Genomic DNA, 70793 nt, shown 5'->3' with positions numbered 1-70793 from the left:
AAGTCGATGGAAATTACGAACTTCAATGATTGTCCTTGGGTTAGGCGAGTTGATGATGCTTTTTATCTTCTTTGGATAAACTTCAACCCCCTGTGTCATAACCCTCATGAAGGCGCTGGGTGCATTCGTTAGACCAAAAAGCAGGACTTTCCATTTAAATAGTCCAGCCTTGGTTTTGAAGACAATCTTCCATTCTTCTCTAGGCCTAATACGGATCTGATGATAACCACTTCTGAGGCCCAATTTAGAAAAGATCTTAGCCCCGGACATCATTTCTAACATGGCATCAAGCCACGGTATAGGAAACCTATACTTGACTGTAATTTTATTGATTGCTCAATTGTCCACACACTTGCACCATGAGCCATCCTTCTTTGGAGTGAGTAATGTCAGTACAACATATGGACTTAAGCTCTCTTGAATGAATCCTTTATGTAGCGACTCATCCACTTGTTGTTTGAATTCATTCTGGCTCGCTAGGCTGGGGTGATAGGCCGGTAGGTTTGGTAACACCGAACCCGATACCAAATTAGTGGCATGCAGAATATCGCGCATAAGAGGTAGCTCATTAGGCAACTCATCAGGAACCACCTCAGGAAAATTAGAAAGTAACTATTTGATAAGTGGAGGGAATGTCACCTTAGGTTGAGGGGTTACTTCTCTCATAACAAGAGCCAATACCAGCCCTGTGTTATGGTTTGTGTGAATGAACTCCTGGTGTTCAAGCTTTACCTTTTGAGAGTCGCCAACATGCTTATTGAATGCAGGTTGTTCTCCAGTGAAATAACTGTGTATGTGCTCTTCGAGGGTTGGTAGCACAATTGGAATCCTTTGGGGCCCTCTCCCTGTATTCATCCGGGTAGGAAAGTTGGCTATAAAGTGAGTTGGTTGGGATTCTTCACCAAGTGGAGGGTGTGGACTGTGGAGCATGAGTAGAGGCAACAACTCTAGCCTCCACTGCTGAGAACCTCTCTTCCACTTGCTTGTGACTTGTAGTGATTTGGTTGCTCAATTGTTGCAACATCCCCATCATGGCTGCCATAAGGTCAGTATCCAATCCAGAAGTTTCACTCCCTGTCATGGCTTTGATACCAAATAATGTAGTATTGTATTTGATTGATCAAAACAATAGCCAAATAGGAACTTTCACAAGGAACGAAGTTCAGATTTGATAAACTTAAGATGAAACAGAATTTGGATGTGAAAGAGGGCTGAAACTAGAGTGGTATTATAAGGATAATAGAATAACAAAATACGGGCTGAATAGATCTTCAAAACAAGGGCAAAATTATGATGAATAAATTGAAAGGACAATATGAGGGAATTGAGAATAACAATATAACACCCAGGCTTCACACCGCAAGGTGGATCGATTGGATCAAACACCAACCTACCTTGATCAAATATAAGGATTTTCCATAGAGAAGGAATGCTAACAAAGCAATTTGATTTCGATTGATGAGTTGTGTCTTCACCTGTTATATAAGTCTGTTTATATAGCATTATAAAGAGACATATACATTAATGGTAATATCCAACCACTAGCTAACACCGCCTACCTATTAATAACTCAACTATTATCTAACTCTGACAAATGAAAACTCCTTTGATAATGAGTTCTTTTATTTTCAAAGCACAACCCTTTTTATTGACTTTTCAAGAACTAGACTTGGGCTTAGGTTTAGACCATGAATGTGTGGGCTAACTTTAACCCACTAAAACAGCCCTAGCCCATAAAAGTCATGGGCTGATTTTGGGTGATAGCTTTAGACCTTTGATGGGCCTGACCCAGTAGGCTTCTTTTTTAGATGTCTTCAAATCTGCATCATGGAGTCACAAGGTGCAGCAACTGTGGGAGCACTTGGGCAGAGATGTTAGAGATATTGAGTCAGTTATTGTTTCCCCAAGAACATCAAGTCAAGTGACCCCAACCATGCCCCTACTCCAGGAAGCTCATGAAAATTGATAGAAGAGATCACGAAGATTGGTACAGAAAAGCAAGACATCGGGATAACCACATCAGCTACAGCAGTCAGGTTACTAATCATTTGAGGGGGCCAAAATTAAGGCAACAGCTGAAGCAGATCCTCACACAACTCACTGAGATGAACAACATAATTACAAGCCTTGGAAAAACCAGTAAGTGCACTGAAAGAAGGGCATTTATTGACTTTAAAGAGGGTCCGCTAGTCCTTGAAAAAGAAATCTGACATAGACAAAGTCCAGACAGAGGAGGACCTAACTCATAATGTTAAGATCCTAGTAACCAAAGAAGAAGTTGAGACACCCACTTCACCAGAGGTAACAGACAGCAGGACTGTACCAGCCCACGCCCAAGTGTAATGGGACCTCCTTTGAGCCTTCCACTTCTTGGAGAAGATGTTGTCAGCATTCTCAGGGCGATAGCAATAAGTGAAATTAAGGAACTGATAGAGGACAACTCCTAAAGCTTCACCAGACACTTTCTCATGTCCTCCTGGTTTGTTGAAGGAGACACTCCCAAGACATGAAGACCGCATCACCTGAGTCATCATCCTACTACTTCCTCCTCACTAGAAGATGAGAGGTTGAGTCTACTTGAAAGCCCTCTAGAAAGTTGACCCAAAAGCACGCGACAATTGCATTCATCAAGTGATGAATATTTTAAAGAATGGGAGAGTTGATATATCCAGGGATGGACCCCCTTAAATTGGGCCCAAAACTAGACCCAAAGGTGCACCTAAGGCTGGCCGAATACACCAGGGGTATTCTGGTCACTATCCAAACCCCTCTTTTGGGGCGGTCTGAAAGGATTCCCCTTGATCCAAGGGTTTTGGATAAACTTTTAGTTTGTTATTTGGTCTAGTCCATTACAAGTTAAAAGTCCTTTTAATTTTGAGTATGTTGACTTTGTCAAAGTTGAGTCAAGTTTGGATTTAGTTGGGATTGGTTTATTTGTGAGTCAAGTCATGTTGAAAGAGTCCAGTTTGTTTGTAATTTGGTTGCTTAGATCTTAAATTATCTACTCAGTATGTCTTTAATTAGATGACTTGAAGTGTTAAAGTGAGATCTCAGATCCAAGGGCTGAGATCACATGGTAATTAGGTTCCTTTTGATAAGTGTTTCAGAGTCCAGGTTAAGTTGTAATGGGACCCTAACAGTCAGTAAATCCCAGTATGAGTCAGAGTCCTTTGTTTTAGGCTATGAATAGCCTTTCTATTGTAAGTTATTTTTAGTTTTGGATGAATGAATTCATTGATTGAGTGAATTTCGACTTGGGGAGTCGTGGGTATCCCTTTGGGACCTTGCGGCTGGATAGAAAGCTTATCTTCTACAATTTGATAATTCTCTTCACCTTCTTCATCAATCCAGTAGCATACCAGCATCAACAAAGCCGACAGATTTCAAATCACTAAAGTAAGTACAGCAGCCTCCCCCACCCCCTTTTCCCTTTCCTGTGCAGCCGTAGAAGTCCTCCCCCTTCCTTTTCTTCTTCCCACGTTTTCAGTTCTAACTCCATTAGGATTCCTTCAATCCTAGCCCCAAAACCATACCCTCGTTGTCGTTGGAACAACCTGTACATTTTGGTTTTCTTCAGGATAATAACCCAGCTGACTTTAAACCAGAACTTTGTGACCCTATAAATTGACTCATAAGTACGGCTTGTGTTTGTTTAGTGAGTTCATGGGCTGAACCAAGATAAAAAAATTGGACTTCAGTTTCGTAGAGTAAACCAATCTTAAACTTCACAGTTTGGTTGGTAACTTCATAGGGATCTATTACTTTTCAAACCTTGTGGACAGATGCTGCTTTCATTCCAGCCACTGGACAGAGAGAACTTGATCTAGATTGTTTAAGTGAAAATTCAGATTTTAATTGCATCAAACCAACCTAGATACAATTGTTCAGTGTTGTACTCGGTTGCGTTAATATTTTTGGGAGATTCCATCAGAAGATGCATTTGTTATAAACATGTCGATCAGCTACCTCGATCATTCAAGTGGTTAGAACATGAGATTGTCTCTTATGAGTTACTCAAAATAAGTATTCCGAGATAGGTAAGAGCTCAGTACGTGAGAGCTGTTGGATTGTGTACATGTGTCAGATATTGCCAATCACCAAACAGGTCTTGTGATTTATAAGCATATCCTTGCTGGCTTCAGGATCATGAATCATGAAAAGAGAGAGATTATAGGAATGGTAGATTCAGATTACATCAGAGACCCTATGCTTGCACTGTGATTTGTAAATATATCGTTATCTTGTTTTCTTTTCAATCTATTCTAGGGTTTATACTTTTATTGGGGAACAATTGTGTATGTACGTATGGTGTTGTCAACAATTGTTGGTTTAAGTTTAAATACGTGCGTTCAACTTTTTTTTGAGTTGGATTTATTAAGATAAAAACGTGCCCATTTCCTGCCATTCCAAACAAGGTTTTGTGCCTATTTTGCCCCAGGCACGTGCCCATTCTGCTATAACCAAACAAGATTTCAACTGCCAGAAATGAGAAATGGGCGCATGCACAAGAAGAAGTGATTCTCACCCATTTTGTCCATCTGGGCACAGAATAGATTCCAAACAACCCCTAACTTCCTGATTATCTGCTCATGCTGTTCATGTATCCATGCCCATGCCAGAAGTCGTCTTCTAATGTCCAAGTACATGCTTAGCTATTAGTGCAGGAAAGACAGTAGCAGCAGGTGCTGGAGGTACGGCATCTAAATGCAGTTTGAGGGCAAAGCAGTCTCAAATCCAGCAGCGGGAGCATCCAAACCAGAAGAGCTTCCACACTAGAAGCCACAATAAGGGCATTCACATCAGCAACATCCACTCCTGTAGCTGGGAGAGGAGTGTTCATCCATCTTCTCAAATCTTGTCTTCCTCTGTTTTCTTGCTCGTCGCCTGAAAGTGCTTTTCCTTTGATTTCCTGCCTGATCTCTGTTTTGCTCATACATTATATGGAATCTACTATAGACAAACCCCCAGACAATGATGCTGGCATTTAAGTACCAGGGATCTGACAGTAGGGTGTTGCAGTTTAGTGGTGGGGAGATGGTTGAAAAAGCATCGAGTAGAAGGAAGAAATAGTGACAGGTCCTTTTTTATTTTATTTTAGAAAAATACTTCATATCATTGAAGTCGGAATAATTGGTGGTAGGTCAAAATCATTTTTTTAAGGTTGATTTTTTGGAGCCTGAATGATTTGTTCTCCCAAAGCAAATACTCGAGATAATTCTATGAATGAAAGTTGAGCCATTGTCTTTTGATTATTCTGCATGTGCCAATCAATTTGAAGCATATTGTTTATTTAATTTTGTCACACTTTGGGAAGTGTGCATCATGATACTTGTATGATGTGATATGAGTAGCTTGAGTTAAATTAGTATCTTGCTCAATTTTGAAAAATGTTGGACCTTCATTGTTTGGTATTTTGAACATCAATTTATTTGTATTCTTAATGCAGGAGAAATTTGGCTTCGGATTGAGGAAGCACTGGTATTATTATAGCGATTTTTATAAAGGTATTTTTCTGGGCATTTGTGTTAGTGGTCCACTGGCTGCTATGATGTTGAAGGGATCTCAGTAATGTTGAAGTGAAGATCCCGTCCAAAGTCCAATGGTGTCCGTACATACATTATTCGCGCTAAATTATGGGTCCTTTTTCTTTTGTTTATTCGGGACAAAACTTGCACTAAATATGAAGTCCAATCGTGTCTTTTTTCTTTTGCTGCCTTAGTGGTGGAAGTGTCAAACAATCGTGTCCTTTTTCTTTTGCTGCCTTAGTGGTGGAAGCGTCAAACAATCGTGTCCTTTTTCTTTTGTTTATTCGGGACAAAACTTACACTAAATATGAAGTCCAATCTGATCCTTTTTCGTTTGCTGCCTTAGTGGTGGAAGTGTCAAACTCTTGGCTATTTTTGATTGCCCTAGAAAGTAAGGGTGTAAATGGATAACCAAAATTTGCTCGTGAATTTGCTTTATGAATTTCGATTATTAGTTGGATGTGGATATGGTATATTTCTTTCTTACCAATTATTATCTTTACGAATTAAATTATTCGATTAAGTTATTAAGTTACTTGTGGGATAAAAAAAAAAATTTAATGCTTTTTATTTTAGACATGAAACTATTTTTTAAAATTTTCTAGTAAATTAACAACCAAACTTGTTGAATTCTTAAATTTCAAATCTAGCCTCACAAACAAAATGGTAAAGATGTTATTCGAAAGTCCTCTTTTTTTTTTGGGTTTTTTGGGGGTGAACCGTAGAGAGTTAAAATTTTGTATTCAAATCCATTTAGAAGAATCTACTTAAGAAAATAATTATTCGATTATCATTTAAATTTGATTGAATTTGTTCGAAAACTAGTTAGGATATTATTTGAATTTGTCCGAATATTATAGGATGTCGATATGGTATTACCACTTTCCTATTCGTTTACACCCCTATTTGGAAGTATGACGACCTAAAACGCTAGTAATGCCTCTATCCCCCCCCCCCCCCCCAAAAAAAAAAAAAAAAAAAAAAACACACTTGTTTTGTTACAGTTTAGGGTTCTCTCCTAAAAATAGCCTTTCAACTCTCGCTTTTGACATCCGATAGTATAGTATAAGATACATCACATCATATTCAGAATTTCAGTCAATTCCTCCACAAAAAATTGTTGCCTATCCTACTAAACATATGCAAGTAACATGAAACGGGATTTGGAGCACAGGAATATACCTGAAACATCAAAGGAGGATTCAGTACATGGTCCAATCCACCATTAGTTAAGCGTGCCATGACTCTTCCACTTAAGAAACTTTGATAGACACAACAAATCTCATACAAAACATCAGATACAAAGTAGAAGCATTTTCTCTGCGAGTAGTACCAGAAAGGAGACCAACCTACTCTGTTTACATGGCACAGCTGGGCGGCTAAGAGGAACCAAAAATGACTATTCATATACCCAATATCCAGGCATTAATTGTGAAACAAATCACAAGTGAAATAAAAGAACAAGTTTAGATTTACTAGGGACGATGGCATAGAAAACACAAACAATATGTTCTACATTGGTCCAAGTGAATATGCAGATGAAAATGAAAATAGACATTGATTGATATGAGCTAACAATATGCTCTAGATCCAAAAAATCAATGTAGGTTTCAAACACAAAAGAAATAATTTACCATTGCATCTCAAAGTTTACTCCCCTGAGAAGAATAATGGCAAGGATTTTGGATCTAGAGCATGTACTGAAGAATCGAGGTGTATTCCATCTCAAAGCCATGTATCTCTTGGAACCATGGAATTGACTTAATCTTCTTGACAGCTGCTTTTTCGGCCTTGGTTAGAGGGAGGACACTATTACCCTCGGAATATGAAGCAAGCAGCTTCCAGGTGATCGGGAAGTTGAGATCTGATTGAGGCGCTCGGTAGAAAAAATACCGTTTGCGCCACCCTTTGTGATTAGAAGGACAGTACCCCCGGCAAGGATAACTGTCCGACCATCCAAGCTCGACTTTGTTGCGCTTGGAAATAAAAACCCAACCCGAAGGGTTGGATAATGACAAAACGTGAAAATGTACAAAAAGAGGGAGAGAAGGCTCGATCCCAAGCTCAAAACATAAACCTAAAAAGCCAACGATAAGGCGCCAGCTATTGGGGAGAAGCATTCTAGGACAAATTTCCCAGTGATTCAAAATGGCAGAAAACAAAGAATTGAAAAATGGAATGCGGACTCCACTCTCCAGGGTATCCAAGTACAACGAAAACTCTTCGGGTGGATTCGAATTGGCCCTCTCGTCAGGATTGGGAATCCGAAGAAAGTACAAAGGAGGAAAGTCTAAATGCTTGACTGCCGAAGTGAGTTCAGCTTCAGTTTAAGTGGAAACAAAAGAGCTGGGATCCTCCTTATGTCTGCTAGGTTGCTTGGATTGCTGAGAGGCCTTCGCCTTGGGGGTTTTGGACGGTCCAGAATCAGGAGGCAAGGAGGGAACTTCAATATCTTTCTCTATATTTTTCTTTTGGCTCACCTCTTCAAAATCACGTCAAATGGTGGTTAAAGTTCGCTGGTCACTATCTGACTGTTCAACGGGGACAAAGATAGAAGCCTCACCACCAGAGTCGCCTTGATCGGCGCTATGTTTAGAAGAACCCTCATTAGAGGTCCTACCACTCCCCATCACTAGGAAGGTCGGGCTCTAGATTTTAATCGAGAAGAAAGTGAACATGAAAGCGAAAGGAATAATCAAGATAAATAAAGGATACAAAAGAGATAGAGAACTTACTTGTTCACCGAAGCAGAGAGCTGGAGAGCAAGAAGGCTGTTAGAGCGTGAGGAAGATGACGAAGTTTCAAATTCCAGACAAAGAGAATGAAACATGCGAAGACAACGAACAGCTTTTAAGCACACAAATTATCAATGACCTGTACGATCAAGATCAGTTCTAGATCGTTGGTCATGATCGGGAGACGTTTTGAAAAACTTTGAACAAATCGAATTAGTACAGGCATTTTGAGAAACCGTCGTTTCGATTCGTGAGCAATGATGATTTCGGCTACGGCAGACATGTGGTGTCACCCCCATAAAAGAGGAAGACGTTCGTGAAACTCGAGGAAAAAGTGATGCAGCAGCATTAAATGTGATTCGACATTTAATAAGTAAGAAATAAGATATTGTTCGAGCTTCTCCTTCGACAGTCGGGTTCACTCCAAACCAAGCCCTCGGAGTTACCCGAACGCTTGGTCTGGGGGGGCTCGTGATAAATGAGAAATTACTGTTGAACCGGGTCCACCTTGGGTTCGACCCTCGACCCCGGTGGGGAAGAAACGGACCGACTCACACTTGAGCGGGCTGGGTTCAAAGATAGTGTGCTGAGGAAGAAACCTTACTCAGTCAACAAGCAAGCCCGAGCCCGAAATTATCGGAGTGGACGACTCGTTAAGGAGACGGTTAACAGCACTTACGGGAACAAACGATCGTGCTTACTCGGATAACTGCCGTACCCTTGGCACTATGATCGTGCGGTCAAGGGAAGTTACCCACTACCCCACTAACAGGTCTAACTGTTAAGATCGGACGATCACCTGAAGAAGGCTCGAATGAATACAACGAAGGAGATTAGAAGGTAAACACTATATAAGACATGACCTACGTATAAAAAAGGTAACTGAATCGTATTATCAATATTCGTATTCATACTTCTGCTCTGTATTTGAATAGAGCATTTTGTGATAAATTCATCAACTGACTTAGCCTTCGGAGGTGGACTCCCGACCGCAACGGTCGGGCCACATCTGACGATTGTTTTGCAGGTCATCATTAGGCAATCTGAGGGTTGAACAAATTTTGGACGCATCATAAACTATGGTAAATTAGTATTTTTTTTTTCAATGAAAGGTTGGTTGAATGGAATCGGGATCATCTCCCCGTTGGGGGAGTACAAAGTGCTCACCGATGGGTTCCCGACCGCACAAAATAGTGGGGCCTACGGATGAAATTTCAAATTTTTTTAATTTTTTTTTCTAAAAAGTGTTTTTCACTGTGGGCCCATTGTTTTGTGTGGTTGGGAACCCGGAGCTGATCCAGACTCGGTTGAATGGTAACATCCACACCACGTTGTGATTCGACCCTTACGGACGTTTTTAATTAATTAATTATTATTATTTGTTTAGAAAACAACGGCGTTTTTCCCCTTGTCTTGTCTATGTTGTATTGTTGTTTATAGTCATCAATCATCATACACCACCCCTTTCATCGGATTTTTATTTGCGGCCGTTGCTGCTGGCAGCCACCGGCGGTCCGGATTTCTCCACGTATACAATATACTATCAAACGGTTTCAATTAAAAGTGTTGAGGTTTAGTTGTAAATATAATTTTATTTTTTTACATTAAAGGGCTTTTTGATTTTGTAAATTTACAACAGGACCCCTGATTCTATCAAATGCTAAACACTCATTTGGAAAGCCCTAGAGCGAGTTCGTAATGGATTTTTATTTGCGGCAGCAGATGCCTGCTGCTGCCGACGGCTCTCATTGAGCCACGTCACCAAATTTACATTTAATGGTCAAGATTAAAAACTGAAAAGTATTATATATAATATAAATTTCTTTTTGCATTTTAAGGGTTTTAGAGTTTTTAAATTTACAAACTCAGTCCCTGCTAATAACCGAATCCAAACCCAGTTGAAAGATTGATTCTCGCGGTAGAAAAATCCGCCGGCACTGATATCCGGCAACATTCTAAGCCGACGTTATTAATTGATTCCAGGCCATTTTATCCTTACATGATTGCGAAAGGCCACTATAAATTCATGAACTCACACATCACTGCTTCACAGATCTCCACAGATCAAACCCAAAAGAGGAGAACACGAATCGATCACGAATGGCCTCTACCATGGAACCCACTCTTCTCTCCTTCCTTTTCACTCTCCTTCTTCTCTGCTTTCTCCCAACACCATCTCTTTCCAAATCTGTTCGCTGCAACAAACACGATTACACAGCTCTGATGAAGATCAAAGCAGCACTTCACAACCCATACCACTTAGCTTCATGGGTTCCCAACACCGATTGCTGCGTCGAGTACGTCATCGGATGCGATTCCAAAACCAATCGCATCGTTGAACTCCCCATCTTCCAAGCCAACATCACTGGCCAAATCCCTTCCGAAGTGGGTGACCATCCTTACCTGAAAACCCTAATGTTCCATCACGTCACAAATCTTACCGGAAACATCCCTTCAACCGTCACAAATCTCACCACGCTCCGCCCCAGCTGGAACAATCTCTCCGGTCCGATCCCTTCTTTTCTCAGAAAAATCACCAGTCTCCAACTACTTGAGCTCAGCTTCAACCAATTCACAGGGTCGATCTGTGCTTCTCTCTCTTCCCTCTCTTCCCTCCCCCGGTCACGGCTATTACAGGGACTGAGTTTGTAAATCTAAAAACTCTAAAACCCTTAAAATGCAAAAGGAAATTTATATTTTTTTGTAACAAAGGCACTTTTTACATATAGGGAAATTGGGGTTGGGATAATTACATATGCCGCCGGTAAGGATTGAACCCACAATCTCTCCACTGAGAGGTGAGTTCTCAACCACTGCACTATTCTTCCATTAGTTAATACTTTTCAGTTTTTAATAGTTTTCAAAAGGAAATTTATATTTATATATAATACTTTTCAGTTTTTAATCTTGACCATTAAATGTAAACTTGATGACGTGGCTCAATCAGAGCCGTCGGCCTGCTGCCGCAAATAAAAATCCGTTCGCAATCAACTGTTATGAACTTTGTGCTAAAGTTCTGCTTCGAGTGGAATAATAAACTGACCGAAAACTTAATTTTCCCGCCTAAAAGACACAGTAAACGAGGCAACTCAAATGCGTTCGCTGCTCATATAATCAAGTGAAGTCACTTCCTATTTTTTCCGCTCTTCGCGACGCTTAGCTCTCGCTTGTGGTCTTCCGCAGTGCCTCTGTTGTTAGTTGTTTCTAGTGTGAGAGAAGAAAGAACGACGTTCTGATTTTGTTTCCACTATTTCTGTCGTTCGAGTTCGATGGAATGAAAATGAAAACTTAAAACCCTAAGTTGCTGTTCGTAGACTTGCTTTACCTCAAGTTGGCGACTGACCTCCTGTCATCTCTGCTGTTATCGAGTTGAGCTTTGGAGTTCCGTTCAGGTTTGGTGAGTCATGGAGGTCGAGAATGAAACGAAGAACAATGAAACTGCCGATTCTCCAACTTCTGTTCTGGAAGACGAGGTTTCACCTTGTTTCCTATTTTGGCATTTCACTCCGACTGATCTCTTTATTAGTTTGATTTTCTCAGTTTGGATCTTGTTTAAGTTTGTGGTCTTTGATTTTCACTGCGACTATTTGTCGTATGATTGCGTAGTCATTTTTTTGGTAAGCTTTGGTTACATTACATCAGAAAAAGTATCTAAAGTGTTAGCCAACAGCTGAACCCACAAGCTTGGAGAGGGTTTTTGGAAAGAAGACCGAAGGAGAAGGCTGTCGTGTATGGTAGATGTTGTTCTCCACGGACATAATGTGGAATGTTGGTTCACCAAGCTTATGACTAGAAGATTGTCACTTTCAATTATGGTTGAAGGGGATTGCATATACTTCCCGTTTTTATATTTACTCCACTATTTTGCTATCTCCCTCCGTTTTTTTCCTTCCTCCTGTTTTTCTTTGTTCTTCCTGGAATGACTTGAAATTGCTCTGCTAGCATCATCCTGTATTTTGGAGTTTTTGTCTTATAATCTTAGTCGTGATTAGGGATTAGGAATATAGAAGGCAGACTGTATCTTGTTGTAAATGTTGGTGTTGATGATGATGTTTATGTAAATATTTAGTCCCTAACTTTTGTTCCCCAATGCCGTTCTAGAGTTTAGGATCATTACTGGTGTTCCTTCTGTCTGTCTCCCCTTCCCATCTAATCTCTGTCATCTGCTTTAAGTTCTAGATCTTCAGTCTTGTATCATCTTTCATGAGGAAAATATCTGCTGCTACTTATAGTTGTTGATGCAACATGCGTTGTATTCCAACCCACAACCAACCAGTGTGTGCCAGCAATGTGCTAGGTTATATTTCATTTTCCTCCCCCCTCTAAAACATCAAATTTATTGATAAGAAAAAGGAAGCGTAAAGAACAATTACTTAACTATGACCAAGAAAAAGAATACAAAGGCAAACTAAACATCCCATGAAGCTAGACTAAGAAATGTAAGGAATATCCAAACACAATACTAGTCTAGCCACTTTCTTGTTTAGAAAAATCATAGATATAATAACTAGCCAACCTTGATTTCCACTGAAGTGAGGGTTTCAACGTGGATGGAGAGGAAGTAATGAGCCTAACAATTGTATGAATCTAGTAGTAAATTAAAAAAGGGCGAACCCGGCGCTGAAGACTTCCGCACAAGCAGAGTCCGGTAGGGGGAAGACATTTTCCCTATGCAATCTTACGCCAACAATTTTTGTTGAGAGGCTGTTTCATTACATTGACCTCTGGCTAAAAGGTACCGAAACAGCCCCTAAGCAAAAATTGTCTACTGGAAACCTAACGAAGATAGGCAAGCTCCATTTTTTTTTCTTTTCTAGCTGTGGTATTGTCTGCCTCTTGCTGAGTTGCTTCTTATCCTCTTTTACATACAGATGGCATGGCATGTCTACTAACCATGTTTTATCTGTAACTTTCTTTTCTCTCCCATTTTAACATGAATTAAATGAGCAGGAGATTTGTCAAAATGAAGTTAAAGTTGGAGTTGAGGATGATGAAATACTGACTGATGCAAAAAATGGAGACTCTTCCCTGATATCAGAAACAATGGCGAAGGAGGAAGATAATTTAAAAGAAGCTCGAGCAAAGGAAGAGGATGCTGAAAAGGAAAAAGGAAGCAAGAAAGAATCCAGGATGGACAATACCCAGTTCGCTAAATTGGATGAGCTCCTGACACAGACTCAGCTCTATTCAGAATTTCTTTTGGAAAAAATGGATGATATTACATTTGTAATTTCTCATGCACATGCTTTCAATGTCATTTTACTTTTCTTTATTTGCTTCTGTCTTTCTGCTTATTCTATTATGTGTCTTCAAATCCCTAGAATGGAGTGGAGAGTCAAAATGAAGAGAATTCATATGGGAAGAAAAGAGGCCGTAGTGCAAAGAGAAAGGCTGCCACTCACTACAACAATGTAAGATTAAGGCTATTAAATATGAATTAATATGATTTTTGTTGTTTTTATCCTACATTGTTTTGGGTAATATTGTCCCATGGCTAATTATCTAATTAGCAGGCTATTTGCTTGTTGAGGCATGCATAATACATTGGCTCATGGTTGTTTCAATGCACTGAGTAAATTTTTTGTTCAATCATAGTGCTGTCAAGTGAAAATTGAGAAACTGGGGAGAAAGAGGATGGTTGGGGGACTAGAGTATGTGTTTTCCTTGCCACCTTATTCACAGTTTATTGAACTAATTGCCGTTTAAGATGTTACTGGTTTATTATATTGAGATCAGCTTGTATTCAAGGTTTGATGAGATTGTGAAGGGTAAGAAAGACCATATTCACTAATTTTATGTTAATTTTTGGTCAAAGAAAATCATTTCCTTTAAGCGAATGCATAAGATATTTAAAAGTGTGGGAGGTTCAAGAATATGAGATATTTCACCAAACTCGAAATTTCAGTTGAAACCTATACATATTTACCAGCAACTTTCGGTGCATGCTTCAAGTTTTGTATCACCAAATTAGGTAACAAAACATTTAATTACTATCATAGGTTCTCCAAACATAGTGGACCCTAAAAAGCCACCCAAATGGTAATTTGATTTCAAACCTTAGGATGGTAGTTATGCTGTCAAAGTTCTCTAGATGGCCATATCCTCAGGCTGTTTAAAATAGTACAAGTAAAGCAACTTAAATATGCAACAGGAATCTATACACATAAATTTTTTAACTATTTTATAGACCATGTATCATAACAGTTTTTACTGAGCCATGTATATACAGAATGGGGGTGAGACATGGGGAATTTGGTTTTTTATTTTACTGGAAATTGTTTTATAGTATTGGTTGGATATTCTTAGTGAACTTTAGGTACTTATTGAGTGGAAATAGATGTGGTTTTCTCCCCTATATTGTGGGGATAAATTAAATTTAATGTGGATAAGTTCTTGGGGATGGACTCCTTATCTTTCCCTTTTTTCTCTTTTTCAGTATCCAAATTAATTTTTTCTGATTCCCCCTCTTTTTGAGATTTTTTTTAATAAAAATTTGTTTTATGGTGTTGGTTGGATATTCTAGGTTCGATAATTATTGAGTGGAAATAGAGATAGTTCAAGGGTGGAAAATATAATAGAAATTTTAGGGAGTGAATCTTTTTTAATTGAAAATTGTGTAATAGTATTGGTTGGATATTCTAAGTAAACTCAGGGTAGTTGTTGAGTACAAATAGAGGTAGTTCCCCCCCCCCCCTATGTTGTGGGGAGAAATTAAGTTTAGTGTGGATAAGTTAGGGATGGGTAATGTTATGGTCTTCTCCCTCTCTTTTGTCGGCTTTTGAAGCTGTTCTTTCCCCCCTCCCAACAATTTCATTATTAAACCAAGGGGAACGTGAGTTTTCTTTTCCACCAAGGTGGGAAATTTTAATTGAAAATGTAAAAAGTGATTTTTTTTTGGGGGTAAAAGAATGAAAAGTATTAAAAGATAAAAGTTAAACAGTCTATCGTATTAAGAGCGTGATTGACTAGAACTCCTGGTGAATTGTTCATTTGACGATGCTAAATTGGTTTTTCTCTCTTTTCTAGGATTGACTGCCCATGTCTTTTATTTCCTCCAACTTCCTCTTATATAGAAATTTAGTCATAGATAATGGCATAAAGTAAGAGTAGAAGGAGATAATTATGTGTAATTATGATTTAATATAATAATATCTTAAAAAAGAGAAAAAATCTAAATGAAAAAACCAACCAAAAGAGTCTTCCTGCTTGGAGTTTTGTCTTGTAGTGGAGAGTTTATTCTAGCTTGATATTTTCTTGAAACAAAGAGAGAGAGAGAACTAATTATTATTTATTGTTAAAGAAAACGTAGATGTTGCGAAGGATTATGAATTAGCTTCTTTTTTTTTCTCCCTTTTTAAGGGTGCTTTTTGAAAATAAAATATTTGGCAAATTTTTGGGGTGGAATGAAATATAGTGAGATTTTTTGGTTGTGAATAATATTTATAGAAGAGAAATAAGGGAGGTGACCGAAGAAACATAAGGTTTGAGTTAAGAGGGTGTTAGTTGAAGAGGTGCAACTCTTGAGAGATCTTGTTAAGGATAGGTGGGAACGTTTCAATGGTGGCGTGATTCAACGAATATTACATGGGGGGGGGGGTTGCTTTGACATGGTATGTTCAACGAGGAAAATATATGTTGTTTTGGAGTAAGGGGGGTTTGGTCTAGTGAGAGAACATACCATAATTGAATTGAGGTTATGCTAATAGATAGCAGTATTGATATGATTGGAATCCAAATATTGAACATAATTACTGCCATATCTCCTTTTCATAATTTAAAGTTGCATGCCATATTTTCTTTTTTCGTTTTAACTTATTTTAAAATCTTGTAATTCTAAACTTGATCTTTTTTTTTGGGGGGGATAAAAGGTGAACTTTATTAAGAGATAATAAAAGAATAAGGAATGCAAGGAACTAAAAACACTCAACCTTGCAACATTAATTGCCCTAATACACCCAAAGCCACTAGTTCCTTGAGATGGAATCATTGGCTCTGCGATACAAATAAGGTTAGGGTTATGTTGTCTAACAAAAAGATTGAGGGCATTGCCTGTAGCCTTCTTCTTCATACCCCTTACATTCCCAAAAAAACTCCATAGAAAACTAATATAGATTTGTTCCTTCCATGCAAGCCTTAGAAGACTTGCTACCGTGCTTTGACTCCTTCAATAGTGCTTGATCCACCCTCTCCAAAATTTCAAAGGTGTTTCTGAAAAGAAGACCATCCATTCAATCGGGTTCAGAAGACTGACGACGTCCACGCCCATGAACAGAAACCGATCTTCCTGACTTGGGTGCATAGCAAACTCCTGCCCTTCTGGACATGGCCGCAGTGCCCAATTGAGAGTGGTGGTTTGCTCCTAATTCTTGGGAATTTGCAATTACCTACTTCGAGAAATGAATCTCCATGTTTTCCTCTGATTGATGTAGAATGGCCAATTTACCCTTCTTACTTGAGGTAGTCCTAGAGTGGTACCTATCCATAAGAGGATGTCAATTAGATGAGAATGACAACTCATTCAAATTTTAAGAGTGAGAGTTATAAGAGTGAGGGTTTACATCCTTATCACTATTTGCTTGGGTCACATTTGAAGTTTGAATTTGCTGTAGAGATAGTTCAATCACCTCTCTTGGTTGAGTTGCTCCCATATTTTCCTCCCTTGGATGTAGAACATTCACTTCACCCCTTTTACTCGAGGTGGGCCCCAAGTGGGACCTGTCCTCGAGAGTCAAGTCTATCCTCATCAGAGTGTTGAGATTCGGATGAGCATGGCACTCCATCTGAATTTTAAAAGTACTCAAAGGAGTGTGGGGTTGCTAGTACTTGTTTGCAGAATTTGAAGGAGAATGGTTGCTGGACTTCTTGTTGGAATTGCAGGAGAGATAGTAGAATATAAGAGACCTTGACAACCACAAGGTCCCTCTCAGAAGGACCCTGCCACACCTTCCTGGCTGCAATTCTTCAGTAATTTTATTAATCCAGAATTCAAGATTACAATGAAAGGACTAGACTACTTATAGCCTACATTAACAGACTTATGACCTACTTGGGAATTCTTTATAATTAGGATCTCCCTCAGATTTTATCTTGGCCACGCAATTAAAAAGACTTAAAACAAGTAATGGAGTCTTCTTCAAAATAGATTCCTTAAGACATAATGCTCAAACCACAAAATAACAACCACTTATAGTAAAGGAACTCTTCTTGAAATAAAAGACTTAATTATTTATATCCTACTTTGATGAAAAACTCCTAAGGACTTAAGAACTCAATTAACTCAAACTAAGACTTTTAAACAGAGCTGGACTTTGAAAATTAAGACTAAAATTCTGAAATTAAATGCCAGCAGAGAATTAGGGTTGAAATTGACCAAATTACCCCTCTTTGAGGTTTGGCCAGCCCTAAGTCACCACTTTGGAGTGGCGTGGGGCCACTCCAGGGTTTCAGCCAGGGGTGGACCCGTGTCCACATCACGATCCCAAGCTAACTTCGATGAAGTCTCTGCCGTATGAACATTAAAATCTGGCTTCTATGCCAAAACCATAACAATTACCTTAGAGTGTCTCTGATGCCAAACTGTTGTCATGTCATTCTCATTCCCAGAGAATGCAGAAAAACAGGGGCTGTAAGCTCCCACATGTGATGTACTTCTTTCACACCACATGCATCGACGTGTGACGAAAATCAAATCTGTCCCTTAACAAAAATTCATGAAGTTTGCGCTGTTCCTTGTAGGCTGACTGAGGGATGACAATATGCCTGATTTTCTGCTTGAATTGGATCCGGAAGACTGCCTCCTGAAAAGTTCTACCCTCCTGGGCCTCCCCCAACAACCCCTGCATAGGTCATCTTCCTAAGTGGTGCCAGAGTAGCCCATTCACCACCACCTTGCCCTGCAGAAGCAACTGCCGGAAAAGCCTCCCTAATCTGAGCTGCAGTTCTCTCCCCTGTATCCAAACCTTCTCTTTCCTCTTCCATCATTCCCAACCCATCTCGTACATCCTCTGAAATTCATATAGTATAATTAAAAATCATAGGAATTCACTTTGATTAATGACTCTGCAGAAAAGCAGAATACTTTGATACTGATGTGTAGCATTCTTTGATGTTAGATGCCTGGATGCCTTTAAAGTTGATCTCCATGATTCCAACATGAAACTTGTCCCTGCTTTAATTTCATTCACTGAAATATATATGATTTGAATGCCTTTAATCTAGTAAATTCATCTTAGATCAATGCATACAAATATGATCTTGAAGCTGTTCTTTAAGGCAACTCAATTGTAATTTGGAATTCACTACCCTGTACCTTCATAGATCTGGCAGGAGTCACTACACCATTATACAAATATTTCACTCTGTTACTTGCATACTTGGGAATTCATCTCTGTACAGGTTTCTCACTCAAATCTTGTATTCCTGAAGTGTAAGGACATTTCAGGGATATATGGGGTCTCCTAAGGTTTCTGAATCCTTTTTTTTTTGGGGGCGGCTTATAGGGATTTTTTATGGGAATTTTCCTCTGTGTACGTGTGTTTTTTCTTCCAGGACTTTAGCAGAGGCTGGTTAAGGATTTCTAGAGATCATTCAACTAATGAACTTCCAAGATGTGTGTTTTTGACTAAGAGGATGGGATTTATAGTTTTTTAAACTGTTTTCCATCAGTTTTGTAATTTTGAAGGAATTTTATACAGTTTTTTTGGTTAAAAAATAATAGCCATATATCCTCATGCATGCATGGCTGTTATGGGCTTTGTGTTTGGTGGGTGCACGTGCATCATTGCATTATCCCCAGTTAACCTGTACTTCCCACTTGATGTGATGTCATCTGACTACAACATTGTCAAAATTGTTTTAAAACTTTCTATCTTTGATTTCTTTGGGCTTTTACAGTTGAAAAATTCATAAATGTTCAGTCATAAGTTCACTTGTTGGGATGAACTACTTTTGTTAAGCTTGCTCAGAGTATAATCTATCAGTATGCAGTTTTTGTCACGGATTTGCAAAATGCTGTTTTTGTTGGTCAAAAATTCAGTTGCAGAACCCTTCCAACTGCGGACCCACACCACCAAATTGACTTCATGCTAATTTCCACACTCATCAAATCTGAGACATTTCATAATGAAACACACCCAATTAATGAATTTTTGACATTCTTTGTGGCAGTTTTTTAATTTTATTCAAGTAACCTTTCTCAGGGGTATTTTGGTGATTTCAAATTATAGGTGAGTTTTCCCCCTTTTACTGAAGTCTGTCGTTCTGCTGATTTGCTGAATATCATGTATTATTTGCATTATGTATTTCTGTTGGCTGTCCTAACCTTGACCAAAATTGAGCAATTGAAATTTCAGTGATGAAATTTATTACATGAGTCAAGGTTGACATGAACAATCTACCTATCATACACAATTAAAGTTAAAATAGGCTGTGACAAGACAGATATTTAGGGCCCATTAGGAGATGCACCTGATAGAGCTGCCTGAATGAACTTTTGTCATGCGTTCTTCCATTTTCATCCACAAAACTGTCAATTTTTTATGGTGGTTTTGCTGTTACAAGTTCTTTTATCAACTGTGAAAGTATTTAAGCTGAATCCTTGGATTTCTGTGTTCATTTTATTTCTAATTTCTTATCTATATTGATTGTGCTGATGTGGTATCACTATTTAGAGGCAAGCGAAGAAAGCAGTTGCAGCCATGATAACAAGATCCCGGGAAGGGACAGCTCCTGAAGATGCAAATTTGACTGAGGAAGAGAAAGCTGAAAAAGAGCAGGCTGAACTTGTGCCATTGTTGACTGGAGGAAAATTGAAGTCTTATCAAGTCAAAGGGGTTAAGTGGTTGATTTCATTATGGCAAAATGGGTTGAATGGAATTTTGGCTGATCAAATGGGGCTCGGTAAAACTATTCAAACTATTGCATTTCTAGCTCATTTGAAAGGGAAGGGATTGGATGGACCATACTTAATAATAGCTCCTCTTTCAACGCTCTCGAATTGGGTAAATGAGATTCAAAGGTATATTATGTCTTGGTTTTCATTATTGATTATGTAATTTCAAATATATTAACTTTTAGTGGCATTTTTAGGTTTGTTCCTTCAATGAGTTCTGTTATTTACCATGGTAACAAGAAAGAAAGACTGGAGATCAGAAGGAAGTACATGACCAAAACAGTTGGCCCCAAATTCCCCATCATAGTTACCTCATATGAGGTAGCATTAAATGATGCAAGGAAAGTTTTGGCACACTACAATTGGAAATATCTTGTAGTAGATGAGGTCAGTGATAAATCATATTGGATATATTGGTTCTTTATTTTAGTTATTTATCTCTGCTTCTGTAATTTATTCAACTTCTGCAATCATTACTTAAAAGTATCTGCTCTTTTATGCAAATTGTTGTTCTTGAAGGGGCATCGACTGAAGAATGCAAAATGCAAATTACTGAGAGAGTTGAACCTATTGCCTGTTGAAAATAAGCTTCTGTTAACTGGAACACCTCTCCAGAATAACTTGGCTGAGCTTTGGTCATTGTTGCATTACATTTTACCTGATATTTTTTCATCCCTAGAAGAATTTGAATCATGGTAAGATTGGCAATGCTTATTGCATATTGTACTGTTGTTTGTAATTTTAATTGCCGTTTATTTTTTGAACTTGCATTTGTTAATTAATTTGTGGAACTTACTGTTGTATTTATTTAATTTTTTTATTTGTGGAACTTACTGTTGTAGTCTCTTTTTGATCCTTGAAATTGTTTGCATTTAGTTGGGATGAGGTTATGGTCATTGTTTGTTGTCGTCTTTGACTTGAAGTGATTTTTTCATCAATCAAAATAATCAACTAGTTAAAACGAGATTTCAATGTAATTACTTATAATTAACTATTATTTATGCCATGTGGATTGATAAATTATGCACCTAATTTTGTTCCAACATTACCTATAAGTTTTGATAGTCATTCAGGGGAAAAATTCGTTTAGGCTGTTTATCATTTCATGTTTTGTCTTTATCATCTCCAGATGCTGGAACAAGTGCTTGATGATATCTCTAGTGTTCCTAAACTAATTACACTGTTTTTATTTTAAGCTAATTGTACTGTTTTACTTTCTGAAAACTTATTTTGACTCTGGGTCAAACTAATTCAGGGGTCAACCTAATTCAGATTTAATATATCTTTGCTCTATAGGATGTTCAAGTAATTTTTTTTTATATGTTACTTTTTATGTTCATTTTTCTCATTTATGACTTTGGATTTGATCTTCAGGTTTGACCTGTCAGGAATGTGCAACAATGAAGCAATTCAAGAAGAGTTGCAGGAGAAGCAGAGGGTTCAAGTATGCAACCTTTTGGAGTCTGTTGAATTTCTGTCTTCTGCTTTGACGTATCCATGTGTAATGGTTGGAGTTGATTGTTTGCAGGTGATAACAAAACTTCATGCAATATTGAGACCTTTTCTCCTTCGAAGATTGAAATCCGAAGTTGAGCTGATGCTTCCAAGGAAAAAAGAGATTATTTTATATGCTAACATGACTGAGTACCAAAAGAACTTTCAGGATCATCTGATTAATTCTTCATTGGAGAATTACTTAATAGAGAAATCAAATTACAGTAAGAAAATAACGTTAATTTATAGAAATACATAGAAGAATTTTTGAGTTACCCATAGTTAGATAACTTAGATTGCAAGGCGGCCACCATGAACTTAAAATGTCACATATATATTGCTTGAAATAGCTAAGGCAGCAAAACTGGAAACAACTATTTTCAAACTCTAGGCTGCACCATCTTTTTGTGCCCTTCCTTGGATTCTTGATCCAGTTTTCAAGTTGGGTGTATATACCTAATTAAAAGGGCATCTAAGGCTTAAACAGGCACAAAAGGATCCAGTGAACCTGGATTCCTAGTTTGTGCTTCTCAATGACTTCTGTAGAGTTCACTTTCACATGACAAGCATGGACAAATTCATTTCATCGGGGCTTCAAATCCATCTAGCATCAGTTCGACCATGCATTTCACTATGATACAAATGTGAATTTAGGGTTACACGGTATGTCAAGGCCCTTGTTGTCTGTGGTTTGAAGAAACCCCTACATTCTACCAAATGGGTTCTTGAAAATCTTTTATGTACTGCTTTTCTTTTCTTTTCTCCTTCAATTTTTTGGGAGGAGTTTCCAAGCCTTCCATTATTACTTTACTGCTGATGCAAACTTGCTGATACTGCAGGACCTGGTATGAAAGGAAAGCTGAATAATTTAGTGATGCAACTCAGGAAGAATTGCAACCATCCTGATTTGTTGGAGTCAGCTTTTGATGGGTCATGTGTGCATTTTGCAATCCCTTTACTAATATCATACCCTTTATGTGCTCTAGTTTTAGCATGCCATTTACCCTTTCCTGTTTTCCTTTGTAGATACATATCCACCGCTTGAACAACTGGTGGAGCAATGTGGCAAATTCCGCTTGCTGGACAAACTAGTCTCACAACTATTAGATCGCAAGCACAAGGTGTCCTTAAGATTCTTTTGATTGACGGTCCAATTCTCAACCCCAATTTGTAGTCCATATATTAACTCATGTTTACTAATTCTCTATTTCATCAGGTTTTGATATTTTCACAGTTTACTAAGATGCTGGATATAATAGATTATTATTTTAATGAGAAGGGGCTTGAAGTTTGTAGGATTGATGGCAGTGTGCGGCTAGACGAAAGAAAGAGACAGGTAGGATTTGTCTATAGTAGGAAATTGCCTAAGATTTGTAAGGAGAGTTAGTTTATTATTTTATATATCATTTGTTTTTCTTCTCCTCTCTTTTCTTTTCTTTTGGGGTTCTATTTCAACTTGAATATTATCTGGACGTGGGTGAGACCCAAGCACTTTATAATAGTAGCAAAAAGAATTGCATTTTGGTTGTTTTGAATCATGGTGCATAACGCTTCAAGCCTGAAGAGTTCTTCTCTCTACTGCAACTCGCATCCATTTAGAGCCTTTCAACCTCCCACCATTGCCATTGGTGCTCCGAGTGGACATGATTGATTTATCTCAGTTGACTTCCTCTTGTGCCATTTTCTTTGTGTTTTGATGCATTGAATACAGTTTTTTGGTTAAATCTGGCATCATCATGCCTGGTCAGTTCAGAGTTTGGACCAAAGGGTGGTGAGATCCCCCAATCAATCAGTTAAGCTTTCTTGGAAGCCTCTTTCCAAAAAGTGAGCCAGGGTGTGAATCTCAATTATTTTCTGGATGGACAAAAACCATCACGAAAGGCCTGGGGAGGAGTTCCAAATAATGGATGGGATGTGTCTGATTCGGTCTAGCATTTTCGAATAGAGAGTTTTTGTGGTTGAATCTATCATGTAGTTTCAATTGCTTCCATGTGAAAGGCTCTAATGTTTCACATAGGGATGGTATAGTGCCCGTTGATGCTACATCACTGTAAAAAAGAGGGGAAAGGAGCAACTGTGTGCTTCTCTTTATTGTTCTGACATTACATTGCAAGAGAAATAGGTGATTTACCTAGAAATCTACAATATGACAATTGCCTTCTATGTCTGTAATCAGATTCAGGAATTCAATGACATAAACAGCAGCTATAGAATATTTCTTCTGAGCACTAGAGCTGGTGGGCTTGGTATTAATCTCACTGCAGCTGATACCTGCATTATTTATGACAGTGATTGGGTAAGCCCTTTCTAGGCCTCTTTTTGTTCGAACTTTACATGTCTGGAGCTACCATACTGACATGTTGTACTGCATTTGCAAACCAGAACCCTCAAATTGATTTGCAGGCAATGGATAGATGCCACAGGATTGGGCAGACCAAGCCTGTTCATGTATACAGGCTAGCAACAGCCCTGTCAGTAGAAGTAGGTTCTCTTTTATTTTTGATTTTCATATTTACTTAAGGAGTCTTGAAAGGCAATTCAAGACTATTCTTGTTATCAGGGTCGCATGTTAAAGAGAGCTTTTAGCAAGCTGAAGCTTGAGCATGTGGTGATTGCAAAAGGGCAGTTTCAGCAAGAAAGAACCAAGCCTAATACTTCGGAGAACCTTGAGGTCTGTACAATTTGCATATGCTTCATTTCAGTGTTATTCTTGGTTTGTTTGGAAATTAGGTTGGAGAATGTGTTCTGTAAATTCTGTTACCTGGGGTAATCATTTCATTTATTTTGTTTTGCTAGTCAAATCACTTATCATTTCACTCTTCCTTAAACTCTTTGAATAGGGATTGCTTTTGTGTGATATGATGACTGATGAATGCCAAAAGCCTTCGAAATACACTTACCTGTAATTCAAGAAAATTTATTGGCTGACTTAACAGTATTTGACCACTTTGTTGGTTTTTTTTCTTTCTTTTGTTTTTTCCACTTCCTCTGGGTTTAGATATTTTATCATTTATTAATATGTGTGTTCTCTGACAGACGTCCCCATCTACCTCTGGGATCCATTTAAACCTCATTGATGAAATAGGAAATTAGTAGCTTTTGTGCTTGGAAACGATACCAGATGGCTATTTGCCAAGTAACACTTCATAAGTTATAGAACTCCCCATGTTCTCTTTTTTGGTATTTGATGGTCCATACTTGATTAATTACTTTTAGCTTTTCACTAGTATGTGTGCTAATGGGTAGTAGACTGACTAGCTACTTGGGAGTCACCAATCTTATGGAGTGCTTAGAAACTACTTCTTCCTGTATTTGTATCAGCTATTTACTCTACCAAGCTACTCAGGAGTTTTCTTTAGTTCATCACAAGTAGTTTGGAACTGGGATGATGTGTAGTAGTGTTGGGACTCTAACCTTTTGAACTCTTTGCACTGTCTTTTGAGAATGTTATGTGAAGTTAACTAAAATATCTACTAGTATTTCTTGTCGGAAATAAATAGAAGCCATTTGACCCAGTTGTATAGAGGGGTGGGTGGAGTGAGATTTTTGAATGAATGACCCCACATGTCAATGGTACGAAAATAATATTCTGCCATCCCAAAAATAATTTTAGTTGATGTGGGAGAGGGAAAGTGAAGACGGAGAAAGGAGAGCGAGTGTGATGGAATGTCAATAGGGGGAATATGGGTTGCTGTGGACCCTAATCTAACAGCACAGCAATGGTGGAGTTTAAAGATTGGGTGGTTACACGGTGGTTGCTGAGAGGGCTTGTGGTAGCGGGTTGTGGAGGTTGCAGAGATTCTGGAGTCAAGGATGAGAGGGCTGAGTTGCAGACTAGGGTTTTAAGTGGAGTTTGTTCAGTCGGGAAGGATGATGATAGAGTTGCAGTGGAGGTGTAGCCACAAGGGGAGGGAGGTTGCGGGACGATGGCAGGAGCAGTGGCCATGCTTCAATCCAAGGGAAGGGAGGAAGAAGATAAGATTGCAACTTACCTTGAAATTCAGCAAAGTTCCACCAAATCTGTGGAAACCTGTGAGTGAAGTGGCAGAAATCTTCAGCCTCCTCAGGTGACTGTATGTATACATGCACACATGACCAAAGCTGGAGCAGAAGGAGCACTATGTTTAGGGGGGGGGATTATGACTACTTTTTGACCCCCATTAATTACTGTTTGAGGTACGATGTCTGAGGCAGCTGCATTTGCTTTCTGGCTCTTACATCTGTAAAAAGGTCATACCCAAAGCACAAGTCTCCCTTGTTTAGCAGCATCTGGGGAGGGACTGATGTACACAGCCTTTGATGCATATCACTAGATGGTGTGAAGCTTTACCCTTGTTTCTGGCTCATACATTTTCTATGCTGTGAAGATTGATGGTGTGAGGCCTCCTACCCTTTCAATGTTTGTAACTAGGTTTTCTGTTATTAACATGGAAAGGAGATCCACAAAGGCCCTGATCCTTGATGATGCATCATGCATCTTCTTTTGTATGCTTGGTGTTTGTTACAACAATATATGTATTTTTATCATCTAGAGTAGAGTGGCAATGTTACATGGATTTTGCTTGGGAGCAGTGCTTATGTGGCACTGCTCCAAGCAGTGAACGGTTGGATCCCATTTTTGAAGCTTGGATTAAATCTTCACCGTTGATTATCAGCATGTGCAATAAAAGTCATTTTAAGTGGCTTTAACTCGGTTTAAGTGGCTTTAACCCGAACCATGGATCAGCTAGTTTCGAACCAAAACGAACCATATGATTACGGTGGACTTCAACATTGGATTGATCCATTGTCTTCCCCAAGAGAAACAAAATAACAAGAACAAAAGCAAAGGGAAATTGGGGGGGCGATGAACATAGAAGGAAAAAGAAAAAAAACCCACTTCATTAGAACATAGAAGAACTAAAGCTTTGTTAAAAAGAAAAACTAACGGAAGAAGAACTAAAGCTTCAGTGTTAAAAAGAAAAACTAACGGACCTGTAGGATCTTGAAGGAGCCATTAGAGTTGAATCTCAGAGGAAGATCTGGTTTTCTTTTGATCTTTTTTTCTGTGTTACCCACCATCAAATTACCAAGAATTTGGGTTTGAAGTAGAGAATCGTGGAAAGGAATGCAACGAAGAATGGGAGGATAGCCATTTTTCTGTGGCAAGCCTGCAAATCCCTTTGGTTCAACGAGAACAGTTTCACCAAAAACAAGAATATTTAGTGTTTGATTCTTCTCGGTGGTGTATTTATGCCCTTCAACCTGGATTAACCCATTACTTATTTTATACAATTTTTCTCAAGATTTTCAAAATTGCTACAACATAAACTGAGATTTCAACCTACCCCTCACACATGTGCAAGACGCTGGATCTTGCCTGGCAAATTCGAATTAGAGGAACTATTATCCAACACAGAAAAAGAAGGGTAGAAAGAAGAAATGTAGGTAGACTTCCAAGACCCATTAAAAGAGAAGCCTCCTTTGAGATGTTCGAGAACAAGGTTTCTCCAAAGAGGTTCATGGTTGCAGAAAACATAAAACGATTTGCTCACTGTAGCTAAAACACCCAAATGGGAGCCACCTAGAAGCCCTAGAATATCCAGTACTAGTTCGTCAGTGAGAATTTGGAGATTACCAAGGCCCGTATTCCTGTAATTGCAGGTGGATGTACTTAATAGGAGATTGCCTAATGGCTGGACTCCATGACTGTTTGAAGGAGCAGAACTTTTTAAGCTGAACCCATCTCCTCTATAGCCACCTTCTTCTTCCAATTATTCTTCCTCAAGTTGAGGGTCCTGGTTTCTGATTAGAGTCTTCTTTCTCATCTTCTTTTTCCTTTTCGTTCTTCTCATAATCTGGGAAAATAGGCTTCTCCTGCAGCTTAGCATTGTATCTAAGCAGCCAGTGAAGTTGCAGACTTGTCACTCGCAGCAACAGCAAGAGAGTATTGGATTAGTTGCCGGCTGCTGATACTCTTTTTGCAAGCGAAGGATTCGTTTGTTTTTTTTTTCCTTCTTTTTTCCTTCTATGTTCATCGTCTCCCCAGTTTCCCTTCGCTTCTGTTCTTGTTATTTTGTTTCCCTTGGGGAAGCCGATGGATCAATCTAGTGTTGAAGTCCACCGTAATCATATGGTTTGTTTTGGTTCGAAACTAGCTGATCCCATGGTTCGGGCTAAAGCCACTTAAACTGAGTTAAAGCCACTTAAAATGGCTTTTATTGCACATGCTGATAATCAATGGTGAAGATTGAATCTAAACTTAAAAAATGAGATCCAACTGTTCACTGCTTGGAGTAGTGCCACATAAGCACTGCTCCCAAGCAAAATCCATGTTACATACTGCTATCTAACTTAAAAGCTAGAGATATTAGGTGGACAGGCTTGACAAGTATATGAAAGAGTAGAGTTGGGGGGGGGGCATTGCCGTTGAGCGATAGGTCAACTCCAGCTCTCTCTTCTCTTTCCTTTTGTCTGTCTCTTCCTTGTCTGTCTGTCTCTCTCTCTTGTTCTGTCTCATTCTCTCTTTCCCTCACTTCCCTCTATGTCGACCTCCAAAACACTCAAAACAGAATCCGATTACTACAAGACCACAACCCTAGGATTGGAATCTTGTAAAGGCACTTGACTTGGGATTCAAGCTACACTTAAAAAAAAAACTCTAAAGTTAAGAACCCTTTTGGATAAACAATCTTATCGTATTTGCAACTAACTCAACACAACTTAAACTCAAGTAACTTTCAAACTACTAACTCAAACAAAAAACCGATCCATGTCCCTTGGATTGAGGGGAATCTATCCAGACCCATGACCCATATTAAGCCCTAACAAGGGGCTAGAAAATGACCAAAATACTCTTGGTAGGCATTCGGTCAGCTTGGATTGGCCATTTGGATATGGATTTCGGGAGCCAATTATTGGGGGGGGGGATCCTTGCGTTCACATCACCTCTATTGGCTTCCACTTACTCTTCTTCTGTCTTCCTTTCTTCTTGCTTCTTTGCTTAGACGGGTACTGTTGCGAGCTCTCTTTCCCTACCCCTACCACCTCTGTTGTGCTTTGCCTTGGGCACCTTGGTACCATTGCTGCCGCTAGTCAATGTGAAGCTTCTGAAGTTGACTCTCTTGAAGATCTGCTCAAGATGAAGATTCTGCAGAGCTGCAACCTGTTTGTGCTTTGGTTCTGAGAATCATTTGCCATCCCTGAAACAACTGAGTCAACTCTCCTTGGCCATGCTACTGCAACCTTCGAAACCTGCAATGTTGCTCCACACAGTACAGAAGCATCTAGGTCAAGAAATCCCTCTAATTCGATGCTCTACCACCTGCAATGCTTGCTTAGTCAAAGAAAAAGGTAATTGAGATTTCTAGGTTTGACTTAGTCAAGCTAGGTCTCTTGGCCTTGTTTTTTGGTCCATTATTCTTAAATCTATGTATCTTCTTTCTCTTTGTGCGTCTTTTTAGGTTTATTGTAAGGCTTGGTGTCGCATGTTGAGCCTTCTTGGTTCTCTTTTGTATTTCCCTCCCCCTCCTAAAGTATATGAAGGCATCCAAGGTCCTAAAGTTGGTCAATGCAGAATCATTCCCCTCAGAACATATTAGTTAATCTTGAGTTATCTAACAGAACATGCTGGAAGCTCATTAATAGAGATGGTTTTGTTGATGCAATGCATATTACTTTTAGTGTAGGGTTTCCTATACTTGATCCATTGAGAGTTTGCTTCGGGCCCATTTTCTAGCCCTCCAACCTGCTGCTGCGATTGGGTGGTACAAAGTGTTGTGCACCCTCTATTCTTCTTACATGTAGTTTGCTGCCATTATTCATGAAGGCTTTCACTGGAAGCCGGCTTGGATTACTGGTGGGTAGAATGCATATTGATAAATCATTACAATTTACAAGAGTGATCCAAAATGCGACCAGGAACAAGTGCCACTTGCAATATATATATATATTTGGAAGAGGGGGTTCTTTTCGCGGTTTTTTGGGGGGGGGGGATGGGTTGGAAGAGACTGCAAACTGCTGGGGTTGCACATATTTAGTTATACATCAAATTCATGTAGCATCTTGTAGTGGGATTTTTTTTCCTGATATTTTTATCGGACTACAGAAAACTAGCTGTCTCAGATGTATGACCAGCATGCTGGTTTAACCTATCCTTGAAAGTACCTCGACTGATCCTTCGGGTTTTGGTGATATGTTTGCTTTCAGGAAGACGATTTGCTGGCTCTCCTTAGAGATGAAGAAAATGCCGAGGAGAAGATGATTCAGACAGACATCAGTGGTGAGAATTTTCATAAGGTTTTGGACCGTAGTGATTTGATTGTTGACCTCTCTAGTGATGATAAAACAGCAATAGATGCACTTCCCCTTAGTGGTCCTGGTTGGGAGGTGGTAATACCGACTAAAAGTGGAGGCATGCTCTCTTCACTCAATAGCTGACATTTTATTGTCTTTTCTAAACTGGTGGTTTTGAGGACATTGCTCTGGTCAATGTCTTGTCAATATAGTTATCAGGGAGGGATCCTGGAGAATTATTTAGGCAGAGGCAAGTTTGGTTGGCCTTGAGGAACTTTTGCTAGCCTGCAGTTTTGTATTATTAAGTAGGAAAAGCGTTAAGTCTTTCCCCCTCTCCCAGTTTTTGTATATCCTATGTGGGGTTTCACTGTTTCGTTATATTCAGTAGATGGTTAATTCGACTGAACATCGCTGTTTTCACAAGTTGGATACTCTGATGAATGTGATGGGTGATAGTAGATTATAAAAAAGAAAATGACAGTAATTTTAGAAACAAAGGCATCTACCAAAAAAGATAAGAAAAAAAAAAGAAAAAAAAAGGCACTTTTCATAGATAGAGGCAGATAAGAACTTCCTTAGGGCCTGTTTGGTTACATAAGTCTGGAGATTTCAAATCTCTAGAAATTTCAAATCTATAGAGTTGTAATTTATAAAATTTAACTGTTTGGTTAACCGAATATGTGGAATGAAATCTTTGGATTCATCTGTGATTTTTATGAATGTACAAATGTTTAGCGTTTTTATTGTAGGAATGAAATTTCTGGATTTCACCCCATACCCAAAAATCTACAGATTTTCCTAACCAAACAGGTATAAATGTCGCATTCATGAATCTAGAGATTTGAAATCTCTAGATTCATGTAACCAAACAAGCCCTTAATCATTGAGAGAAAGTTCTAAAAACAAATCTCACAAATAACCAGATTATAGGCTTTCTTTCCAGAAACACAGCAACCCTTGGCATCGGCTTTGTCTCTAAATTCTGTAGGCCCAACCCTGCGCAATCGATATGGGCTCACTTCCATTTGGCTTCAGAAAAGATTATGGTTGGGTGCATCAAATCCAAGCCATATTAAAAACAAACGTTTCACTTTCACTCATTTACTTTCCATTCTTACCCCACTCCTCTCCCTCTTGACCAATCATTCTTATAGAGCCATCTAATCCTCAGGGGAGCTTATATCCGATTTCAAGAAGTTGTGAACTCCTGACCTTTTACTGATAAAATGTGTCATCTTTTACTTAAAAAGTGTTGGTCTTTGTCATTTCCAACCAACCCATTAGGATTTATTTCTATAAACACAAATTAATCTTTTCTGATCTTGTAACTCTCTCAAAAATACATTTTTACATGCACGTCTGGTGCATATGTTTTCTTCTGCTGTATGGAGATTAGGAGCCATGTATTGTATACTGTTGTGTCCATCCAATAATTGAAAGTACAACTGTGTCTGCATAGATGGCAAACCACCCCCTATGTTTTGTCCTCTAGTTTGCCATTTGATTTTTTTCTTTTCTTTTTTCTGTTTTAGGTCAAAAATTTACAAAATCAGCACGGAATCATAGGAACTTCTCCAATAGAATTCATCCAATTTGCATCTACCATGCTAAACATTTTTAGGAGCAGACTGTTCGATCTTTTCATCCAGAAAGTAAAAACGTAAAATAAATAAAAAGAGAGTGGGTTGATCTGATCTGAAAAGCTTCCCCCGTCTAGAAACATTAATCGAGAGCTTTAATCCACTAGTATAAAAGTTTGATCTGAAATGAAGATTTTTAACCATATTAATCTGTTCTTGCTAAATATACCTTTTTCCTCCTTTACTTTCCTTGTTCTTTCTTATATAAATATATCTTCTGATTCTTTCTTATACGATATATCTATTAAGAGGACTAAATTGACGGACAAGGGCAAACAAAAGGACACGGAACAAGTCAAAATTATAAATGCAATTCCATTGTTGAACAATGGCAGGGGAAATTGCATCATAAACATGGATAGTGTCTAAAAAATGGTGAGAGATAGATGGTTGAAGGGGAGGAAACTTCCAACCTGACACTCCTGGAGAGACAGTGAAAGAGACAAAGAATCAAAGTATGAAAAATACAAGCTTTATGAAACAACTTGGAATGTAATAAAAATTTATGATGTATCTTAGTTAATCTTGTCAGAGAGTTCTAATTTCTTCTACTAATTAGTAAGCTACAACAAATTAATGTATAAGTTAGGTAGATTCCTGTGCTTGAAAGTTTGGTGGGCTGGCACTGACAGGCGATTCTTCCTCTCTTCTCCTCTTTGTCCTCCTCTTGCCTTCCTTCTTGGTCACTTTCTCTTCCTTTCTTCCTCCTTTTTCTTGATTTCTTCTTGTCCATCTCTCGCCTTCCCTCTGCCTTTGCTTCTCCTCCCCCCCCCCCCTTTTCTTTCATTTGGTTAATGAGCTTTTTATTCATCCAGAAAAGAGTATATAAGTTAGGCAGATGTATATAACGAAGGACAATCCTGGAAAAATGCATGTCTAGTAGGTCAAGTGAATTGCTCAGTATTCATCAAACATGTAATCAGATGGCTTGAGCTGTTTTGATTCTCTCTGGCAATTTAATCCTTCAAAACTCTTGACCATAACTGTTGGCAAGTTAAACATCAGATTCATTGAAGTAATACTTCTTCACATGTTACCAATGACCAACATCAAATATTTCCTAGGAGTTAGAAATAAATAGAAACAAAGTTCTCTATTTACAGATTCCCATCAGACTTGTGGAATTGCGAATTTTGGACTCCTTCCAACTCTAGCTAACTGAATGGCTTGTGCATCCACTGTTGTTATTATTTGAGGTACAGACACTCCCACAGAAATTACAATTTCTGCATCATTTGAAAAAAAGGAAAAAGAAAAACAAACTTATGTTAGCATCCAAAATTTGGAGAAGAGCTGTTGTCATCGCTTGAATTAGATTCTCACCAATCCCTTCTCGTACAGATAAATTTGGCCTAATAATATCCTTTGAGCTGACGAGGAAAACATCTCCAACATATAAGTGGTTTGATGGTACATACACACAGTAGAGCTCCTCAGCACCATCACTCTTTTGGAGGATTACTGTTGATGTGATGAAGGCAAATGCATACTCTCCAACACGAGGATGCCTTATGATAGCCACTTCCTTGAAAGCATGGGAATTCTGATCTGCTACAGTGCCATGTAATGTTCAAGATTAACATATAACAAACAATTTATGGAGAACATTGAATTATTTACCTGGTGAGATAGCTGCGCTTATTTGCTTTGAAGCAGAATATATATAACTTATGAGTGGCATCTTCTTAATGAACAATTCACCCAAACCAAGAACAGAAGCACCCAACCATGAGGACATGAAGAGACCAACTAAGAATATGAAAGTGATCGAAGTGATGAATCCAAGACCTGTAATTAACCATATTATAAGCAACATAAAAGTGGGTCCATATTTATGGCAAGTTGTTGTTTTTGTTGTAATTGTGGGAAGGGTGAGGTGATCATGAGTTTGGCAGTGGCCATGATTAACTCCTTTACATTGTATTTGAATATTAAAGCTTTGACACTCTACTGACAGACCATAGGCAGCAGTGTGTAAGGTGCCATTTGAAGGGCCAAATAAGTCAAGAGCTGTTAAATAAATGTATAGATAGGGAAATGGTACATACTTACCAAATATATTGATCCCCAGATGAGTGTAAATTGGGGAGAAGAATCCATCTACGAAGTGAATGAACCACCAAGTGGTGTAGAAAGTGATGGCCATGGGAAGAAGTATCACACTGCAAACAGTGCAAACTAATCATCAAACTGGTTTCAAGTATTTTGACCCGAGTGAAGTACATAAAAAACGGAGCATGTTTGAAACATTTAAAGTAAATGCAAACAGAGTAGGTATACCAATAAAGCAATCTGCTCACTCACATTCTCTTTGAGAAGTGCAGTGCATCACCTAAACAACTTCGCTATAACAAGACAGAGCTCTGTTTGCTGAAGTGTCTCTTATTGACAAAGATGTCACTGAATTTAAGGGTGATTATATAACTATGATTTAGATGGAATTCAGAAACAAAGTGGGAGGGGCTGGCAACTTAAGTCATTTGATTCGTCTTTACTTAATTGCTGCTGTATAATTTAAATTGAACATGCTCAGCCTTTCCCTTCTGTGATTGGTTTAAGTGGGTACATATAAAAGCTGATAGGAACCTAAATGGGAGTGAATTGGACTTTTAATTTAATTACAATAAGGGTTTCTTATCTTTATTCACCCGGCTATACTGACTAGAACAAACTGCGAAGCATAGGCTAATTGGAGTATAATTGGTAATGTATTATCAAAATGGTTTGTTTTAAAGAGAATGTCTAAAAGATCAAGTCATCCATATATCTTCAAATCACAATTCCCCATGCAAGAGTAGTCCTTTAGACCACCAAGCTATTTTCATCTCTTGTAGGAATATCCAGATCTTTTTAGCTCTCTTCAGACCTAAGGAAGGCCTTAAATATTTCTTGAAATTCTAAATTTTGAAATTAGGTGTAGGAGATTCAATGGTTGCTGTCACCTAACACAGTATCATCACCAAATTCAAATAAAAATTAAGACTCACTTTCTGAAACAATACAATAATAGAAACATCTAGTTACAAAGAAGTACAGGAAGTAAACATGGTTCAGGGATTAAAAATCATTGCCTATTATTCTCTAGTATATGGAAGGATGATATGAAAACATTCAAAACTGAAATCGAAAAACAGCAACCCAACACCGAGCAAACCTCTCACCCCCAACCCCTGCAACCCACCCCAGCAGCAGAAGAAAAACAGGAAATACTGTTAAGTGACCATTACTTACCATCCTGTCACAAACTTTTTTGAAGCCCAGCTCCGAAAAACTTTATAAAATGCCTGGAAAGAAAATAAGAATTTCTTAAACCCATTTTCAACATAATTTCGATGGAGAACCAACAAAAACCATGCAAGAGCAGATAAAAATATAAAGATGAAGATTCAAGCTGGTCTTCAGCATTAGTACTTCATATAAGGATTAGAAAAGACATACAACACCAAAGGAATTCAGAAGACTGATCGATGAAAATGTCCAAGAATAATGTGAGTTCCGGGAAAATTTAAGAAAATGTCAGATTGAGACTATGGAGAGCAGAAAGACAGAAAGAAATTCCAAACCTCTCTTCCGGTGATGTGATGAGAGGAAGTAACGATAGAAGATGGCGAAGCAGATAATGACTCGGAACCTCCATCATCTTCTGAAATGCTTCCTGCGGCAGAAATCAGAAGCTCTCGATCTCTCTCCCTCTCCCTCTCTCTCGTCCCCATTTTCATTGCCCACTCTTTGTAATTTTTCAGCATTAAATCCTGAACGTCTCTCCCTCCCGTCTGTCTCTATCCTATAACTATTCACCCTGTCTCTCTCGCCGCTGTGCGTAACTAACATTGTCAGGAACACTCGGGTCGTCTTAACAGAAAATTAACTCATTACATCGCCTGGTTGACTCGGGCTTTTGGGAGGCGAAGCGTTAGTTTGAACTCCATAGCCATAGATTAATACTTAATATGGGAAAATTTGGTCACTTTTTATTATTGAATTGTGAATCGGGCTTGAATTCTTACCCAAAAAACAAAACCGGGCTTGAATAGCTAACCCTTTTCTCTTGCATGGTATCTTCTGGAAGAACATGAGGCAGACCTTGGACCTAAAACTGAAAATGTGGCCACCTGTCAGATATGTAACTGGGAAGGCCCATAAAGGGTAAGCCCAACCCAGTTCTCCTGATTTTAGACTTTTGAACAGGTGGATAGAATTTTCCATTATACAACCAAGACATGAACTCAAGATTTTGGCTTTGAAGGCAAGTTAAGATCAGAATATTTTAACCGAATTTATATTTATCCCGTCCAACTTGGCGTGACCTATCTCTAATTTCATCCTTGATATTGGCATTGACGCTGAAAAAGATATATAATAATAATAATAATAATAATAATAATAATAATAATAATAATAATAATAATAATAATAATAATAATAATAATAATAATAATAATAATAATGAGCTCTAAAGTTTCATATATATATTTTTAATATATTACGTGATTAGCAGCTAGATTATGTGCATTTAGTTAGATATTATTATGTTATATTTAACACATGCACAGTAATCATAGGTTACAAGTATGTCTCCATTTCACTTTTATACCAAACTTAATTACAGTTTTTAGACTTTGGAAGTTCCATTGTTGTATTGTTCATCTCATTAAAGCCAAGAACAACCAACTCACTCAGTTTAGGGTGGGACAATTAGAGTGGGATTAAGCTTCAGCTTGGCCCATCAGATCAGGATTCATGGTCGAAGGCAAAGATTTTTAGGCTCAAAATCAAGTTCAGGGCATAACTCAACTTAATGAATGTGGATCATCTCTCCGACTGACCACCACCCCCACGGGGGACGTGGACTCAACAATAGTGCCCACGGTAGGGATTGGATTTCAAAATGCCTTGGCAAGTCCAACCCGTCTCTGTTGCAACCTACTACCTACTTCCATAGAATGGGATGAGCACTCAAACATGTGTCTGACCACAAGAACCACACCTCCAAATGGTCCTTTTCCACTTTAAATTATTTCGAATCCCAACAAAGCATTCAACAAATTCTTCGTAGAAGGTCACCAGCAGTGGCCCAAAGAGCTCTCGAAGAATCATAGAGCTAATCTGAAAGGAGTCAAAACTGATCAGCAAATCAAAACATGCTTAAATGATAAGGTGTATTCTCATTTTAATTCGAGCCCTGGCAATTTTGCTATATTACATTCAGGGCCTCAGGCCTCTCCCACGTGAAGCTCGTGGTTTCTAGCCACTGGACCACTAGTTTAATAGGAGTTCCAGGCAATTGTTTACTTTGAGAACTAAGGAACCAATGAGAAAAACCATCCTGTCTACCCATTCATCCCGAAAGCAAATGGTTTTCTTTTCTTCTGTTTGTACTTTGTATAGAGATGGGAGACAACCTTTTAATAACCTGAGGAAGGAGAAAGGGAGAAAGGGAGAAAGGGAGAAAGGCACCTTTTCTTGCATTATTTATCTGACACTTCCAGGAAACAACAGAAGCGGGTCCACCTGTCAATTTTCAAATGCCTACAGTGTTCCAACTTCCAACTAGGTGAAAAAAACCCCAACAGATGCCAACCACAGCAAGCATTCTTGGGTTGACAAAACATTTGGCAGGCAAGACAATTGAGCTCAAGATAAAAATCCTCTTTACAGTTTACATTACACATCACATACAATTAACAAACAGTACTCATTGGTGAAAACAAGTTCACTGATGAAGAGAGCTGATACAAGCATTAGCACTTGTTATTAACAAAATAGACAATGTACAAAGTAAAAAGCCCTCGTTTGCCCCAGCTACCACAATTCAATTTCTCTCTAGAACTATTGCAACTTATTTGCCCCAGTGTTACAATTCAGTTTAGCTCAAAATTAATGCACCTTACGGCTTTTCACCCACCCTTGTTATCGCACCCTCAGGCACTTTATCCCTTCGGGTAAAGCACCTTTAGGCACTTTCACCTATGCATTTTGTGCCACTATTGCCATTATCGCATACAATAATAAATGTTACATACAAGAGAAATTCTATCTAACCAGAACCCGCCTCCACATTAAGTAAAGAAAGGGAGAGATACCTTTCCACTGAGCATGCTATGAATAAGAATCCTAATGTCACAAAACACTTATCTTTATTCTGTAGTGATCAAATAAAGCTTCTCTGCACTTTTCAAGTACTTCCACCAGGATAAGTGCAAGCATTATAACCTAAAAGACAAGGGACAAATGGTTAGTGCATATATAACATAGCGGGTAAGGGTTTGCTAGGTTAATGAAATCAGCCAGCAAAGCAAATAGAAGCTTCTATTGGATCAGTACTCCACCAAGAGGCCACATACGCATCCTCTGCTGCCAGTAAAAATGAGCTTGGATGATTAAAGTTACATGATGAATTTTAAATTCACGATGAGGGGAAATGACCGAGTGAAAAGGCCTAAGCAGGAGAAGAAGGGAGGAGAGGTGGGAAGGGGACAAATTGTTTAGTGGACTACATAAAGTGCAACTGGCAGTGCTATCCAACAAGAAATTCAAGACCGGGAGAAACCATCGAGCATGTGGCTCAAAATGGAGAGATGGCCTTTGCAAAGAAAACAAGATGACCCGTCAAGAAATCCTTTTCTATATTAAAATAGAACACCATGAGTGACAATCAATCAAGCAAAATGTTATGATAACAACAGGATTGCTAGTTCCTGTAAGCCACTAAGCTAGAAGAAAAGCAAGCAACAACTTAACCAACTCCAAAAGATCATAATCTTTTGGAATGGATGAGTAATCAACATATGCCAGGCAAGAGATAGCATTAGGAAGATCATCAACACTTGGGTATAACTGACAAATTGTTGTCCACATACAGTCGCACTAGAACACAGTTCTACATGTTTGAGTAAATGCATGGGTGGTGGAAAGGTGCCACCATATGGTCACTGGATCAAGTACCTGTTGCTCAATTTCAAAATAAAAAAGGGATGATTGAAGAGTTCACTTACTAGGATTGGTAGATGTGATTGTTGCAGTATGTGAAAAATCACAGTTCCAGGGATTTCGGCCAGCACTTTGGTATAGGAGATTCATGGCATAAGCTGCATGTGAAGCCACAGTATTTGGTTCGTAACAGGCACCACCAGGTTGGATTGGACTACAGTCGATCCCTTGGCCACAAGCATAGTCAAGATTACTCTGCAACTCGGCATCAGAAACGCCCGAATTAGGTACACACCAACCCACTTGCGTTGCATTGGGAGCTGGAGTCACAGGAGTTGTTGGTGTTGTTGGAGTCTTCAATTCAAAAAGAGAAAACAAAAATTAGGCTTTTAAAATGAGATACAAACATACACTATTCATGAAAAACAAGATGAAGCCAATTCAAAGCATATGGGAATCATTTCCATCCCTTTTGGTAAGTTCTTATGACAGAATCTGGAGTGGAATGAACCCTTCATCAGGAACTTCAATCATCTCAGTCCAACAATTCAGATCAGTTGATAATCAGATCATCTTGATCAAAGAAACAGCAGATCCTTTTCTTACTAAGCAATATTTGGTTGCTTGATGTGACAAATTGTTCGGTGGGTTATGCAAGAGGAAACTAATCTATTGAAACATATAGAGATTCCTACTAGGCCACAGTAAGGTCTCTAAGAAAATCGGAGCCACAGATGATGTAGATGTCAGGAATTTACTCCCTTTCTATCCCACATTCTCTTGAGAGTGTTTACTTCTGTTAACAAAAGGAAATTGTAGAGATAGAGAAGATGTCAGTAATTTACTCTCTTTCTATCTCACATTCTTATGGGAGCATTTATTTCAGTAAAGAAAAAAAAATGTATGCTTACAACATTTGTCAGCCACTTAAATATTGTAGTAAAATATTTTAGAGTCCGAAGTTCAAAGACCATTTTCTACATACCTTATACATATGCATCTTCATGCTTTACTGGTATATATACAACTACAATTCACCTTAAAAGATTTCCAGATAACAAATTTTAAATAGCATAAAACATTTCCATTAGATTTGACCTAGTTATGGTTATGCTCGATCTGAAACTTAATGCAGAGCCAATGGTTCATTTAGAAATGCAGTATCTAACATCGAACCTTATATGCATCTTCATACTGTACTGGTAAATATACAACTACAAGTCAGCTTTTATGATTTTTCAGATAGCAATTTCTCAATAGCATAAGACATTTCCATTAGACTTGACCTTGATATGGCTATGCTCGATCAGAAACTTAATGAAGACCTAATGGTTCATTAAGAAATGCAGTCTTTAACATCAAACCTTATATGGTTGGACCAGAAAATGCATACTATATACGCTTAACTAGGTGGAATTACTTCACCTACTGGGCTTCAAATGTTATAGGGTATGTGGAGGGTCTTTATTGTTCTGGGATGGGACTTTGCAGATTGGACCTTCACCAAATAGGGCAAGTATTTCTCGCCCTTGCTATATGAGTTCTCTCATGGTGACAGGAAGATTTTCTTCAAATTGATCTTTTAAAGCTCCAAGAGAAACCCAATTCAAATTGGGGAAAACTTTTAGTCATTCATGATGATTTGACATATGACTTACTGTTGGGATGGTGAATCTCATCATAAACTCTGATCCCTATTGAGCATTTATTGAGCATGGAGAAAAGTGCCAAATACCCTTAGTGAAGGAAACTATCGAACCGGATATGAGTTCCCAAGGCTTGAGAAGAAAAAATAACATCAGATGTCTTGTGGTTCTAAGTGAACTACCAGGTTCAAAACAATCCCCAAGATTGTGTCAATTATATGCCCAACAATAAGAAACAACGTCAAGGAACATGCATAGTCCCTTCCTATTATTGGGGATTCATAAGAGAATTCTCACCTGGCTGTTCTTGGTGAGACCAACATCATAAGTCATGGTAAGATCAGTCTTGTAAAGCCCAAAATGCCTTTCTGAAGATTGTCCAGGTTTCAAATCCTCATCATACAGGGCAAAGATGTAAGTATCAACTGATTTCTTTGGCATTAGTGGAGTCCCAACCCCTGATCTGAGGTGAGCAATCAAGTTACCGTTGTACGCCCTAGCGTTATCCACACTAGGGCCCGCTTCATTGCTATCCCCACTGTATGGCCAACCCGTCTCAGCCACCACTATATCCACACCACTGAAGCCAGCGGAGTTCAAAGCAGATCGAATGGCATCAAGCTGAAAAATATCAAATAGATTATCAAATAACTTTAAACCACTAAACTACAGCCTTTTCAGACCCACTCACTATTGTTGTTTATGAAGACAACCCTCAATTTTGCTGGATAACATTTTGCCTAGATTTCTCACCTGAGCATCAAACATGTTCGTGTACTTTATATTGTTCCCAGAGTCGACACGCCCCGCGTTTGGTTGGAAAAGGCAAAAGGCCAGAGTTTCAGGCCTGGAGTCGCTCTTATACGCAAAGAAAGGGTAAGGATTAATGGTGAAGGGGGAACCGGTTGCATTAAGAAATCCCAGCAACCCATTCATGGTGCCACTGAACTGAGGATTGAACATTCCTGAGGACGGTGGCTCAGATTGACTGAGAACGGCCATAGAATGGACAGTGGAGACCTTGATCTTGCCGCCGAGAGATGCAGAATTGAGGGCGTTCTGGAGATTCTGCATCGCCGGTGTCAGCTGCGACATGAGGTTGCTGTCGGTTGAGGTCATCACTTCGTTACCGACAGTGATGAGGATGATGTTGCTAGCCGGATAGTATGGGAGTACATTGGAATTGATCCACTGCTGCGCGGCGTTTGGATCGGAGGCCAAATTTGCGATGTCGCCGTCCGATGTGCCAATCATGATGTCTATGCCAGTGTTTGCTAAAGCTTTTATGATCCCTGGATCGGCTCCGTACAATCTGACCTTGCTAATCGAGGTGGTCTGAAGTAGGTTTGCGGTAGACGCCGGCGGAGGCAGGTTATCGGCAACTTGGCCGTAGTTCACTCCAATGAATGATTGTGAACCTGCAGCAATATGAAATCGTAATAAAATTCCCTGTGTTTTCCATGCTTCAGTTGCAGCTAGTGTTTCAGGATTCAATATCAGGAAGAAGAGAACTACTTAGAAAATATAAATCGAGTGAAGAAGTAAGCATGGAAAGTGGATTAATGTTATCACCAGAGCAGAATTCAATTAAAAAGTACAAAATCTAAGAAAGAAAACTAAAGAAAAGTTAACTGTACCTTTCTAATTTTGTTTTCACCACTTTTAGAAACAAATTAGAAAATGAACAATAATAACAATAAAAGTGAAACACCAGTAAAACGAAGCTTCGCATCCAGAACAAGAACTCATCAAAACAGCTGAATAAAAAGAGAGATTGACTAGATAAGCAGTGAGCCGTGCAAATACACAGTTAAGAACAGGAGTATGAACTTACTTGCGAAGTGCAGAAACTGCAAGAGAGCGGTGATGACGAAGAAGGTTGAGCTCTGTTGGAGCATAGCCATGGCGGAACAGCTGGTTCTGCGACAGTAGTTCAGGGAGTTTCCAGAGGACCACAGGTCCACAGCCGAGAGAAAATAGTGTAGTGAAGGAGCTGATCAGATAAAGCCGTTACGAAATCTAAAATGACTGGGGAGGGTAAAACGGGTAAACTAGAAAGTGGTCCAGTACAGGAGCGTCAATGACCTCGTGGGGCCTAGCTGTCAATTTTCAAGTGCATTTACAGAGATAGCCTTTAACTTTATGACGTGTCAGAATCCTCTTGGTTGCTTAATCTTGATCCTCCGTCTTTTCATTCACGTGAACTTTCTCCGATGTCACATTTGGAGAATCCAAATGCGTCAAATGACTATTTCACCAACCGCTTAACACCACTCGAAATTCATTAGCTTCTAAGTTATTATTATTATTTTAATTTTCATTTCTATTTCCAAGTTCCAACTTCCAAGGCCCACCATATATGGTTATAAATATAATAAAACGACGATAAACTCTTATGTCGAATTAAGGAAAGTTAGGATCAAAAGTGGGACCTAACTAGCTTCTCTTCTAAACAGTTCAAAACAAATCGCATCAGCCCATATTCCATTATTCCCATGTGCGAAGCAGCTGTGAGACTTGTGGGTGGATCATCTCCTTTAAATAAATAAAAAAAAGGAAGTGTGGATCTTGTTGTCGACGCTCCTCCGACGATTTTACAGCCACAAACTATGTGGGATTCACAAGTAAAAAATAATGAAATAATTTTTTTTAAATCATCACCTTAATCGTGTGGGTCCCTCTTTAATTTGTGTTCAATAGCTGTCGGAGTTCCTGGCCGAAGTAGATGATCTAAACTTGTGAGACTTCCCTATTCCTCTATGCTGCCCCTCTCTTGCTTTTTCGGCTTTTGCCCCCTTCTTTTTAAAATTGCTTCAGTTAGCGCAGCATAGTATAACTTACGGTCTGGATTGATACTCGTAGAGATCTCGATTATTCGTTTTGCCTTGTTTCACATGAGTGATTTTTTTAGGGTAAAATTAACTGTGAAGCAAGATCGACCACAAATTTCGATCTTTGACCCTTGACTGTAATGAACTGAGCAATAATTGCACAGCAACACTCAAGTAGAGCTCCCTTCTTCTTCGGGACATGGGGGTGAAGCTTGATGAAGTGCAAAACAGTGGTATTAGAAACTGGTTACAGAAACAGGGACTTCTACAGGCCATGCATAATTTCGTCCAAGCCTCCAGTGTTGGTATTACTCGGGAAGGAAAAGTTAACTTGGGCTGTAACAAAGGTTGGATTCAGATGATTTTGGGTTTTCTAAAACCCTCATTGTGATCTTCAATATCTTCATTTCATCCGACCTTGATCTTAACTGGCAGGGCCGAGATAGGTATACCTGACTTTTAACCATGATTTAAAGGTACACTGTTTTATCCTAACAAGAATTTTGAGCCCAAAGTAGTGATTAGGGTCATAAATCATAAAGACCCGGTGGTGGGGACATTGGTGTCAAAAGTCCTTGGGGACCTTTGTGCTGCGGCTGCTGCCTTTGCTTAATTGTTTGCTTCTACACAAGGAAAAGGACTTTTCCCACTTTCCACTCCCATAACCTTATCACCAAACTCCAAAAAGATTACGAAAAGGGGAAAGGAAAAGCTTTCTTATTCTCCAACCTACATGGGAACATCTAAGCAAGTTTACAAAGTTGTGATGAAAATGCCATCAGTTTCCGTGAGTTTACTACTTTATGCACTTAAAATCTATAAGAAAAGGTTAGTGCAACTGAGCATTACTTGCATAAATGCTCCTTAAAGAGTCATTCATACACTTCTCGGACAAACAGAGATAAAGCCCAAGGCGAGTAGCTAGTTGAAGTCTTGAAGAGCATTGAAACATAGAATGTCTCCATGTGAAGGACCTTACCATCATCATCCGTAGTGACACCGCACCAGATTCGTTAGAGAAACTTCTCGTTTTGGAGGAAGACATAAAAAAAGTGTCTCCAGGGCAGAAAGAAACACAATTTATAAATTTCGGTTCAGGATTCAAGTTCCAGGGCAGGAAGACACAGTTTAGCAGGATGAAAAAGTAAGAACTCCAAGTTTTTGGTAGTGAGACTTCAGTTCTCAATACTAATGCAGGCAGAAGGCCAGATTTGAGTTAACGATTTCCAATTCCGCGTAAAATGAGTCTGAAAGTGGTTCAGAATGATTTTCCAACCATACCATTAAATTTGCTCCGTAGCAAATTTAATGGTATGGTTGGAAAATCATTCTGTTCTCATTAAAACACTGCAGCAGATAAATAACTCTTCCGCGCAAATTCAACCAATCAAAAACTCTAATCAACCCCACAACAGAAAACATCATTAAAGCCCTATGGCTTTAAAAACATAATAATAAGGAAAAAAAAAAAACCGAGACAATGACTCACAAAAAGGAACACTGCCGAGGCCTTGAAGGATACAAATACCAACTGATACAACAGCTGATAAATCAAAAGAATGATCAGAAATTTAACAGATTACGCATACAAACCATGCGTGAGTACCAGCCCCTCCAATGAACCAAGCAAATCCAAATCCTTCAGCCGCTTCTCTATCTTCCATGTGAATAGAATACTTGAAAATGTAGAAGCCAGATTTGCTACTATATTACCCACCAGTGTGAGAGACTGGAGATGTTACAAACTGTCCGTCCTTGAAAACATGAACATACTGCTGAGGCAATGCCTGCTCCACCTGCGAAGAAATTGATTGCATACCTCAACGCATGTCATGGATAAAATTAAGTCCCTGCTAACCATTTTAGGGTGATTATCTTAGTAAAAGCAAAAATCATTCACTACATCCTGCCATGATTTCATAAGACCGAACCCAAGCACTGAAGAACACTTGGCAATTGAGTTGGAGCCAAGCATAAAATACCCAGCTCAATCATATGACAGAGGCTAACAGAGTCAAGAACCTTTACCATGGGGTTGGTGGGGGGGGGGGGTGTTTTGTTTTGGTAAAGGAATCAGAGATCATTGGTAGCAGATGAAACGGTGACTTCCATTCATAAAATATCAGTGCAGGATCCCAACAGCTCTATTTCAAATTGAGCAAATTCAATGACACCTTTGTCCAGCTAAGCATCAGCTCAACACCACAAGCATCATGGATTCAGACATAAGCCATGAAAAGGTAGGAAGCCATTCAAGATGATAAGTGGCAGCCCTTCATTTTTTATGATCTAAAAAGGCAAATTTCATGAAGAGAACAATAAAAGGAAAGATTTGATAGGATAACAGAGAAACCATGCAGAAAGATGAGTGCTTAGCATAGAGGTTGGACTTATCCCTAAGTTCCAAATATATAACTTTTGTGCTAGCCAATGCAGAAACTCTTGCATAGGTGTATGCCCCCAATTGGATCATCAAAATGAAGAGCCTCCCAAGTTGCTATAGGTTTCATGAGCAAGAAAATCTTAGTAAGAATTGTAAGGCACTAATAGACCTATTTAATGTACACATGATTAATTCGAGAGAAGTTGCACTTTGCTGATGACCCCAGCTCAATACATGAGGTAATGGAGGGTAACATAAGGATATTGAACACATCAACACAAAGCCTAATTAGGACAAACATTAAAATCAGCATTTACAAAGTTTTTTTTTTTTTTTTTTTTTTTTTTTTTTGGGGGGGGGGGGGGGTTATTGTTGTTGTTGTGTGTGTGTGGTTGGTTGTATTCCACTGGAGTATTAAGACACTTCCTCTAAAGGTATGATCGCAAGTTTGCAGCCACATAGACCTAGGATAGAAAAAGGAAAGAAACTAGTAACAAACAGAACAGCAAGTCTAGAAGCAAGGATAGGGCATACCCAATCATCATCAGGACCAGCACCAGGCACTAATACATTGATTTCACTTGACTTGGCTGTTGTTATAGATGTCTCCAAAGAATCTTTGCTAAGATATAACTGACAACCTGCTGTGTTATCCACTGAAATTGAAGGTGCCAAACCCTTTTTTTGGTGTTTGCGCCGGGGGGGGGGTGTTGGATGAGGGAGGGACAGAAAGACAAAATCACTTCAGAACCTTTATAGAGCTCTTAGCACATTAAGCAAACTCTAGTTATTAAATCTTCTTAGTGCATGCATAGCAGTTAAGAAAACTCATAATAATAAAGAAGAATATGTAAGTTCCAAATTTCACATGATACGGAGCAGTAAAGAAATAAAGGAAAGACTACCTGACATTGAACCTCAACACCGGTGCAATTCACCACCTCAAAAGCTGCAACAACATCCTGTTTTTAAATATCCAATTCCATTGAGAATGAGTACATCTCTGTTGCTATGCAAAATGTGCCAACATATGAAAGTACATCGTTACATGCTTAAAAGGAAGGGAGGGTTGCGCAGGATTGAGGGTGGGCTGCGGCAAGGGCTGATTTGCAGGAGGCTCATGGTGGAAGAAAAACAAAGAGCAGCAGTTATGATGGAAGATTGACATTGGATGATAGGTTTTCAAAGGGAAGATGGGATCAACAAATCACAAGGCCAAGAGTTGACAGAAGTTGCAGTGGTAGGAGCCAAAGGTGGACAAAAATTGCAGCCACAAGAAAGAAAGTAAGCAGAAGTTTTAGTGGCAGGGTGACTTGCAGAAGATGGTCGGTGTTGCAGCATCAGTGATGGCTCTGGGGTTTGATGGAGGTGGCAACAGAGGGATGACCACAGGACAAAAAGAGAACGAATAACTGAACAAGTATGATTATCGAAGGAGCGACAGAGGGCAACAACGTCACTGAATGGGAAATTGTGAGGGCAGAGATGCAAGGCTCTGATACCATGTGAGAACTGGTAAAACTACCCTTTTTTTTTGTATTCATCCAGAAGGGAATTAGTATAGAAGAATGGTACCTATCAAAGGTAGCTCTGCATAAGGGGAAACTGTACAAGGATAATAACAGGAAAGAAGTGCACAAAGTAATACAGATGTATTACAAGATATATAGCCAACAATATACTGACCTTGAACACGAGTCCTGTCTTTGAGCACTTGTCAACAGTTATATTGTTCACTTTTCCTGCACAATATATGATGGCAATAAGTTTTTTCTTTTTAATACTTTGAATAGCCTGTAGATACCTTTGAATCATATATTCCTTTGTCAGATTCCTAAATCTTGTTAAGCAATAAGATAAGTTTTATTTCAGAGGATGCAAGCAATTTCATTCAGCCAATGGAAAAGAAACAATTACCTTGAACTTGTAAAACAGAATCTTTGCACCCAAAAACATACACAGACTGTTTTGCATCACAATCATCAATAAGCAAGTCCTTCTTTCCAATTTGATTCTCAACTACCCATCTGACAGATGATACAACCATGAACAATAATGAATTATGACATCAAACATACACTTCTCATTTAATACAAATATGTTATATAGGGTGGACTGCTAAAAACAGTGCAAATTTTAAATAGCAAAACAATCAAGACATACTTGCGCCCCATTTGAAGCTCTAATTTTGGAGGTCCTGCTTTAGAGAAGGAAGAGGAACCAACTCGAGCTTCTTTTTCAACAGTGGTAACAGCACCAGTTCTATCTGAACGATTCTTTGTCTTCATATCATCTGTCACCTTTCTCAATCCTGCAAAGCGAGGATTTGAATTAAAATCACCCTATAAGCATCTAAGAATATAGCTAATATTCATCGAACTTTTAATTGTTTTACCTGATGTGACAGATTTCCCTGCACTGATTTCTTGGAAAACAGCAGACATCCCTTCCTTTGGACGTGATGATGAAGTACTAGGAGATTGAGAACTGAAAAGAGAAGCAGGTGGAGGGGCAGGGGCACCTGGTGGAGAAGCTTTTGAGGAAACAGGAGCAGAAACTGCTGTTTTGCCATTGGGATTCCATACTAGACCCAGAGGGTAGAAACTCTTAACATAATCCCTCAAACCAGATGCATACAGCTCCTTTATAGCTTTTGCCCACTCTACATGATTTGGGTCTTTCGTTTTGTACTCAACAAGAACCTGAATTAGAACATGGAAGATAAGTCGGAACCAACAGAATTTTGCATTATTATTCTGTTAGTACCTACGATTGTAGGGGGGAACTAGGGGCAGGTAGCAAAGACTAACCACTTGAGTGACATTGGCAATTATTAGTACAGCTTACATAATCAAAGGAAGCCAGAAAAACAAGCTAAAAGCATGACCATACACAAAGACAAGAAATAAACGAACAGTATATTTTGGTTGTGAGTAAGTCAATCAGCAGTTTTTTATTTTTTACTCCTTTCTTCCTTGCAGAGGGGGGAGTGAACACAATATGAGATGGTAACCAAATATCAATAGCTTACGATACCTTGTTGCTATAGAATTCAGCCATCTGCCAACTTTCTTCCACATGTGCAATAGGAAGACTCATACCTTCAAAACAAAGAGAAAGAAACAAATGTGAACGGAAACTCCTTAAATTCAAAGAAAACGCTTCACCATACATTTACTCACCACAATCTTTTCCTGAATAGGCAATCCAAGCCAAAGCTGTTAGACTGTCAGCAACAGTCTTTAAGTGATTAAAGGAATCAGATCGCCTGCCTTCTGTCAAAGCATTAGCTTTAGTTATCACTTCATTCAATGGCTTGAGAAATTCTGCAAGGCCTGCAGGGTTGGGCTTCTGAAATTTTTTAAAACAGAATCAAATTAGAAGTAATAAAACTAAAATACCCTGAAGCTTTTACACGATGATGGTTTGTGCACAAGAAAATGCAAAAGCATATGAAAGCCACACATAAGATTTTCTATCCTCTTCGTAAATAGGAACAAAAGGAAGCTTCCTACCCTTCCCCTTCTATTATTTAGTTTTAATTGTTTAGTTGCCAAATAAGGTATCATATAAGCTGTATTTCACTCATTGTAGACATTGCCACAAGTTGTAGTTTGACCCTTGTACAGGCACTACAAGATTGTCCATTAACCAATCATCAGTTAGAGCAGACCCTATCAAGTAATCCTGCATCAGGGATCCTAGATATATAACAGCTCCAGAGATCATCTCACTGCTTCTGTAGAAATTACTAGAGTTGAGTTAAAGATATGCAAAGTTTCATTTAGTTGGTTGAACCAGATTAACCGGGTGCAGCCTCTTTCCATTTCAATGTTCAAGTAAGCTTCAATTGCTACACTTTCTGATTCACTCTCATAGGCTAAAGGTTTTTTTGTTATGCTTGACAAAAACCACGAACTGAGGGACAAACGCATTGCAAGTATCACTTCCGCAGGGTCCTCGGAGGGTGGATTGGCAACAACCTCAATTCGGCATTGTTGCACCAACTGGCTGTTCGCTCTGTCCCATACTCCAACCCATGCTTTCACAGCCGGCATTCTCACAAGTTCCTTATACAATGAAATATGAAGTACATAGCCTTCATAATTAACCAAAGATAGGCTCATAAATTATCAGTAGAAAAAATTATCATTAACGTGAGCATTTAGTTAATTAAAACTATGGACGGACATAAAAGTGAATAAGGACCGAGTCTGAACTCGAAAAATAAGTGGATGAAACTTAAGAGAATGGGAAAGTAGAACACTGATCCATGAATTACCAGAACAAGCGGTCCGAAGATAACACAAAGAGGTGTCATCCTAACATGAAATAATATAGACAGGAACCAACATGATAAATAAATTGATGAACTGCAATTCATAGTCAAATTATTGTAGAGAGAGAACACTTGAAATAAATAAAAATAATATAAATAACGAGTATATCCTAAAGTGCAAGGACACTGTGCCATGAACTGGTAATCCAATACTAAGAACCACACAACTAATTTTATCTCTCATCAATGTAATAAAAATTTAGTAGATATGATATAAGCCAATGACGATTTAACTCCAAAATCAAAAGATCCAGATTCAGTTCCTCAGATTCCTTAGATAAAATAAAATTTAGCAAGACGTCTTTAATATAGAAACACGAACAGCAAATCAGCCCCAAGAAAACACAAACTTTACTACTTTCCGAACATATGCGGAGAGGGAAATTAGATCCAGATGCCATCACTCGTGCAGGCCTAATTGTGATCCACAATCAACAGATTTAAACAAAAAGAGAGTAATGCAAAAGGAAACCAACCTGAGTTTGCTTAACCTCGATAAGAAGCTCTTTCTGAACAGAAAATGCCTCCTCGAGAATCTTGGTCACATCGAGAACTTGTCCACCAATCTTTTCCGCAGCAGAAGAAACCCTAGCAAGATATTGAGCTGTCATGTCATTGTAAGCGGAAATTGCTGCATCCACCGGAGCATCTACATCAACTTCGAAGGAACGGGCTTGGTGGCTTCCGGTAGAAAGTGCTTCCAGGCGAGAAACCGCCGCTTCCAATCTCTGAATCAGTTTCTCCTCCATCTACAGCCTCTGATCCAATACCAGTACCTCACCCTTCAATGGATGATGATACAAAGATGTTAATTTCCACTTCTTATATGCTCAGTCTGTGCATACATAGAATCGCTCTCGTTCTTCTCTTTCAAGGAATGAAATGTTCTGTCGCTTGAGTTTGACGCGCCGAAACGCGAAATCGTTGCATCTCCTTTTGAATCTAAATTTAAACAAACACATTTGATGCGCGCTTTGAGGTACGGTATGCCACGTGGCAAATCCAAACCGCTATTATCTGGTTTCGACTTTCTTGTTCTGCGTCACCGGAAACAAAACTTTCGTGTCTTGTTGAACATCCCATCGGAGCTTCATTGTTGTCTCAGATTTCTTCAGTGGGACCGCATAGACATAGTGTAACCGTCGGATCCTCCTCCTATGTTGGATCTTCACTTACTTTCTATGTCGCAACAAAACTTTTTTTTTTTTTTTGGCCAATGGAATGATAGTAGAGTGGTTAATAACTCACCTCTTACTGGAGAGATTGTGGGTTTAATCTTTACCGACATATGTAATATCTCATCCTCAATTTTCTTAAATATAAAGCGTTAAAAAAAATAATAATAATAAACTTTTTCTTTTCATTTTTATTTGGATTTTTTTTTTAAGAAGTTAAAGACTTTATTCATAAACTAGGAAAATACAGACACACAACATAAAGAAAAATTACAAAAATAGCTGCATGAAAACACAAGGTTCAATCCGAACCAATTAGTAGAAATTGACCAAAATGTTGTACTAGACAGGTCATCCAGACTAAGGAATGGGGCGAGCCCAATAAATCCTTAGAACGAGAGTTGTAATAGTTACAGCAACAGTTAAGCATAGTATAATCATCTATAACCAACGCCTACAAAGGCAGACACCGACGAATTTTGCAAACTTAAGAAAAGGTAACTCATATTAAGCACCAACGAATGAAATCCAAAATATCTTTTAATATGACCAAAATACCCTTAATAAATTAAAATAATTAAACACTTCTTAACTTAAACCTCACTCTTAAAATTGAATCATACACATAGGTCCTCTACACCCATTTTCTTCCTTATTTTCTTCAACTTAGTTGCTCTGCCTTTCCTAGACCTACAGCAATACACTATAGTTATAGTCCCAATTTCAAGAAATTAGTATACTCAATATACAAAAGCTAGAGAGATGCCGAGCCCTTATAAGAACGAACATCTTTGAGAATGATAGGCACAAATAGTTGAGGAACAAGGTCAGCTTTGTTTTGTGTTTAAGCCCATCTGGTTGAGGGGAAATTTGTTTTCAAAATCTTCATTGTATTCGTAATGCCTCCAAAATTAATTAGCTGCTATAATTTTGGACCTCAGTTCCTGTAAAACGATGTCAGATGTTGGTCAACTCAGCAGTCAGGAAGCTACTTTCAAAGGTTAAATCAATAAGTGCATCGCCACATAGCTTAATTGAAAAATGAGAATAGAGGGAAACCATTCAATTACCTTCTCTTTGCATTGCTCATGGACTTATATAGGATTTACCTATTTCTGTTGATGGTTAGATTTATTCCACAAATCTCATCATCGGTGCAAAGTTGGGGGTTGTTTGTAAAAAACTCTTTTCTACCTGATTGAAAAATTATTAACAGATTTTTACCAAATTTTTTTTTATTAACAGATGGACCCTAATACCCCCACCTTAATACGAATTTACGAAATAATATTATCTTACAATCGTTCTACCAAAATACAGTATTGCGTTTTACGCGTGCGTGCTAGCAGTTCCCGTACAGCTTCGCTGTAGAAATCGGAACATTCGAAGCCGTTGATGACCAAACTATCCTCAAATGATTAATCAATACAAGAAGCTCATGTCGTATACGTTGACAAGCCAAGTCCTGAGCAGGCGAGCGAGCGTTCTTTATACCTTAGTTTGTTCTCCAGTTTCGCTACTTGTCCCCATCGATTCTACTCGTATTTCTACACTCTGCAAAAAGCCTGTCCGTTGAAGTCTTGCACAAGGCAACCCACATCGTCTCTGGTTCCCAATTTCTTACAGACAGCAAACGGTTATTCATTCTATATTCAGATTCAAGATTGAGCTCCTAAGTTTTCTCGTCTGCTAATTCGTGCATCAATTTCTGTGACTTTGTTCTCCTCTTACTTGCATTGGGGTTCATGTCTAGGAATCAGATTCAGATCCTTGGTCTTTTGAGAAACAATTGAATTCTTCTGGGTTTAGGATTTTTTCCCCTTTTAAATTATTTGGCTGGAGGGAGAAGTGTTCCGATCTGAGAAATGATTACTCGTTCTAAGCTCGTCGAGCAACTCAGAGAATATCAGATTCGATCACAGCACAAGTGGGCAGCACTTATTTTTTTCTCCCCGAAACCCAACATCACTAACAGGTATTTTACATGCATTGATTCACTCAATTGTGCATATTTGATCTTTCTTCCCCTTCGTTTTTATTAGTGGATTCATTTCGTTTTTTGTGAAGTCCAATAAAAGTTGGTTTAAATGCTTATTGGATCCGATACATAAAAATTTCCCACTGAAGGAATTAGATCTTCACTATATAGTTCTTTAAATGATGTTGGTTTCTTCTTTTTTATTTTTTCCCTGTATACATGGGCAAATCGAGAAAATCTATCAAGGAGATAATAGTTGTAGCTAGAGCTTTGTTTTGAGCGAGTAAGAGCTTGTGTTGTTGAGTCGTAGGTCTTGGTTTCTATACGAATTTGTGCCTCAGTTGATTAGATAATTTAAAACAGTGACGATGATTAGGAACAATGAATATTTCATGCTCTAAGTCTATATTTGAACTAGTTGATGTATTTCACCTTGAACCTGTCCTGAAAAGTTGCAGGTTTTACACCGTTTTTTTCCCACCCCACTCAACCCAACTCAATTCAGTTAAGCCATATCCCAAGTAAGTTGGGATCTGCTATACGGGTTTTGTGGCCATCATTTAACTGAGAGGTTCATTTTTTGCTTCATTTGAAATTTAGAATCTATTATCAGATTCACCTATATGGTGCCTCAGCATTGCTGCAGTCTTTTGTTAAATGCTCTCATATTTATATCGTTATCCACCCTGTTGGCAAACTTTAGCAAAACATGTGATCCATACTTCTTCCTCCCTTATAACATATTGAGAGTTATGTACTAATATGTGACCATAATCTGATACGTGAAGTTCAATGAAAAGCTTTAGAAGCTAGGTTCAAGCCGTGCAGACAACATCATTGAAGCTTTTGAAATCCTAAGTCACAAGCTCTGCAAAAATGATCTGTGAACCATGCGATATGCACCATCCATCATATGAAGTATGATAAATGAAATACACTGATGCTTAAATTCCTATCTAGTTGAAATATTCCCAAAGAAAATAGTCAGGTCAAATTACAGCATTGAAGAATGAAATGTGAAAGACAAGATAAATGGAAGGACTTATGATGGATCACTCATCACTGTGACAGATACTTAAGTGAGGGAGGAACTGACAGCATAGTTGTATAAGGTTATAGAAAGACCATTATCCTGGATAAAATTCATGTTGGGCTGTTATTAACACCCTGGTGTAACTTTCTCCGAGTAATAGGTTCATGATTATGGCATAGTATGTAAAATTTGCTTCCTTTATTTGGTGGAGGTTATCCAACAAGTGATATGGACAGTCTTTTGGTGATAAATTGGCTGCTTCAAGCATTCATGTGAATTTGAACCTACTTCCCAATGGCACTAAGGATTTTTTGGGTATTGATAGGGCTTCACTTGTGAAAAATGAAGTTTTATGTAGCTAGAATGTGGTCTTTTTGGTCTGCAACGTGCAGGTGTATTGTTGTGTCCTATTGATTTTAGAGGGGATTTGTTCATGGATATACATATGCAAGAGATGCATGCAGACTGGCATAAATTCACCACTTTTTTTTTTTGGTTAAAATAATTCACCATGTCTGTACAAATTCTTCGTTGTGGTTGGAACTTTTTTCTTTGCATTTTTAATTCAGCTTACTGAGAATTTCTTTATGATGTGTGGATAAAAAAGTGGTTTCCTTTTCTGTTAGCCATGCATCATTCCTTTCTTTGCTTTCATTGCTTTTGGGGCAAAAGTGGTCTTCACAAATTCTGGTAACAAGATCTTCAGTTGCTTGAAACCTAAATTTTGCATTATGGGGGCAATGTTTTTTAAAAAATTTAAACCCTAAATTATGCTAAAATTTCAGCTGATATACCAGAAATATTTGAGATTTCAACCATCATAATTTTGGTGAAACTTAGAACTTCCAATATCCTGATGTTGTCTCAAACTAGTGAAAGTTTATCTATTTTTTCTTTTTTAACCTTATCCATCTGGTTTAAAATTAGTTGCTTTGTATATGTTTTGTGATGAAAGAATGGGTGGTAAAATACCATTTTTTGAGGCTGACAAACTCTCAGTCATAAGTTTCATATGTAACCAATAAAGGGAACAAACTGGTATTATTTTTCTTCATGTTTGGGTTGCAATTTTGATCTTGCAAGTCTGTGTAACTGTCTTCTTTTTTTGGTTGCCAACCCCAATTTCCAAGGCTTTGCCCTGACTAATCCGGTGTTCGACCCGGGTCGCACACCTGGCTGTGGTGGGTGAGTCTCCCAATGGGAATTTTTTGCATCCACAAGGTTTCGATACCGGAGCCTTGCTTAAGCGGACCAATTGCTTACCACTTGGACCAACCCCCGTTGGTTCTGTGTAAACTGTCTTCTATCAACAAAGAATTATTATTATTCTTTTGGGATTGTGCTCCCTATATTGCTGTCATACATGCCTATAGGGAGAAAATTTTCGATGTGTATTGATCTGTATTTTCATTGGAGGGGGGATTTTGTTGGGGGGGGGGGGTGTGTCATAATGTTGAGAAGAGATCCTGTAAGGGGTGTGGGTAGTCATATGCTTGCATTTTCCTTCACTTCTTATGGTTCCATATTCTGCAACTTCTTATGTTCCGGGAGAAAAAAGGGGGAAGAGACAGAGAAAAGAAAAGCCTTAGCTATTCAACTGAAGCTCTACCAAAAACAGTCTTAACTCTTTAGTTGCTTCAGACGCACTACATCCCATTGCAGTTACATAGCAATCTTAACCTTCATCATTTTATCCTATACTTACGAACACAACAATTCTATATGAACTGGACACTTCTGTCCAACGCTCCAGGAAAGCGAATATGAATGCAATAAATTAAATTTTGCTATGCCCCATATACTTACTGCCACATCTAGGTAGCATAGCTACAATATTTCAATTGTCTAGTTTGTTTGTTTCTTCTTTTTTTTTTTTTTTGGGTGAAATTTGCCTAGTTCAATTAAATGACCGCGTACCAGCATTTGATGTTCTCTCCCAATTGGAACTCTATCAGTTATTTTCGGTGGTCTGTGTTCCAGAATATCTTAGGAAGGATTAGTCTTTAAGTTGTACCCAAGTGAGGTCTGTAAAGGAGAATCAAGGGATGAAGTTGTATCTGAATTAGTGGTTTTAACAAAGTCTACCAATCAGTCATGGCACTATTGACATTCTTGTGACTAATGATCATGTAGAAGGGCTGACAATTAAAGTGGGAAAGCTTTCCTTCTTTTTTATTGTGACCTTGTTGAGCAGGCCATTGCAGTTCTAATCCATAATCGGTGAGATCTAGTGGGAGATCAGCTTACAACAATGCTGAGGATAAAGGAATATAGCTAGATTCGAGAAACCAGATGATGAAAATTAACTATTCTGATGGCTCTGAAACATTAGTGGAAAGGCCACTTTTACAAAGAGATTGTTTCTGCAAAATACAATCAAAATTCAAGATCAGATCTCAAGATATGAAGTGTCCTTAAAACATGAAACTAAATTCAGTCAAGATAGAGAAATTGATTAATAATCTGATTTAACGCTTTATCCGTATGATGAATCGTCAAACAGTAACAGAACGTAGATTCATAAAATCAGTTACCAAAAATCAGTGTTGCAATTCATTTGCGTTGATCTGAAGACTGACCGTTAAAACAAAAACTGAAACTTAATTATCAGGGTAGATAATTGATTTAATGTTTTTCAAGATATTCAGCAACCAACTCCTGAATAGGATTCAACAAAGTCTAACCTGAAACTGGAAACTAGCAGCATCGCGGTTCAAGGGAGAAGTCTGAAAACTGTGACCTGAGATTTGTAGAATAAAACAAGCAATACAAAGGAAGTGATGCAGTATTTGGGCACTAGCAGCGTGATTTTAGGACTTTCAGAATTCCAAGTTCCCCTAGGAATGAGGCTCACTCACTCTACTTTGGAGTTCCTATTTAATTAGAATTTTGTTTTCACTCCCCCCCCCCCCCCTTCTTTTTCCTTCTTCTTTTTTTTGATTTTGTTTTTGTGTCCTCACTCAGGATGGAATTGGAATCTATATGTCCACACCTTTCATGTGTTGATTTTCTTTCATTATGTCAAGTGCTACTCCAAGCACAGTTGGAGGTGCTTGTCAGTTTAGCAGTTATTTTTAAGTTTTTTATGGGTCAGTCAGGTAATTAGTCTGACTACTAGTTGGTTTAGGCTATTCCCGATCATGTTAGGTCTCAGGGGTCATATTTGGAGATTTTATATAGTTTTAGAACCAGCCATTGGTTCATATGTTTTTACTTTTTATCATGAATAAAGTGTGATTTTACTGCTTTTGCTCTGTAAGATTCAATATTAGTTGGCTGTGGGATGCAGTTTCTGCCTGGTGTGTTGTTAGGTGTTCAGTGGATGCTGATCAAAGCTTGGGTGGATGCTCAAGTTGCTGTGGAACCTGGGCAGTACAGAACCAGCTTCAATTGGACCAGTTCACTTCAGCCAATTGGTCTTCTGGAAGGAACAAAAAGAGGCCAAAACACTGTTCATGTGTACTGTAATGTGAACGTTGTTACAGTGTCTTTTTTTGGAGGTCTTAGTTAGTATATTATTAGATGATTTGATGGGATCCACTTGCATCTACAGTTTTGGAAAAGTTTCTAAAAGTTACTCTCTATTTTAGTATTCATGCATGACTGCATGTGGCTGAATTATAAACACTTGTAGTTTGTAATTTTGTATTAGAAAGCTTTTATTTTGTTATTTTTTAGAATATCTTAGTTTCTATTTGGTATTTAGGAGCGTCTAATTTTTCCTGAGCATGTGTAAGGCTGTTCTCAGCTACCCTTTTTTTGTTTTTTGAAAGAGAGAGATGGATACATAGGGTTGTACACTGCTGGGATATCCATCCCTCTTCAAAAGAATATTTATGAAATTTAACTGTTCATTACTACTGATTTATCCATTATTTTAGTGGGCCTTATGATTAAATTTAGGGTCAAAAGACTGGGGTTGCATTAATTGGTTTCAAAACCAAGATATCAATTCAAAATGTAACAAAAACTTTAATTCAAGCTGTATTATGGAATGTGGACTTAATAAGTTCAGTTTTCTTTTTCTTTCTGGTCAAGGAAGTACTAGGTCATCTCACAAATCAAGTGCAGTTATTTTACTCTTTGGATCCTTTACTCTTCTTTGAGTTTGTCAAATAGGAAAGATGGGAATTGCTTGGTAATTTTAGCCTTTTCTGAGTATTTGGTTTGTGGACTGAAAGTCATTTTTGTCATGGAATAAATTTTGATCGAAACGGTTGAAATTTTGACCGAAATCACTACATTTTCGGAAATCGAAATGATACCTTCAAGATTTCATCGAAATCATAGGTTTCGATTGAAATTTTGCAGATTTCGGCCATTTAGCAAGTTTTGACCTAAATTTCGTAGGTTTCAACACTCCAACTTGTTTTTCCTTGTTTTTTGTTGATTTCTATCCCATTTTCACCTAATTTCCACAATTCTGTAGCCTTCAAACACCTCTTAAGCCACAACAATTGCAAAGAAAACTCTAGCGCAATAGAATGTGAAGCATGAGCCATACCCAACATTTCCAAACTTCCCATTTTTTTATTATTATTGTTTTGTTCATGCCTTAAATGATCTTGCATTGCCTTGAAAATTAATATATGTTTAGTCTAGGACTATGATCTATGATTATGTGTTGTTAAACTTATTTTTTTATTATTTGCTACTATTTTTATTTTTATTTTAAAAATAATTTAAAAAATATTTATTTTGATAAAATACATATGTATACATGATATATAGGCTTCAACTTAATATATGTGAGACACTGTCACTTGATCTAGTTGGAATGTTTTTCTTCAATTTTTTATTTAAAAACTATTTTTAAGATTATGTATTTTGAAAAAAGACACGTATACATGATATATGGGCTTCAACTTAATATATGTAAGACACTGTCACTTGATTTAATTGGTCATTGTATTTTGTTGACTTGTTGTATATGTAACCATTATATCAAACAATTCATGTATGCTGTGATTCTATGCCTATATGCAATACTGTTTGTACTTATCGGAACTAGTCATTTGTTATATATTTGAACGATAAATTTTCAATGGTTTTGGGCAAAATACTAGTTCCATTGTGTTTATTATGCTTTAAATAGGTAGGAGGCAATAAATCAAATGAAATGGAGGTCATACAAGGCCTGAAACCTAGGGTTGAAATAAAAAAAAAGTATCAAGTTTCGACCAAAATTTCAGCTGAAACCTTGGGATTTTGGTTTTTTCCTAGGTTGAAACCTAACTTTCGACCAAAATTTGCACCGTGATTTTTGTTTATAGATGGTTGTGTAGCTATTGCATGACTTCCCTTACACTAAAGGAGAATGGAGTTTTATAGGTGCTTTGAAGAAGCTACCACTTGGTCGTTCCTTCAAACCTAGGTTCAATCATAAATAAAAGAGATGATACAGAGGATGATGTTTCCCAAAGAATTAAAATAGGGTGGATGAAGTGGAGAGGTGCGTCGGGGGTCTTGAATGATCGACGTATTCCATTAAAGCTTAAAGGAAAATTCTATAGGACCGTCGTTCGACCAGTTATGATGTACGGTGTAGAATGTTGGGTTGTTAAAAATAATCGTATAGACAAACTCAGTGTAACAGAAATGAGGATGCTAAGATGAATGGGTGGCAAAAATAGGAAGGAGAAGATAAGGAATAATCATATTAGAGTTGGTTTGGGAGTTGCTCCCATAAGTGATAAGATTCGGGAAAGTCATTTGAGGTGGCACAACCATGTTCAACGGAGATCTATAAATGCCCCTGTACGGAGAAGTGATATCATTCAGATTGAAGGAGCTAGAAGAGCTAGGGGTAGACCTAAGATAACCTTAAGAGAAGTGGTGAGAAAGGATATGCGTAGCTTAGGCCTTGTATCTAGCATGGCCTCAAACAGAATTGATTGGAAGGCAATAATCCATGTAGCCGACCCCATTTAGTTGGGACAAGGCTTGTTGTTGTTGTTGTTTGTAGTTTGCTTGGCCATACTTTAGGGTGGAACTAGAAACTCTCTCTTGTAGTTTGATAGCAAGGACAATTTTCTTGAAAGGAATATACTATTGGAACACATGGTTGAAGATATCGATCTCGAGGCCCACCTTGCCAACTAAAAAAATAGAGTAGGCTTGAAAACTTGGTGGACCTAGCCAAGTTGGTGGAGCATTTTTCCTCTAAAGGCTCAAACTTGAGGAGTATTAGGGCTCATTTGGGGCTGCAACTTGCTGTTTAACCTATTTCAACTTGATAGGCCCCTTATATCTCGTGTGTATCTCGCAAGCACAAGAAGAAAACTGGATTTGGCGAACAACATCTAGGGAAGACAATTAGATATGATCCTGAGAAGGAGGTTGCTGAATAGGGAAATCAATCAGATCTGGTCTTGAGAAGGAGGTTGTTGAATATTGCAGAATATTGCAAAATATTTACTATTGAATAAGAAGGATTTGGGGACAGGTAGAATATTGTGAATGATTTGCATAACATTGTAGAATATTTACTAATGAATGAGAGAGATTTGGGGATAGGCAGAATATTGCAGAATATTTACTACTGAATGAGAGAGATTTGGGTTGATTAGGGGTTATAAATAGGGGTAAGATGTGAGTAGTAGAAAAAGATTATTTATGTGAGTGTTTGGGCAGCCGTAGGCTGAGGGGCAACAATGTGCTGTGGGGGTGACTAGCACCATTGTAACCAGTTTATCATTGTTCATTGTTATTCTATCAATTAAATAATATCAGTTTTGCATTCGATTCGTGGGTTCTTATCACAACCCTTTTGAACACAACTGGAAAATTCAACGAAGTCTAATGCATTACACATGTTCATAGTTCAAATGATAATTCAATGATCATAGTTACAAGTTTACATCCTGAGTGTCAAGACTTGAGACCCTATGTAATAGGCACATCGTCTCGTCTCAGACATCATCTCAGCAAGATCTCGAGAGTTCTTCAACCATGTTGGCATTGTCCCATTTAAAAAGAAAAAGATAATACGTCATGGAGATTTTGTTGTCTTCATCGTCTTTGGATAATCATTTGCAGATACCTGCTCTTAAAATTTTGTAATCCAATAGAAGGTTTAGGGTGAGGGTTAAATATTCATGTTTTTCCTTCTTTTTGGGAATCAAAATCTTAATCAAGGTTTATCTACAGGAATTATTGCTATAGAAAAGGTGGATTCTGCTTTGGACAATCAAGTTGTTGAGAAGCATCTTCCCCCTTCAACAGTTGTGATTGTCAAGCATCCTATTCTCTACGGTTTTGTTTTCATCAGTTTAAAATTTGTTCTGCCTCCTACACCAACTCGTCATTTTGATGGAAAATAGGCTGGAATTCAGTTTCCTGTTCATTGACAGGGATATTACTTTACTAAGGTTGCATCTGCCTTGGAAAATCAAAGTTCTGTCCAGAATTCTTCCCCTTGATTTATGGTGATTTTCAAGCTTCTTCTCCTCCATGATCTATTGTCACGAGGATTACATTTCTTCTGCCTTCTGACTTTCTGTTGTATCTAATATTTTGGGCTTTTGTTTCAACTGGTTATGTTTCTTGTCAGTCTGGTGTACAACTAGGGGGATCCTTATTTTGCGGGATCCTAGAGAATTGTAAGAGGCAAAATTTAATGATCAGATGTTTGAGTAGGGCTTTTATCTGGAGCGAATAGGGAACCCATTGGTTACCCAGAATCTTTCTATTTCACTGAGAAAATTGCAAGATGGTATGCCCCTCCCTGTTCCCTCTTACAATCAGTGGACATTAATGTTAAGAGAGGAACACAGTGAAAGAAAAACAGAAGAAGAACTGCATGCACCGAACAAGATTTACTTGGTTCACTCCAATGGAAGCCTATATCCTGTCTAAGTGACAGCTAGGTTTTGCTGTGGATAGAAAACACTTACAGCTCTAATTTCATGCTGCCCATCTCAATAGAGAGAACTGCTATTTATAACAAAATAGCAAGAATCCTAAACTCAAGTAGAAGACCATAGCACCACTTAATTGTTTGGGGCCCACAGCATATCCACTCAAAGAGCTAGACTAGCCCTTGACAACTCAGGAAATTGGCACTGATATTGCCCTGCCCATTTGGACAGGTTTCAGATCCAAAATGGCCTGCCAAACATCCTTGATCGGCAGTAATCAGGCTTCACCAAATATAGTTAGATCCTTTTAGAAGTTATGAGGAAACCACCTCATTTGGGTTGTGCGCTGGCATTTCAAAAGGATCTGATTTGACAATCTGAATTCAAGAATACATAGACTTCCTGGTGCACCCAAGTGACATAATGAGTTAGTAACTGATCTTTGAGAAATGTTGCTATGATGCTTTCATCCCACTACGCTTTTTTTAGGACATGTCCTTCAATGAGAATTTTCAAAAAGACCTCTTACCACTATAATTGTCACTGTGCCTTGGTGATTCAGGGCAATGGACTGCGGGAAAAAAGTGAGGTGACACCAAGTGCCTGGGCGCCAACAAAGTGCCTGGATGCCAAGATGCTGCATAGGCAACTTTGGTTACTGTTCTATGCTGATAAATTTCCTGATGCTGAGGACATTGTCCTTCTTCCTTTAGTTTTGATGTTGTTGAATATGGACTTGCATAGTGTGGCTAGGCTAGTTGCTCTTTGGGTTTTTGTTAAATCAAGAGAAGACTGAATGGTCAAAAAAAAAAATGTTGGTTTAATCCGATTTAATAAGGTCGGCTGCATGGATCTCACATTGGCTAAATGGGAAAAAATGGAAAAGACGAAGGTAAGGGGAAAGAGGCACAGCCTAGCAAGTCAAGAGGATTTCAGCTAAATGGGATCTGCTTGGATCCTTGCACTTCCATAGGCTTTATCTGAGGTCATACCTGGAACAATACCTAGAGGAGCGAGTCAACAAATTGAACGAAGCAAGTTTGTTGAGTAGTGGAAAATCTATCCTGTTCTTACATGCTCCATTTTTTCCTCCTCTCATCTTTGATTAAAAAAAGGGCCGAGGGCTTCCTGTTATTTTTTATGTTCCTTATATTTTGCTCCAAAATTGAATTTTTAAAATTAACTTTTGAAGACCTTGGGTAGCAGTTCTGATCAGAAGTAGAAATGCCTGAAACTGTGTGCCCCTTAGGTAAATAGGAAAGAGTTGTTGCATATGTTTATATGTTCTGAAAACTCACATCGGGTAAATAGGAAGGAGAATTGTTGCTGATGTTTATATATTCTGAAATTTTTTCCAGTTTCTCATGTACTGTATCTACCTCTCTCTTTTTTTTCCTCTGCACACTTTCCTTCAGTTGTTATAATTAGGCAAGTGTTGTATTCATCTGCGTGGATCACTACTTAGTATTGTTACTTTTATTTTTATATTCGGAAAACTTCTCCAGTTTCTCATGTACTATTATCTACCTCAAAACTTCGAAGAGGGTTTTATCCTTGTATACAAGTATAAAAATTTCTGTTGATTTTATGCAGGGCTGATGTCATTGTGGCTTTCCTATGGGCTCTACTATTCTGTGTGCTTGTAGTGACCTCTTATGTGACACTGTACTTTAAACACTTCCGAATCTTAGTGGTTGTTATATGCTTCAGTATCCTTGTTCCTACTTTCCTGCATGTTTCTAGACAGAGGAGATTGGCAAGGAAAAGGGAGAGAAGGTTGTTGCTACCGTTGTCAATGTGAACATTAAATTTCTTATTGAGAATTGCAAGGTTGTTTGCTCTGCACTTGTGCCAGAAAGAGAGGTTTTTGCTTGCCCTTTTACCCATTTAGCTTCTACAAGTAACTTCGAGGAATGACACTCACCGGCTTCAAGGAGTTGATGCTATGATTTCTTTTTTCCCCTACAATCTTGAATCTCAAATCTGTGATAACTGACAACCGTAGACGCCTTACATTCAAGGTCCAAGCCAATTGTATTTGTTTGTCATGGTGGCCAGTTTGTAGTATTTCTGTCAGGTTTAAAGATGGGTACTTCACTCGAGCAGATCTTCCATGGAGCATTTTAATGGATGCTTTTCACTTTCAAAATTGACAGAAACTGGCATTGTAGCAGGAACTAAAGTTTTATTAGTCGTGATACTGAAAATACAGTGACAGTACTGTTGCTGTCCAAATCAGGCAGTTGCTAGCAAATTTGGGATTGTATGGCAGTTGCCTACTGTATGGTTTTCACCCACAAAATTGTCTTCAAATTGTCATAAGAAAAAAGGAAGATGGTTATCAAGGTATTGATATTAGTCACAGTGAATTATATTGGTTGTTATCCATTTTTCTGAAGCATTTTCAGGAGGGTGAGGTTGCTCTATTGTGAAATGGGGATAGGATTGCTTAACTTATGACCCTCCCATCCCCTTTCTATTGTTTTGCATGCCTGACTGAAGAAATGTAATCCAACCATATTTGATTTGGGGGGGGGGGGGGGGGGGGGGGGTAGGGGCTCTTCTCCATGTTTTAAAACTGTATTAGTCATCTTAGCCGTGAAGCTAGAATCAATAGAAAAGAGTCTTGACCCAAAAAATTATCAATAGAAAGAGGCTCTTCGAGTGGGAAACCATAATTTTTTTTTTCTTTTGGGCCAACAGAAACCATTAAACTCACAAGGAGGGAACCTTTCTAACTAGCTTTTGTAAGGTAAAGTTCTGCATCTCCAGCAAGGAACTTGCTGCTTGAACTTGATAATGATTTAAACTGGGTTCAGAGTCTTCAATTCAACCTGGTTTTATAATAAACTACTAACAACCAGTCCAATAGAGCCAGCTCAAGCATGACATTTGATGATGTCAACAGCTGTTTCAACTACATCTCATCTCATTTGCCTCCGGCCTGCTCCATGCATCCTGCTTTCTTCTTTTTGACAGTTTCTGAAACAAAAACTATCATAGAGAAAAGGAACACTATAATCATTCATGTTCATGGGAGCATATGCGTTTAAAGAAGAGATATTTATTTCTCATTTTTAACCTCTTCTGATCCCAAAAATAGCAAATATATGAGAAAGGTAACACTATAATCAATCAATCATTCAATCATGTTCATGGGCGCATATGCATTTAAAGACCAAATCAAGTTAACCACTTTGGTCCCCAAGCATGCCTTCAAACAAGGAATGGAAGAGGGTATCTTTCACTTTTCTCTACTTGATCTTTACAGTTAGGGCAGGGACCAGGCGTGCTGGAGGGTTCCTGCAAATGATTGTTACCAACATAAACCAATCTCCTTTGACTTCCCATCAAAATCTTATGGTAGTTAGATGCATGTTGTGGATCAATATGAACCATTGAGTTTCCAAATTCCTTTTTCCTTCTATTTGGTTTCTTTACATACAAAGCTCCCCAACTGTTTCATCATTAGCTCCAGAAACAAATCCTGCTTGATTTTCTATAGTGCTTCAAGACAGTTGGGTGTGTCTAGTAATGCAGTTATCAATACTATAAGTGGGTAGATTAACAATGCATTTTAGGGGTTCCTAGGATGGTTTAGGGTCTCAGTGACAGTTTAGTAGGGTAGTTTTGATCTTCCATCCACAATATATAATCATTATTGTATATTAAACCATCCAAACCTCCAACCCCTAAAGACACTACACTTGTTCCCTATAGCTCTGATTTGCTTGTATACTTAAAAGGTCTCAAGAATTTTTCTTTTTCTTCATTTGGGTAGGGAAATGCAGAATATGATCATCACCCTCATAGATAAAGTTTGCAGGTTCCAGAAGGATATCAACTTCTAAAATATTTTGGTTCTTTCTAATCTCCCCTTTCATTTCCTTCAACTTTAAGCTGCTAATCCATATATGCTAGGCTAAGTAGTAGTTAAAGTCTAGGGTGGTATCTCTACCTAGCCAGAAACCCTTAGTGCATGAAGAACTCCTAGGCATAATGCATGAACCTTCTCTTTAGCTAATGTGCCAATGTGATACCTCAGACACTTAGAAAGATGCTGCTTCTCGATTAATCGATGTTCTCCCACTAAGTATATAGATTATCCATTAATTGGTGTTACTTTTTTGCTGCTTTTGAGCTATGATCTATCATCATTAATCCAATGCCATCATGGCAGGGAGAGGACCTTTAGTTGTTGTGATCAATGCTGATTGAAGAACATGTATAGATATAGAGGTTGGTGCTACATTAATTCTACCTATGCAGTCATTCTTGACTCATTAAATTAGATTTGTGTCAATGAAATAAATCTTGGGCTTTTTTTGTATCAATTCTCATTCTCAGTTTTTGACATTTTTCATGACGTGTTTGGTATTTATTTTAAATTTTTTTTTTGATTGCTAACCCCGGTTTTCAAGGCTTTGCCTTGACTAATCTGGATTGCCAACCCCGGTTTCTAAGGCTTTGCCCTGACTAATCTGGTGTTCAACCCGGGTCTCACACCTGGCTATGGTGGTGAGTCTTCTAACGGGGATTTTTTGCATTTACAAGGTTTCGATATCGGAACCTTGCTTAAGCAGACCAAGCTGCTTACCACTTGGACCAACCCCGTTTGGTATTATTTTTTTTTAATTAGATAGAATAGAGAATAAGATTTGATTAAAAAAAAAACCCGAAAGAATTATGTTCTAGGAATTATTATATTAAATTATCCATTATTGAGATTGAAATAAATAATATAATATGAAGAATGGAACTAGGTTCTGTTGCAAATTATTTGGCACCCTTTACATCTGTTTGCAAAGGTTACACAGTATGTCAGGATTTTCCTTTAATGATTAAATAACCTTATAAACCATCCACATATAGGGAAGAATGGACCCAACTCTCTTAAAGACACCTCAACTCAACCCAACAAGCAAATAAAAAGCCATATGGGTCTATGAGGAAGGAAGTACTCATCATTAAGAATCAGGAAAGAAGAACCTAATAGGCTAAGAATCATGAAAAGGGATCTTTATTTAATCTTCATGCATCCACTACTAGCTGAATTGTAATATTTATATAAATAAGATATTTAATATCATATTGGAATTCTCTTTGAGTTGAATTGGATCATGTATACATGTAGTGCAGAGAGGAATCCAACTTGCTCAAGAGATTTGGTTGGTTAGTTTCCTAGGAGTAGGTGAAGAAAAGGAAGGAGGAGTGGGGCTAAGGTTTTTCTTTTCTACACATTTCTTATAATTAATAATTTTAAAAATATAAAGTTGAGATGGTTACTCTCTATTTTTTAAGTTACTTGAAATAAGTAGTATCTTGGTGGTGAAAACCCAAGGTTTATTTGATCCATATAATAATGAGGTGATGTTCAAATACCTTAGTAAAAATGCACTCCTACATGTCTCTACTTAGGTCTTTTTTTTTTTTTTTTTTTTTTTTTTATTTTCTGTAATTGATATATTTGGATTTGGTTTGGGTGCTGCATTTAATGTGCAGCACCTGCAGCCTACGTTTCATTACTATAGATTGCACTGTATTGTTCAGTAATTACACAACACTGAAGCACGACCCTTCTAGTCGTCCCATGTAACTCGAGATTGAATTTTTTCTTTTTCCGTGTTGGGTTTTTTTTTAATTTGTTTGGGTTATACATTTAATGGAATCAATCTAATTTATGGTTTTAGATCCAACTAATTCCATCACTATTAAAGTATTTGACACACAGACTGACCAAAGAAGGGTTCAAATCCCCATTACCAAGACCAAGAGGAGCTGATGCATCTGATGGCTTGATGGCTTGGAGAGTCAAAGTCATGTATGACATTCATGTCAAAGGTACTGTCAAAGATGATGATGATGATGCATGCAAGCAAGTAGGGAGAGGTGCACAGCATAGGTAGGTAGGTAGCCTTCAACCATTTCTAATGTACTTTGTACCTCGGCTTTTTTTCACAAATGCACGTAAATTTTAGATCGGATTCCAGTTTCGATCATGACTTTTGATAACCACATTTATACAAAACTAGAGCAAAATTCATCTACCATCGGGATTGGTGGTCTAGTGGTCCTAAGCTCACTTCCAAGTTGTTTGGTAAACTTAATGTTCTAGATTTGAATCCCCTCTGTTCCTTTGTTTCTTGCATTGGATAGTTATGTGCTTTTTGACCTGGGCATGAATGCTACCGATTTCCGCTCACAGGGCCAGTGCTTGCGTTGGTAGTGCATAGGGCTAATGTTTGCATAGGTCGCACTCGATAAAAAGTCTGAACATTGCGTAGCGGAGGGGCGCTAGGACGCCGCTACTACATCCCTCTTTTCTTTACCAAAAAAAAAAAAAAAAAACAACATCCATCCTGGAGTGCTATGGTATTGCTAAGATCCCTAAGTAGTAAATGCAAGTGTCACGCTGTCGCAACTCCCACGTGAACGCAGTACGCGCACGCAGCGTGCGCGAGTGTAGCTGAAATTAGTCGCAGGCCGTAGGGGACCGTAGCTCCACTCCTACTTGCAAAGCGCACGCACGCTCTCACCAAGCTTAAACGCGCGCGGCGTTGCCGTAACGGCGTGACTAGGGCTCCATAGGGACGTAAACGTAAATGTATATACTATATACTAGGATGACCAAGTCAATGCCGGTGTCATAAATGGCGGCGTAGCTGACCATCACTCTATAGCCTATATCAATTATCAGTCCAGGGGTAAAAGTAAAAGTAAAACCGTAAAACAGAAGCTCGGGTCGGGCTAGGGGACTATGCTAAAATGCACAGACGGGGGTGAGCATTCATTTTGCCGCCACATATGGCCTGTCTTCAGGATACACGTGTGCGTGGTCGTTGATAGCAAAGATTGTGATTAGCCAATGGGAGCAATGATTGGTACGACCCACTTTACGCACATTACGCTGTCACTACACCAGACACACGTCTTCTCAACTCTCAACTGTCGATTTCAACGGGGTCTCTAGCCGCACGGGTGTGGGTGGTTAGCCTCCCAACATGCTTATCTCGTTTCCCCACCTTGTCTTTATTTGCCAACGTGTCACCATTAGGGATTCCATTTGTTCTTGAAGTTTCCCTCTCTCAAGCTGCAATTTCTTCCTCCCTTTTGTATGGATAAAGTTTCACGTGAGAGCCAATAAATTATGTCCACGTGGCACTGCAAGATAGACCCAAGACCCGCTCAGCGGCGGCATAAAGGTATCTGTTATTGTGGGACCCGAATGAAATGACGATAATCACATAGTTGATAAGCATTCCCTTATCTGTCATATAATCATCGGTTCTGATCGTGTGGATGGGAATTGATAATGGATATTCCGATCAAAATGAGGCACACGTGCATGGAATTTATGGCCGACCACTTGGTGGGACCCAACATAAATAAAAGGAAATGATCTTGGTCAAAAGCTGACCTCACTGGCTCTCTAGTAGGAAAGCACCCCATCCCTTGGTCCAACCACCCTTTTGCAGGCTGTACTCTTCTTTCTCTCTCTCTCTCTCTCTCTCTGTCCCACTAATGAGTAATGAATGCATGCGTTCTTTTCCACCGTCCAACACACTTACTGATTGATCTGATTTTGCTGGCATAGATGATCCTTCCAAGAAACCATCAATGGTGGGTCCTCTCAACATTTCCAAAATAATACGTTTCGTATCTACGGTAGCAGAATTCACGGCCTAACTTACCCTATCTCGACTAGGGGTTGAATGGTCAACATAGGTAATGGGTCAAGATTTATTACTGCTTGACTTCGTGAAACTACCAAAATCCATATAATACAGTTTTGCAGGGGCACGGTCAACAACCTGGTCTGATTTTCTATTACTGACCGTTTTAATTACCATCTTAGTCTGGTCCCACCTGCTCTTCCTGGTTCATGTGAGCTCGTGTAGCTCGGATTCCTCCCTAAACACGTGTGCCGAATATCTTTGTTGTCATCAAAACAGTAATTTCCACAACTAAGTAATAATATAAGGTGACCTCACATAGAGTGATATAGATATAGTACCTCTATGCAGGGTTATTTTCGTAATTTAACCAACATAGACTGAGTGAAGTGAACTTTTCGTGGCAAAGCACTAAGGAAAAGAAGAGAAGCTTTAAAAGTAGCTCAGCTCGATCAGTTCAGTTCAGACCTACTGTTTCGTTTCTTCATTACAAGACCAGCTGTTTCAAGTTTCAAGTAACTTCCAAGTGACGTTTCGAGCTCGAGAACTGAATCTTTTTCTTTTCGAGCTCTACAGAGAAGCTTCAGGAGATCAGAAAGATAACAGAGCTACCTCTTTCAGTTCTTTTCCATGTCTATAACAGAGCTTCTACTCTTGCTTCCAGCAGTAATTGTCTCTCTCATTATCGCGAGGAATCTTATTAGAACCAAGAGAAGAACACATAATCTTCCACCGGGAAATTATGGTTGGCCTTTTCTCGGCGAAACAATCGGTTTTTTGAAGCCTCACTCTGCTACTTCAACCGGAGAATTCATGGAGAAGCACATATCCAGGTACTCTCACCTTTCTCCTCTTTCTAATTCCGACCATTAAAGAAGTATTCGCCGGAATGCAAGAACTTCCGAGATTCCTCTGGTGTCTTCAATGCGAATCTGAGATCTAAAAACCATCTCTATCGTCGATTTGCTGCTAACTAAGTTAAAATGAATCCAACAAGCAAAACCGACGACAGCATAACGCTAATTACTCCTATAGTTAAAGAAGTTAGTCAGCACAGATCGGAAAATTCTTATCCTATGGTTCTAAATGTACTGAAACATGGACTGATCCAACGACTACAGAGGATCCTGTGTGTTAAGGTTTTCATTTGTTGCATATGTGGCTGAAGATTATTGGACATAACTTTTGCAGGTTTGGAAAAATATACAAATCGAATCTATTCGGAGAACCAACCATAGTATCCGCAGACGCAGGGCTTAATCGATACATATTGCAGAACGAAGGAAGATTGTTCGAATGCAGTTATCCAAGAAGCATTGGAGGGATTCTTGGAAAATGGTCGATGTTGGTTCTGGTAGGAGATATGCACAGAGATATGAGAATGATCT

At 38.5% G+C, this 70793-nt stretch overlaps 6 protein-coding genes across 10 annotated transcripts in view; 3 read left to right on the top strand and 3 right to left on the bottom strand.

Annotated features, from left to right (window-relative positions):
• The window catches only part of LOC149017749 (chaperone protein dnaJ GFA2, mitochondrial-like), a 21970-nt gene extending 15548 nt beyond the window's left edge, over positions 1-6422 (top strand). For all 3 annotated transcript variants that reach the window (XM_089152078.1, XM_089152077.1, XM_089152076.1), the window contains one exon: positions 5447-6422. In XM_089152078.1, the coding sequence (XP_089008204.1) occupies positions 5447-5569 (123 nt within the window). In that variant the 3' untranslated portion in view covers positions 5570-6422. The remainder of the gene's footprint in view (positions 1-5446) is intronic.
• Positions 6423-11309: 4887 nt separating this feature from the next.
• On the top strand, positions 11310-30430 carry LOC149017748 (chromatin remodeling protein DDM1-like). Its single transcript, XM_089152073.1, has 15 exons — positions 11310-11733; positions 13211-13486; positions 13582-13671; positions 19930-20276; positions 20348-20537; positions 20670-20845; positions 21525-21594; positions 21679-21868; positions 22484-22579; positions 22671-22765; positions 22861-22980; positions 23821-23940; positions 24027-24125; positions 24205-24315; positions 29832-30430. Exons 1-15 carry the CDS (start codon positions 11665-11667, stop codon positions 30060-30062), a joined length of 2280 nt encoding a protein of 759 aa, XP_089008199.1. The 5' UTR covers positions 11310-11664; the 3' UTR covers positions 30063-30430.
• A 1932-nt stretch (positions 30431-32362) lies between these two features.
• LOC149017747 (protein LIKE COV 1-like) lies at positions 32363-36371 on the bottom strand. 2 transcript variants are annotated; one of them, XM_089152074.1, is made up of 6 exons: positions 35122-36371; positions 34790-34842; positions 33611-33720; positions 33179-33346; positions 32882-33109; positions 32363-32784 (listed from the first exon to the last, which is right to left on the bottom strand). In XM_089152074.1, the coding sequence occupies exons 1-6, from the start codon at positions 35302-35304 to the stop codon at positions 32669-32671; spliced, it is 858 nt and encodes a 285-aa protein (XP_089008200.1). In that variant the 5' UTR covers positions 35305-36371; the 3' UTR covers positions 32363-32668. The 2 variants fall into 2 exon arrangements, with proteins under 2 accessions (XP_089008200.1, XP_089008201.1); XM_089152075.1 differs by having other exon boundaries at positions 32882-33106.
• Positions 36372-36428: 57 nt separating this feature from the next.
• LOC149017746 (Glycosyl hydrolase family 17 protein) lies at positions 36429-42130 on the bottom strand. Its single transcript, XM_089152072.1, has 5 exons — positions 41969-42130; positions 40888-41552; positions 40432-40755; positions 38554-38842; positions 36429-37771 (listed from the first exon to the last, which is right to left on the bottom strand). Exons 1-5 carry the CDS (start codon positions 42036-42038, stop codon positions 37734-37736), a joined length of 1386 nt encoding a protein of 461 aa, XP_089008198.1. The 5' UTR covers positions 42039-42130; the 3' UTR covers positions 36429-37733.
• A 2175-nt stretch (positions 42131-44305) lies between these two features.
• Positions 44306-50694, bottom strand: LOC149017745 (cyclase-associated protein 1-like). Its single transcript, XM_089152070.1, has 10 exons — positions 50164-50694; positions 48531-48699; positions 48385-48449; positions 47744-48050; positions 47512-47659; positions 47266-47375; positions 47035-47090; positions 46254-46310; positions 45883-46026; positions 44306-44761 (listed from the first exon to the last, which is right to left on the bottom strand). Exons 1-10 carry the CDS (start codon positions 50434-50436, stop codon positions 44675-44677), a joined length of 1416 nt encoding a protein of 471 aa, XP_089008196.1. The 5' UTR covers positions 50437-50694; the 3' UTR covers positions 44306-44674.
• A 19169-nt stretch (positions 50695-69863) lies between these two features.
• The window catches only part of LOC149017744 (cholesterol 22-monohydroxylase CYP90B52-like), a 4715-nt gene continuing 3785 nt past the window's right edge, over positions 69864-70793 (top strand). For both annotated transcript variants that reach the window (XM_089152068.1, XM_089152069.1), the window contains exons 1-2: positions 69864-70238; positions 70597-70793. The exon at positions 70597-70793 is cut by the window's right edge and continues 128 nt beyond it. In XM_089152068.1, coding sequence (XP_089008194.1) covers positions 70036-70238; positions 70597-70793 — 400 coding nt within the window. In that variant the 5' untranslated portion in view covers positions 69864-70035. The remainder of the gene's footprint in view (positions 70239-70596) is intronic.

The sequence above is a fragment of the Hakea prostrata genome, chromosome 4 (assembly GCF_041222555.1).
Source record: "Hakea prostrata isolate BN-2017 chromosome 4, UWA_Hpros_2, whole genome shotgun sequence".
NCBI lineage: Eukaryota > Viridiplantae > Streptophyta > Magnoliopsida > Proteales > Proteaceae > Hakea > Hakea prostrata.
The sequence above is the reverse complement of the archived record's forward strand: the minus strand, read 5'-3'. Positions and strand labels throughout refer to the sequence as shown.

Bases quoted from the DNA above. Each gene is read 5' to 3' on its own strand.
- LOC149017748 (XM_089152073.1), top strand. From the start codon at position 11,665: ATGGAGGTCGAGAATGAAACGAAGAACAATGAAACTGCCGATTCTCCA. The intron at 21,869-22,483 runs GTAAGAAAATAA...CTGATACTGCAG, and splicing joins AATAGAGAAATCAAATTACA to GACCTGGTATGAAAGGAAAG. The intron at 23,941-24,026 runs GTAAGCCCTTTC...TTTGCAAACCAG, and splicing joins TTATTTATGACAGTGATTGG to AACCCTCAAATTGATTTGCA.
- LOC149017747 (XM_089152074.1), bottom strand. From the start codon at position 35,304: ATGCTGAAAAATTACAAAGAGTGGGCAATGAAAATGGGGACGAGAGAG. The intron at 34,843-35,121 runs GTTTGGAATTTC...TTTTCTTTCCAG, and splicing joins ATCACATCACCGGAAGAGAG to GCATTTTATAAAGTTTTTCG. The intron at 33,347-33,610 runs GTAAGTATGTAC...GGTTAATTACAG, and splicing joins TCTGGGGATCAATATATTTG to GTCTTGGATTCATCACTTCG.
- LOC149017746 (XM_089152072.1), bottom strand. From the start codon at position 42,038: ATGGCTATGCTCCAACAGAGCTCAACCTTCTTCGTCATCACCGCTCTC. The intron at 41,553-41,968 runs GTAAGTTCATAC...ATATTGCTGCAG, and splicing joins GCAGTTTCTGCACTTCGCAA to GTTCACAATCATTCATTGGA. The intron at 40,756-40,887 runs GTGAGAAATCTA...GATATTTTTCAG, and splicing joins CGAACATGTTTGATGCTCAG to CTTGATGCCATTCGATCTGC.
- LOC149017745 (XM_089152070.1), bottom strand. From the start codon at position 50,436: ATGGAGGAGAAACTGATTCAGAGATTGGAAGCGGCGGTTTCTCGCCTG. The intron at 48,450-48,530 runs GTGAGTAAATGT...TTTGTTTTGAAG, and splicing joins CTATTCAGGAAAAGATTGTG to GTATGAGTCTTCCTATTGCA. The intron at 48,051-48,384 runs GTATCGTAAGCT...GTTCTAATTCAG, and splicing joins CTGAATTCTATAGCAACAAG to GTTCTTGTTGAGTACAAAAC.